This window comes from Puma concolor, chromosome B1, assembly GCF_028749965.1.
Source record: "Puma concolor isolate L17-30 chromosome B1, mPumCon1.1.hap2, whole genome shotgun sequence".
Taxonomy (NCBI): domain Eukaryota; kingdom Metazoa; phylum Chordata; class Mammalia; order Carnivora; family Felidae; genus Puma; species Puma concolor.
This window is the reverse complement of record NC_141670.1, coordinates 152819078-152883313: the sequence shown is the minus strand read 5'-3', so window position 1 is coordinate 152883313 and position 64236 is coordinate 152819078. Positions and strand designations below refer to the sequence as shown.

Sequence of the window (64236 nt, the reverse complement as noted above, 5' to 3'; positions counted from 1 at the left end):
AAAGGCAGAACAGCTTCATTTTGCTTGCATCATCACATCACCCAGACTCACACTGCTTAGCACCAAGAAGGAACAAGCCAGCTAGAAAGATTTCCCTCCCACCACTGGAAAAGTGAATGCAGGGTGAATGACTAACTTCTGTAGCCATTCAGGGCACTATAGGAAAAACCCATTTAGTTTTCACCCCACCCAGAGACCAGCAACTATCAGATATACAGAGATAGCTGGAAATAAGGAAGAACAGGGGCTACCAGTAACAACCATGCAGTGGGAGTAACCACAATTTCCAGTGACCTGCTCTTCAGAGGACCCCAGGGTCTTTTGCCACTGAAGAAACCAATAGCCAGCACAGCCTCTACAGAGCCCCTACAGATTCCACCCAGTTTTAGGCTCACAGATATACATGTTTGCAGACACTACCATATAAATCTTTCCCAGTCCCTCCCAACCCCTCCCAAAACCTGGGATCCAAACAGGCAGGCAGATAGCCCAGGCTTCTGCCACTGCACAAGTGCTAAATGCCAGTCTAGACCCCAAGGGTGGACCCCTACCATCATGTGCACATTTTGGCACTAGTCCTCCAGCCATAGCTCAGTATGCCACTGGCCTGAATTCTGTCACTGGCCTCCACCACTTGTATGCACATTCATGGTTACATCCTGCAGCCTTAGAAGTGCACATAGACAGAAAAACCCTCACAACTGTTTGTGGGCCTGAATTCAACCCTATCTCCAGTTAGTGGCCTGCACCACTGGATTCATACATGTTAGCCATTCCATCTTTACACCTGCATGAACCTTTATAAAGCTATCAGTTTCTCAGCAAAGACTTTGCAGGCCAGGTGAGTACAATGATATATTCAAAGTGCTAAAAGACAAAAAAAAAAAAAAAAAAAAAAAAAAAGAAAGAAAGAAAGAAAAGAAATTGCCAACCAAGAATACTCTACTCAGCAAAGTTGTTTCTCAGAAATGAAGGCAATATAAAGACATCCCTAAACACACAACAGTTAAAGGATTTCACACGACTAGACTTTCCTTACAAGAAATGCTGAAGAGAGTTCTTCAAGCTGAAACGAAAGGACAGTAATTAGTACCATAAAAACGTGTAAAATATACAACACACTGGTAAAACCAAGTATATAGTTAGATTCAGAATACTTTAATGGTGAAATATGGTGGTGTGTTAACCACATACCTCGAGTATAAAAATTAAAAAACAAAGGTATTTAAAAGAACAATACCTGTAAGGACACCTGGGTGGCCCATTTGGTTAAGCATCTGATTTCAGCTCAGGTAATGATCTCAAGATTTGTGAGTTCAAGCCCTACATCAGGCACTCTGCTATCAGCATCGAGTCTGCTTCAGATCTTCTGTCCCCCCTCTCTCTCTGCCCCACCCACGATCATGCTCCCTCTTTCAAAAAATAAACATTAAAAATTAAAAGAGCAATAACTATAAAAATATTAATAAATACACAATATAAAAGATGTAATTTTTGACACCAAATGTAGGGGGGAGTAATAGGGTAGAGTTTTTATGTGTGATCAAAGTTAAGTTGTCATCAGCTGAAAGTAAACTTTTATATCTCTATCAGGTTTCAAGTAAGCCTTGGGATAACCAAAAGAAGAGATAGGAATCAAAGTATACCACACTAAAGAAAATCATCAATTCACAAAGGAAGACAGCAAGAGGCAAGAAACAAAGGAACCACATATCAGCTAGAAAACAATGAACAAGATGGCAAGAGAGAGAAAGTTCTTACAAAAGGCATAGTATGCTGAATGGATTAAAACAAACAAAAAACACAAACAAACCAACCAACAAACAACAACAACAAAAAAAACACAAGACCCAACTATAAAAGACTCACTTCAGCTGTGAGGACACACATACACAAACACACACACACACACACACACACACACACACACACACACACACATACCCAACAGAGAAGCACCTAAATATAGTAAGCAAGTACTAACAGATGTGAAGGGAGTAGTAGATAGCAATACAATAACAGTAAGACACTTCAATTCCCCACTCCTGACAATGGGTAAATCAACAAAGGAAATGTTTTAATTGAACCATATTTTAGACCAAATAGACCTAACAGATATATACAAAATTTTTCATCTAACAGAAGAAGAATATATACTCTTAAGTGCACATAAAACATTTTCAAACATATAATCATATGTTAGGTAACAAAACAAATCTTAACAAATTTAACAAATCATACAAAGTTCTCTTTTCTGACCAAAATGGTGTGAGACTGGAAATTAATAACAAAAAGAGCTCTGGAAAATCTACAATATGTGAAAATTATACACACTCCTGAACAACCAATGGGTCAAAGAAGAAATCAAAAGGGAAACCAAAAAATATCTTGCAAGAAAAAAATGAAAGCAAAACATAACAAAAGTTATGAGATGCACCAGACACAGTGTTAACAGGGACTTTCACACCAATAAATGCCTACATTAAAAAAAGAGAAAGATCTCAAATAACCTAGGTTTAAACCTCAAGCAACTAAAAAAATAAATAAATAAATAAACCCAAAGTTAGCAAAAGGAAGAAGATCAGAGAATAGAGAAAAAATACGTAAAAGATGATAAGAGGTGTTTTTTTGAAAAGATAAACAAAAATTGACAAACCTTCAGTTGGACTTACCAAGAAAAAATAAAAGGAGTACTTCCATATGTAAAATCAGAAATGAAAGATGCTACAACTGATAAAAGAAATGCAAAAAATCCTAACAACCTACTATGAATAATTATGACAACAAATGGTATTACTTAGAATAAATTGATAAATTTCTAGAAACAACTTTCCACATTTGAATCATGCAACTTACCACATCTGAATAATGAAAAAAATATAAATTTGAACATATCAATAAACAAGTAAAGAAATTGAATCAGCAATCAATAATTTCCCAATAAAGAAAAGCTCAGAACCAAGTGGTTTCACTGGTGAATTCTAAACATTTAAGGAATTAACGCTAATCCTTCTCAAAATCTTCCAACAATTTAAAGAGGGAACACTTCCAAAATCATTTATGAGGTTAGCATTACCCTAATACCAAAGCCAGGTAAGGTCACTACAAGAAAATAAAGCTATGGACCAATATCCCTGATAAATATAGATGCAAAATTCTCAACAAAATAGTAGCAAACCAAATTCAACAGCACATGAAAAAGGCCATGTTATGATCAAAGGGGACTTATCCCTGTGATGCAAGAATAGTTTCACATATGCAAATCAATAAATGTGATATACCACATTAATAGAATGAAAGACAAAAATCATAAGATCATCTAGGTAGATACACTAAAAGATAACATTCAACATCCTGTCTTGATAAAAACTCTCAAAAAAATTGCGTATAGAATAAACATACCTCAATATATTGAAAACCACACGTGACAAGTCCACAACTAATATACTCAATGATGGTAGGTTGTAGGCTTTCCGTCTGAGATTAGGAACAAGACAAGGATGCCCACTCTTGCCACTTTTATTCAACATAGTACCATAAGTCCTAACCAGAATGATTAGGCAAGAAAAAGAAATAAAAGACATCCAAATTAGAAAGAAAAAAGTTACCTTGTATGTTTGTTGATGACATGATCTTTGATGTAGATAATACTAAAAATGTCACCAGAAAAACTGATAGAATAATAAACTCAGTATAGTTTTAGGATACAAAATCAACAGACAAAAAACACTTACGTATCTATACAACAACAATGTCTGAAAAAAATATCTGCTATCTATTATCTATCAAATCCCATTTACCAAAGCATCAAAAATAATGAAATATTTAGGAATACATTTACCCTATGAGGAGAAAGATCTCAACTCTGAAAAATATAAGATGATGAAAGAAATAAAAGAAAACACAAATAGATATTTTGTGTTCATGGATCAGAAGTGTTAATATTATTTTTAAGAAAATACTACCCCAGTCTATAGATTTAATGCAATCTCTATCAAAATCCCAATGAATTTTTCACAGAAATTCAAATGGTACCAGCAAAGACCTTGAAATGTAAAGCAATATTAAGAATAAAGTTGTAGACATCACACTTCTTGGTTTCAAATTATTCTACAATAATTACTATAGTAATCAAAACAGTATGGTATAGGAATAAAAACAGACACATAGACTCTATGGAACAGAATGAAAAGCCCAAGAGTAATTATGGGCAATTAATAGTGGACAGGGGAGCCAAGAATACTCAGTGGGGAAAGGATAGTATCTTCATTAAATGGTATTAGGAAAACTGGAATTTCACATGCAAAATAAATAAATAAATAAATAAATAAATAAATAAATAAATAAATAAAGTCCTACAATCCAGTGCAGATATCAGATACAAGCTTCAAAGACAAGTTTATTTTCTTTTTTTTTTTTTAATTTTTTTTTCAACGTTTTTTATTTATTTTTGGCACAGAGAGAGACAGAGCATGAATGGGGGAGGGGCAGAGAGAGAGGGAGACACAGAATCGGAAACAGGCTCCAGGCTCTGAGCCATCAGCCCAGAGCCCAACGCGGGGCTCGAACTCACGGACTGTGAGATGGTGACCTGGCTGAAGTCGGACGCTTAACCGACTGCGGCCACCCAGGTGCCCCAGACAAGTTTATTTTCAAAGGCTTATTCCAGTTTCATGGGGCTAGCATGAGGTGTATACATTTGGGCAAATGTATACTTCAGAATTCACTCATGTAGCAAATGCTACACATGTCCTCCGTTTAGAAGTATTTGTGATGGATGATGGAGAGGCCAGACCCATCACAATCCTGCTTGCTGATCTGCATCTGCTGGAAGATAGACAGCAGAATGTAGCCCCCTATCCACACAGAGTACTTAAGTACAGGAGTAGAGATTATCTTGCTTTTCATCAGGCTGGGCTGTGATCTCCTTCTGCATCCTGTTGGCATTGCCCGGGTATATGATGGTCCCACCAGACAGCACCATGTTAGCATAGCAGTCCTTTCAGAAATCAACGTCACACTTCAAGATAGAGTTGAAGGTGGTCTTGTGGATACCACAGGACTCCATACACAGAAAGGAGAGCTGGAGGAGCACTCAGGACAGCAGAACCACTCACTGCCAATGGTAATCACCTGCACATAGGCAGCTCATAGATCTTCTCCAGGAAGGATGAAGGGGTGGCAGTGGCCATCTCCTGCTCGAAATCCAGGGCAACAAAACAGAGCTTCTCCTTGATGTCACTCACAATTTCCCATTCTGCGGTGGTGGTGGTGAAGCTGTAGTCAAGCTACCCAAGAATCTTCATGAGGTGGTTCCATCAGGTAGCAGCCAGCCAGGTCCAGATGCAGGATGGCTTGGGGCAGGGTGTACCCGTCATAGATGGGCACAGTGTGGGTGACCCCATCCCCAGAGCCCATGAGAATACCAGTGGCATGGCCAGAAGCATACGCAGAGGGAACAGCCTGGATGGCCATGTACATGACTAGGGTATTGAAGGTCTGGAACATGATCTGAGTCATCTTTTCATGGCTAGCCTTTGGGTTCAAGGGGGCCTTGGTCAGCAGCACGAAGTGCTCCTCAGGAGCCACACACAGCTCGTTGTACAAGGTATGGTGCCATCTTCTCCATGTCATCCCAGTTGGTAACAATGCCATGTTCAGTGGGGTACTTGAGGGTCAGGATGCCCGGTTTGATTTGGGCCTCATCACCTAGGTAGGAGTCCTTCTGGTACCTGCTCACGATAATGCCCTGTTGCTGGGGCACTCAACCATGGGCAGGAAAATGGCCAGGGGATATCATCCCCAGCAAAGCCTGCCTTGAGCTTGTCAGAGCCATTGTCAATGACGAGCCCAGCAATCTCCTCTACTATTGCCGTTGGTGGAGGTGGAGGTGGCGTCAGTGGATGCAGAGACCAGGCAGTGGGAGAAGGCAGAATCCAGGCTGGCTACAGTGAGTGAGACTTCCAGGTTTCTTTTAATTGGAATCATGGATACTTAGTCTACTGTTCTGTTGGTAAGAATATCAGTGAGAAAAAAAAAAAAAAACAGGCTGGCATCCTACTTTAAATATTTTCATACTTGATGCATCTTCTTTTATCACCCAAAATCCTTCAACTTCATGCTTTTCCCAAATTTGAGATCATACCATCTTTGTCCCGTTAAGAGTGTCCTTTGTGTACAAATGATACTGCTCCTTTAAAAGTCATTAGTGAGATGTAGACTCCTCTAAGAGACTCTATGATATGTTGTTTGTGCAGTTGGTTCTCTGAGAGTTCTTCTTCTGTTTTATTCTTGTCCTTCATCTTCAAGGTGACATGGTGCCTTCACAAGTATCTCCTTAGAATCTATGTAAATTATTTACTGTGTTGGTTTTCTACTGCCATACTAACACATTACCAGAAATTTAGCAGCTAAAACAACACAAATTTGTTATTTTACATTTCTGAAGGTCAAAAGTCCCACACAGATTTCGGGATGTCAAGATGGCTGTGTTTCCCCCCTCCCAAGAATGCTCTAGGGGAAACCTGTTTCCGTGCCTTTTCTGGTTTCCAGAGATCTGTATATCCCTTAGCTTGGGCTCTCCTTCCCTAATCTGCAAAGGCAGCACTATTTCAGTTCTTGGACCCTTCTTCATGGTCACATCTGTCTCTAAGCTCTGCCAAGAAAGTTTCGTGCTTTTAAGGACTCATGTGATTAGATTTGGTCAATTGGATAATCCAGGATAATTTCCCATCTCAGAATACATATCCCTATTCATTTCTGCAAAGGCCCTTTGACTCTTTGCCATGTAAAGTAACAATATACACATCCCAGGGATTGTGTTTAGCACATTTTTAAGGGTTTATTATTCTGCCCACCACTTTCACCATGACATCTTCCAAATATGGGGATGTACTGTGTAATATTTCAATACAAAAGCAGATGCAGGGGTGCCTGGGTGGCTCAGTCGGTTAAGCGTCTGACTTCGGTTCAGGTCATGATCTCACAGGTTCGTGAGTTCAAGCCCCGCGTCGGGCTCTGTGCTGACAGCTCAGAGCCTGGAGCCTGTTTCAGATTCTGTGTCTCCCTCTCTCTCTGACCCTCTCCCGTTCATGCTCTGTCTCTCTCTGTCTAAAAAATAAATAAACGTTAAAAAAAATTAAAAAAAAAGCAGATGCAGAATTCCACACATACCTCCAAGAAAAAGTGAATCACATTCAACTGATGTATTTATTAATAACCTCAAAAATTTCTATGTACCAGGATGACAAATTTCTTTCTGATCAAATGCACTCAATATAACTTAGTATTTGATTTAAAATAAAACATTAACATTTTATAAGAAAGGCAGAGATTGTTAAACTAGGGTTCTAAAGATGGATTACTTGGAAACAAACACATTTATATCCCATCTTAAAAATGATTAGGATGAATGAAGATGTAAATTATAATAAAATGATCAAAGAGAAGGCTGCCTGCATCTGGCTCTCTGCCTTAGAAGCTCAGGGATGCCCTTCTTTCTATTTTCAGGGATAATCAGTCCCTCAGGGACTGTCTTATGCTAACTAAAGAGTGGAGACTGAAGGAAAAAAAACAGATTGCACTTTTATTAATTAAAGTGAGAAATAAAGTTGTCACAAGCCCCCAAATTCAGAACTTATGTCAGATCAAGCAGCAGGTCTTCAGGCTGTAGCTTTGCTACATGGAAGTCATCATCAGTAGCCACTTCATTGAAGTGACTCAAGAAATAATTTTCCCAGTGACATAATGCTCATGTACAATATAAGCAACTCGTCATAATTTTAGTGTAGGATATCCACCTGGGATTCCCAACACCAACATAGGTGAGTTTAAAATGAGAAGAAGAGGCTGGAAAATAATTAAAATCATTGGCTTCAAAGTGTCATATATTCCTTCGCTTCAAATGTCATTAAGAGAGAAATATTCAAATGGTCTCACCTATATGTAAGGAGCGGTGAGAAAATTAGTCCTTGTCTGGGCACAGCATGTTAGAGCCAGCATGGGCAAGGAGAAACATGGAAAGAAAGATGTGTAAATTAATGAAATCTGAGTATCTCTCTCATCATGCTTGTAACTTACAGTCTTTCCTTCCTTTTTAATCACCTGCCTCGTTGTCAGTTACATTGAGGAGTTTAAAACCTCTTTGTCATAACATATCCCGCAGAAAGATTTCATGAGGTTTGTACCTTTCGGTGCACAATATCTGAAGATACATGGTTAAGATGAGATTTTTTCTTTCATCTTCTGATTTTTTTTCTTAAGAACAGACTTACACACACATGTCCGTAAGGAAATGCAAATGAGTTAGCTTCAGCTACTTCTGTTTAGACTACTGCTTATTGGTCTAGTAAGAAAACTAAGAAATGTTTTTCATTTCGAAGAACCACAAGTATCTTCAGTTGTCATGGTATGCAGTTCTTCTAAGCTGCTAAATCTCAATAGTTTCTTTTTCCCTAAGGGATTTTAGTCTATGTCTTTGAAGGCATTTCTCTGCTCTTCCCCACTTTGGATTACTGGTAGTTGAATCAATGTTAACTTCCTAGACTTTGAGTCTATCTTTGTAAAAGATCTTACATTTAACCCTTAAAATGATAGAAATAGAATTTCTAAGGCTAATAATGGGTTTTTCCTCTCTTCTAGACTTTCAAACTTTGCAGGAATCAATTTTTAAAATATATATGCTCAAATCAAAGCAGTTGGAAGTAACAAAGTATATGATGCTACTATAGGCAAAGTTTTTTTTTTTTTAATTTTTTTAAATGTTTATCTATTATTGAGAGAGAGAGAGAGAAAGAAAGAGATAGAGAGCTTGCACAAGCAGGGGAGGGGCAGAGAGACAGGGAGACACAGAATCGAAAGCAGGCTCCAGGATCCAGGCTCTGAGCTGTCAGCACAGAACCTGACCCGGGGCTCAAATTCATGCACTGTGAGATCATGATCTGAGCCAAAGTTGGACTCTAAGCAGACTGAGCCATCCAGGCGCCCCTTAGCAAAGCTTTTAATGCAGGTCGAAGCAGGCTTTTAATTGTTGCAAAGTACTGTGCTCATCTGAGATAACAAAAAATTCCCAGGATTTTTTAATAAATGCATTTTTCTTAATTAGTTTGTGCACTCTTTTGGAATAAGATCTGGAAATGAGTGAGACACTGGGGAAATTTATTGTTTATACCTCAGAGAAACTAGAATAGTGTAAGACACAGAAATGTTTGCATACAATTGTTTTTAATCTTACTTTGGGGAAAATGAGCACACACTTGGGAAACTCAATAGAAGAGTTAAATGTTTCAGATGAGGGTGGGCTTTTCTACTTATCATGATTGCTTGGGGGAATAAGTTACTTTGAAGCACAGGAAGGCATTGTTATATCTAATCCTGGATACCTTCTAAAAATAAAGGACCATTATTTGTGGTTCAAATGCTCATTCCTAAGCAATAAAACTGGATTTGAAAACTTCTATAGTGTTGAAATAAATGAGCAAAATTTTTGAGCTTTTCTTTATTGTCCTCTTCTCCATGACCAAGTGTCTTTCTTTTGGAATCTCAGTTGATTCTCATTATCCTCCCAGAAATAATCTTCTCTTTGTTTCTAGTTTTCTATATATTCTAGTTTTTTTTTTTTTCAGTGTTACCTAAGGTCTGTTTTAGAAACGAGGTAGAAAGAATAATCTTCTCTTTGTTTCTAGTTTTCTATATATTCTAGTTTTTTTTTTTTTCAGTGTTACCTAAGGTCTGTTTTAGAAACGAGGTAGAAAGGTTGAAGAAGCATGAATCAAACAATAAAAGTTATGGTGTCAGAGGAAATGAGATGATTTTGCACTTCCTGAAATCTGAAAGCAGTTTATGGCTTTTTCTATTGTAGCAGCCTGAATTTGATCACTTAATTACAATGCAATGTTCTTATAAAAGGCCCATTAACCAAAAAGAGAAGACCAAAAGAGTTTGAGTAGTGTTTATTCAAAACTTTAGAAAGATAATTAAAATGAATGAATCACCATAAATCATTCTGACCCTGAATTTGCTCACACCCTTGTCTTGACAAATTAACAGAGTGGTACAAAAAAATAGCCTGTTTCCAAAGAGATTTTTTCCTCTTCTCTTCAGGTTCTCTATTTACATTCTCACATTTAACTTGTCTAACCAAATGGATTAGAATTAAATTGTAAATGCAACTTATTTCCCGCCTTAAAAAGACGAACACCGTTTAAAACATGTTCACTGCCTTAGCACATTTTGTAATAAATTTGGTTTAAAAATTAAATTGATGCATATTCTCTAAATACATTTTTTAGACCAGGAAAAAATATTCTCTTCTTCCCCTAATAATTTTTTTTTAATTTTTCAATACACTTCAAGCTACATTCTTCAACTTAGTTTGTTCAATGAAGAATGGAGCTGCACATATTCAGAACACATCTACAGTAATTTATAATTTTCTTTGGAGGCAGAGATCTAATGCAGTAGGAAATTAAATATTGATATATCATCTGCTCCACACTGTTTGGTAGCACAACCATTTCTGGGATTTTTATTGACACTTTTCATAAAAATATTTAGTTTGTTTATGATGAACTCAGAAAACTAGACTGATATTCCAAAGAGTTAAACATTTCTGTCCTACAGCTGAACAGTAACAGAAACTTTTGCACCTGCCACTTCCTTGAAGTAGTTTAAAGTATTTTATAGTTGACATGACTAGGAAATATGGAGAATATTTCACGTTTTCTTTTAAAATTCTATATAAGGGTTGTCTACTCAAAGACTGAAAATGATAGGAATGATTGTCACTCCACATCTATTGCAGTAAACTGTAAAAGGAGACATTCTTTTAGCTTACAAAAAGCGTACCAGAACAGATACTAACATTTTAGTACTCAATGGTATCTTACTAAACTAGCGTCTTCATCATTAAGATAATAACACAATGGCCCAGAGAATTTAATGATTTTACCAAAAGCATAAAACTTTATTACATCTCAAGTCTCATGCTTCTTACCAAGGATGAGAGCATTCAGCTGCTCGGCTCTAATACCCACTGGGATACTGGAAACAGCATTTTTATCCCCTGTATTAACCTTTTCTCATACCTCCTACAAGTAAGGCAAACTGTACATTGGTATTCAACCATCTCTCACCGATGGTTTATAAACAGCACTATCACCTGTTAAGTAATATCAGAGATGTGTGCTACCTCTTCTATAACCTGAGGGATAAAAAAGCTGACCATAGAAAAGACCAAAAAGAAAAAAAAAATTGGCAAAGCCATAATCTTAAAAATCATCATGCTCATCTTTCCCACTGCAAAGAATGCCTTCACAGAATTAAAAGTCCATGTCTATCAAAGTAATATTATTTCAGGGAAAAAATATTCTAACCCCTGGTAAATACCTGTCTTTCCCACTTAAATAGTATCTAATAAACTAAGAAGTCTGGACAGACCCTCAGCATTTGGTATAAGAAGATTTAATTAGGGCTTATCTCTTGGAGTGCCTGGGTGGCTCAGTCAGTTGAGCATCTGACTTCAGCTCAGGTCATGATCTTGCGGTTCGAGCCCCACGTCGGGCTCTGTGCTGACAGCTCAGAGTCTGGAGCCTGCTTCAGATTCTGTGTCCCCCTCTCTCTCCGCCCCACCCATGCTTGTGCTCTGTCTCTGTCTTTCAAAAATGAATAAACATAAAAAAAAAATTAGAGCTTATCTCTTTAATCAAAACAAAAAAATAGCATGTTATCTGTATTCTACTATATTCAGTGCTTACTAAGTGCTAATAGACATTCTTCCAAGAATTTTCTTTGTATCAGCTTATTACATCTTCCTAAACAACCTCAATAAATAGAACTATTATTGTCTCTATTTTGTAAATGAAAGGAAAGAAACTAAGACACAATTAACCAAATCCCATGTACCACACAGTAGCAACTCTCTTGGACACAGCTTGAACTCCCTAAATCTTTGGTGAACAAATAAATTAATTCTATAACCTGACACTAATTACACAGATCTAGCCACCATTAATAATGCTAAAAATGTTAATAGGCATGCTATCAATGCTTATTGATTGCTATTGCTTGGGGAATGACACATATTTTCCTTCTTAATTCAATACTAGAGAAAAGAAAGGCTGTATCCAGCCTCGCCAGTTCTTTTTAGGACATTTCAACTTTCGAAGAAGGCCTGTAGAAATACAGTTATCTATATTTATACAGATTGATATTTTCATATATATGTATTTGTGCATATAAATATATGTATATGGAGAGCGAGAGGAAGAGAGATTTCAAATAGTTAATCTGCACTAAAAGTATATCACTGCATTAGGAATAATATACAATGCTGTGCTCTCTTTCCATCTATGTCTGAATCATCTTTCATTATTGGATAAAAGATTGATTTGGCTGGAGTTAGACAAACCCAGGTGGCTCCCTGATGCTTATCGTGTGCACATATTGTCTAGCACCTGCTGAATATTACTTCATTCTGTTCTTTTCTGTAATAGCCCTTTAACCACAAAATTAATAGTGTACTCAAAGGTGTACAAATGGAAACTAAGTGCACATTATTTCAAATTGTTATTATTTCTTTCAGATTGGCTTGAAGGCATTTCACCATTTTGGGACCCAAAACTGGTACATTTGTCTGGTACCACATGGTCAAGCAGAGTCATAATTTTCTCTCCAATATCTGGTGCAGTTATGGTTTCCTTATAAAATATGCATGCCTTTGAGTGAAGAGATTCTAAATGGTAAATATAAATGACTGACTTTTTGTGTGATTTACTCTTTCTTGTTATGACTCTATTTTAAAGTGCCCCATTAATATAGATTTATTTATATGGCATGGGTTGGGTGCACAGAAATGAGACTTGATTGCACTTCAGAATGAAAAGAAAAAGGTTATAAAAATGTAATCAGTGTTTATAGTATGTGTTTGTATGTGTGATTCACTGAAAATCCACAGATACAGGATTTACAAGAGATTCTGTATGAGGAATAAAGATGTGTTTGGATACCCTCAGGCAATTGAGTTCAACACATAAAGTTAACCTACTAAAAATTCAATTTATATAATCTGTTACTAATTATAAATTGCAATAATATAAAAATTATACATTGAAGTGATCTATAATTAACATTGTAATCTGTTATTAATTTACCTTAAATACTTAATGAGTTTCTCTTATAATTATTCTGATACTAGATTTTCTTGGCAAACATGAAAGATGAAGTTCCTCAAAGAGATCTTCATCTGTGGAAGGTGGGAGTGTATAAACAGATAAAAAAGAAAATATAAACGGAAATAATCTGATTAGAAAATTCTAAGAAGTTCCTAGAATTCTGATACTCTAGTGTAAGCAAGATTATAATTTAGATTATTTGGTCTATCAAAAAAAAAACATCAAGGAACTGATAATATTCAGACAAAGCTAACCCTGCAATATAACAACCCCTTAACCACATCATCACAAGTTTAGGAAATAATGATCTCTTAGATTTACTTTTGGTTGCTTTTTGTGAGACAGATTTTTGTATCTTTGTTTCCCCATGTGCTATTTCTGCTCATTTTAAGTGAAATTTCTAAAAAAGCACAAAAACAAAAAACACACAAAGAAACAAGCATAGCACTTGCGTGGGTTAATACAAACTCTATTAGTAAATGTTTGCATGCTCCTCCAGTGTTATATCATGTTAATATTCCTAAACCCTGAATACCAAGTTATTCAAGTAATAACCAGTCATCCAGCATGATCCTAATTAGTTTGTGAACTTCCCTACAACTGAGATATAACACTTGAGAAGGAAGCACCTGCTGAACCCTGTGATGAGGAGGGATCTGTGTTTTGGCGCATCTCCAATATTTAATTAACCTGTCATCTTTTATTATGTCTCTGCAAAGCATCTAAATCTTGTACAACTTAAACACGCTAAAAATATTTCGAAACCCAACCTGGCATTGATTTAAGGTTAGTCCCCTATGGGCATCGTATTATTTTTTATAAATTACAATGTTTTTCGGCTTGTGAAAGTGTTTTGTCCTTTTTATGGTTAAGGTTTGGGCAAGTCCAACTCACAGAAATTTTAAATAGATTAAGCAAAGCAAACTCAGAAGAACGTGATTCTACCTCATTTACACATTGCATTTGTAATTATTCTTTTTCAGTTAGGTTCAAAACTCAGAAGTTAAATACCTTGAGCAATGTTTTGCGTTAATGAGCCCAAACTACAACACAACAGTCAGAATGATGACACAGCATACTTTAATTATGTAATTCAAGGTAGGTCCTGTACACAAGAATTCTATTTCACTAGAATATCACTATTGTGTGTGTGTGTGTGTGTGTGTGTGTGTGTGTGTGTGTGTGTGTGTGTATAATTACCAGTTAAAATAAGTAGTCTATTTCAGGAGTTGCTCATGAGTATAGAATCCTAAATTAAGGTCGGATTCAGGGTCCTCTACGTGACATGGTACTTAACTCAGATAGGACCCTTTTAACTAAAGTAAATTTGCAAAGCATATCTTTAGTAATTTTTATTAACCTCTCTAAATTTGTCTACTTGTTTATGAATGTACTTTTGATAAAGCATAATATTTAGAATAATTAATATTTCCCTAGCCACAATATTTTCTTTTTAATTTTTTAATGTTTATTTATTTTTGACAGAGGGAGACAGACAGAGCACGAGCAGGGGAGGGGCAGAGAGAGAGGGCGACACAGCATCCAAAGCAGGCTCTAGGCTCTGAACTGTCAGTACAGAGCCTGACATGGGGCCCAAACTCACAAACGGTGAGATCATGATATGAACCAAAGTCGGATGCTTAACACACTGAGCCACTCAGGTGCCCCTAGCCACGATATTTTCTCAGGCAAGGGTTCTTTTCACTCATTGAAATTTCTATCAGTTATTCTAAGGTAATAATCCATTGAAAAGAATTAATTTCCATTTGCTATTTCAGACCCAGGGATGACAAGGAGAGAAAACTGGTTGCAGCCTTTTCTGAAAGAGACAGGTAGTCTCCATATTTCATAGGAGACTTGTGCATAACCCATGAATGTGCAAATTTGTCCACTGCAGAATACACTTGTGTTAAACAGAGCATTTGTAGATATTTGTGGCAGGTGAAAACTCACAAAGTCTTTCAAAATGTAAAAGAGAACCTATTATGATCTGAGTTTTTGAACATAAATTGTCTGCTCTTTCTTTCTTAAAGCTAGAGTAATGACTGCTATAGAATTAAAAATACGCCTAAATGTATGGTATCACCTAAATCAACATTACATACAAAAAGAAAAAACAAAGAGGATGAATAAATCCATTACCTGTATAAATTGTACAAGAACATAAAATTTCCTAAGTTCTATAACTGCCAGTGCCAACACATTGAAAATGTAACATACAAATGTGTTTCTGACTTAGGAGTCGGGCTTTTCCAATTATAAGATGTGACTCAGTAGGACTGTTACTCCCAGAAGTGACACTTCAATATTCAAGCAGTGAACTACTAGATTACTGCTCCAAAATGCCCGAAAAACTATGTAACTGCTCCAACTTCACCTTAACACTAGAGTGAACAGTCTGAGGCTTCAATAGTTTTGACTTGTGGCAAAACTTTAAACTGCAAATGTACTACCATTTTCCTGGAATTGTTCACCTTTTTAGAATACCTTTTGCCTAAAACAGTATGAATGAGATGCCACCACAAATTAATACAATGCTTTGCTCACCAGTGTTTCCAGTGTAGATGATTTTTACAAACCAAATACATGATACAATAGGTGGCTAAACAATAGAAATTATTTGACACTAAATACTTAAGTATATGTAATTCAATTTATTAACTTTCTATATTTTCTGGACATTAGAAATAGCTAATTTGGATATTCTATAAAGTGAATCTATTAATCATCAGTTCCACTGACCTTTCTGAGATATATAATTTTTCAGCAGACTTCCAAATACTCCAACAGATTAAGGCCAAATGTGACGTGCATAATAGGTGAATAATAAATATTTTTGAGTGAATAAATGTAAGAATCATAAGTGGATATTCAGGATTTATCCTCACTTCAATAAAACCCATAGCAGGTTTATTTCATTACAAATGATGGAATCTGCTTTATTATATTGAGATAGAATTCTCAATTGGCTATAGGAGTACAGGAAGAGAAAGTAATATGGTACAAATCAAAGTTATGCCTCAAAATACCACCTCAAAATGTGGTCATATAATAAGATTTCCTCAATAACAATAGATCTCAAAATAGACACAAGTGGTGATAGATTTTATCTAAACAGAGTGCAATCAAAACAATTTTGATTGAAAGTTATAATAAAATTTTAATTCTCACAATAAGGTTTATAAAAGTTCTAAGAATAAATTTATGGTTTACTTATCCTGATTTTGGTTTTTTGTGTTTTTTTTTTTAACAAAACATATTAGATTTTTTTTTTTTTTTTTAACGTTTATTTCCTTTTGAGACAGAGAGAGACAGAGCATGAACGGGGGAGGGTCAGAGAGAGGGCGACACAGAATCTGAAACGGGCTCCAGGCTCCGAGCTGTCAGCACAGAGCCCGACGCGGGGCTCGAACTCACGGACCGTGAGATCATGACCTGAGCCGAAGTCGGCCGCTCAACCGACTGAGCCACCCAGGCGCCCCTTAACAAAACATATTAGAGAGCATGCGAGCAGGGGAGAGGAAAGGAGGAGAGAGAGAGAGAATCTCACGCAGGCTTCCCACTCAGTGCAGAGCCCAACATGGAGCTGAATCCCAAGACCCTGGGATCATGACCTGAGCCAAAATCAAGAGTCAGATGCTCAAGGACTAAGACATGCAGGCACCCCATGTATCCTGTTATAATACTAAGTAGTTTTCCCCAATTTTGATTCCAAGTAAACATTTCTCAGATAGAAAACAATGATTCCTGTTACCTACACATACTATAGCTCAATATAATTAGTATTGAGATATAAGTAATATTTGATATTTTCTTATATTCCTTTGTTTCAGGCCAGAGAAGAATAAGAAAATGCATTTATAACACTTAGTTGATCTAGATAATCTGTGAGGATAAAACACTTATAATTAAAAAAAAATTCACCTATTCTGCACACGATGCAACATTATTTGGTAATTGGCTATAACCTGAATTTGGGAATCACTTTCAAAATGCCAGTATTTATTTCATAAGATTATCTCCACATTTTTATCTATCCTTATCTGTATACTTACATACAAATGATTGAAACTAATTATTTGAATACCTTAAACTATTTGTCTTAAAAGACTTTAATGGTTAAAAACAAAATGGCACTTCTTTACACAGAAAGCTATGTCATAGCAATTAGGAAAATGAAAGGCCAGCAAATTTTCGTGACTGACTCTAGTCAGTAGTCAGTTGAATGGTTTGGTTCATCACCCATACAACCTGCCTTTGGGAAGAAGGCATTCTTGCCTGCACTGCTAGAATATCTTGGAAGGTGAAAGTGACCTCACCCAAGGTTATATGCTTCCCTCGGACTGGCAGTCATCCAATGAGCCATCAGAAGGGACAGTAAATCACCCCAGGCTTCATGCCTCAATTTGAGACATTTCTGATGGTCACCCTAACTCCAGAGTTCCATGCAGGAATAATGCTAAGGCCATTATTCCAATAGCATTATTCCAACCACACTGTAATTTTCTTCTTTCCCTACATGCCTGCTTCCTTCCTTTACTCCCAACAGATGTTATTCCTGAGAGTATCCCTCATAAGCTTTGTGCATGCAAATCTCTGTTCAGAGTCTGTTCCCAGAAAATCTAAGATACCTTCTGTGCTGGAAGAGGAAAATAGCAGCAGACATTGGGGGAGGGGCAGGCAGTGATTTTCAGACAGTTTTCCTTACTGGAGAATTGGGTATGAGAGCGAATGCTTACATTTTGTCCTTGGGCAGAACAGTTAAGTTAGAGCTAGCCATGGAGACAATAGGTAGAATTACTTCACTTCAATCCCCAACAGCAAGAATGTAAGTCAGCATTCTGGAGAGAGGAAAATAGGAGAAAATGAAGAGACTGAGGAAGTGTCAAATTAAAAGCTCAGTGCAGATATTCTCAGTGTTCATGTGGCTGAGCGTCTGGAAGTCAAAGCATTCTTTGGTGAACACTAGGAAATATTGACATTGGATTTTAGGATTCAAAATATAAATCGTTTTTTACCAGTGGAAAGGGCCAATATTACATAAAGGTAAATGGAAATCACACTTGGTCTAACAAAATGCTTTACAGTTCTAAACATGCCTTCAGTTTTTCTGTTAGCATTCATTACCCTAACCTTCACTATGTAGCTGCAAGCTCTTATAGCAGATGACAAAGGGTTAAGAAATAACACTTAATTTAGAAAATGCTATTTCTTATTTTCTTCTCCATGAATTTGGAAAATACTCCTTGTGTAAATTTTAATAACAGAACATCTATATGCAGCAGAAGCATAGCTTTAGAGTCCCTAGCTTAGTGTATGCAAGCTTCCAGACAATGGAAAGAAATGAGAAGAATTAGAATAGCTTGGATATATGGTTTATGGATTGTGAGCAAAGAGCCTTCACCTTCATGGAATCTGTACCAGTAACTGACAGGGTGCATGACACAGCTATATACCCATACACACACACACGCGCTCGCCACACACACACACACACACACACACACACACACACTCAAATCTGTCAACTTGATTACTCAACATTGTGAAAAACAATTTCACAGACATCTAAATATATGAATATTTGTACTGTTCAATTGTATAATCAATCTTTATAATTTGAAAAAAGGGCTATTTGCAAAACAAGTTATTAGCCATAGCAAGAAATGTCTCCATATAAAATGCTGTTGAGAAACCAAACAAGAAGGGAACATAATTCAGAAAAATGATCAAATTATTCTCATGTTTAGCAGAAAGCCCTAAAACCTATTGTTGCCATTAAATATGTTTTGTCTTTATTATTTTATAAAGACTTAAATATATTTAGAATGAAGATAATGCTTCTCTGCATTACATTATTACAAATCAGGTGAACACAATGGCAATTTAAAGTTTGTAATTTTAATGGTAGTAGCAGAAACCTTTTGCAAGGCTTAAACCAGACTTTTAAAAAAGGGTTTTCAAGGGCTCTTGGGTGGCTCAGTTGGTTAAGTGGCTAACTCTTGGTTTCTTCTCAGGTCATGATCTTAGGTCATGATCTCATGGTTCATGAGATCGAGCCCAGTCCCTCGTGGGACTCTGTGAGCCTGCTTAGGATATTCTCTCTCTCTCTCTCTCTCTCTGTCTGTCTTTCTCTCTCTCTCTGCCCCTCCCCCACTTACACTTGCGTGCACGCTCTCCCTCTCTCTCACTCTCAAAGTTAAAAAAAGTGTTTTCAGTATATAATGCTGTTATTCCTTAACTACTTCTTTTAAAGACTACAGATTCTTTGGAAATAAACATGTTAGCTGGCCCCTTCTAATGAATTATTTTTACTATTGAAACCATCAATACATTTGGTGGATGTGCTACTATTATTTACTTCTTAATAAGAATATAATCATAGTTATTTCTATTTTATTTTTGTCCAAATCCAGGTTACTCTTAGAGGTTATTTTTTATCTGATTTTTTTAACCCAATGTTTTTGTTTTTAATATCAATGAGAGTGAAGACTGATTACCTAGACCACAAAAGCAATAACCTTAGAATTAAATCAGAGAAGTCTTTGTGAATTTTAACATTATGATCTATTAATTATAACATGGTCTTATATCAGTATAAGGATTATAACACAAACTTTTCTTAAAAGACAAATTCTTAATTTTTCTTCCAAGCAAGTGAAAACATTCAAGAAGAATTTAAGTGGAGAATATTTGCACATGAGTTACAAACTAGTAAAAAATCACTCTAAATACCACATTTTCAGAGATAAACAGAGACTGTTTAGCCTGCATATTGGAGACTTATAATTTAGCAAAAAGAAGGAAAACCATGAATATATTTAACAAATCTCACAGCAGCAAATATTCTTCTATACCCACACACTAAATACTAAAGTACTTTGGTGTACTATTGGCTTCTATCTTTCTTCCACTTATCCTCATTTTAGAATATATCATGGCCATTTACTTGAATAAGACATGCTACATCACCAAAATAACACACAGATGGAGTTTTAGGATTCATTTTATGATGCATTAATGTGTTTTATAGGCAGATTCACACACACTGGAGAAAAAAGAGATTATTTTCAAAAGTCTGTTAAGACCTATGAGCTATATATTTTCTATGAAATCATATCATAAATGCACAAGACCATAATAAGTTAGGGAGTTGCAAGGGGCATAGATCTCCTAAGTTAGAATGTGCTGTGAAGGTCCTACAGAAACATTTCTTAAATTGAGGATGATGATATGTAGGAGATGGAGTACTGAAGGGCATATGAAGGGTAAACTAGGGATGCAAAAAGTAACCAACTGCTGTGGCTAGAGAGAATGACAAATCCTATGAAGGTGGGAGTGATCCTTTGCCCCCTATCTGAACGTGTTCTCTTCCTGAAAAGAGACATTGAAAGTTTAATAGGGATCACCATGATGTTAAAAGACCACATAAGGCATAGTTACATTATTCTTTGGCAGTTACTTAAAAAAATTATATACAATTAATTTGCCACAGCTACTTTGTTTTATGCTAATTAAAGCCTAGATATTTGCTCTTGTATGAGATTAGACTATCAGCATTAGTTCAACTTGATTCTGGAAGCCTGCAATACTGTGTTTATTACTTATGTAAATTTGGTTAATTACACACCAACTCGGTTATTTATTGCATTTCAATTAGTATCCTTTTAATAGTTACTAACTCTTTAATTAACTCACAAGAATAAGAGGTGTCTTGTTAAATGTAAATTAAATAGATTTAAATAGACAATAGATTGCAAATGGTAGATTTACTGCTAATGCTATAGAAAACTGTTGTTGAAGAACTAAATGTACTCAATACCATCTGCCTTCATCTCTAGGCAAGAAGAGAATTGTAGTTTCTTTAGAATCCTTTTTAGGCCAAAGACCAGACCAAGACAAAACCTAAGTATGGCAAGTTTTTGTTTTGTTGTTTTTACAAGAGTGTGTTAAATGTAATTTTGAGTTTTGGCTTATTACTGATGAAAAATTCAAACAAAGAGAAAGAAATGTAAAATCTCTCTTGAATGTGGCATTACTTCTAAAATGAACGTTAAAAGGCTTAAAAATAATCCATGATCACTGATTTATCTGTCCAGTGTACAAGGGAGCAAACTACTACAGCTCTTCCTTAAGTGCTCCCTTATGACCTAACAAGAAAATTAATTACCAGGGCACCACTATATGGCAACAACCATGACTATGAGGAAGACTGAATGTCAATGGGCTGACACTGTAACCCAGTTTTGTGAACATAAATGTTTCTTTTTTAGCTAGTTTATTTCTCAGAGGTGAAATAAAGACTTGGCTAAGATTTAGAGAGAATCTATTTCATTTAATAGCAAGTTTTACTCCTCGCAAAGGGAGTTCAAGAGCATTTCTGGATCCTGTTATTTATGTCTTGTGACTGACAGAGTCTGTCACTGTAAACACCCACAATAGGTGGAATGGGGATTTGTACATATTCCTCTGCTATGTCCTCCACACTTTGGATGTAAAAAGGTTTAACATGGAGGAAAAATATTTTAAGATCTGTTGGGCCAAGGTTTGGCATACCTACTGTAACAGAATAATACAAGATATAGTTATGCTGACATAAATACCTGAAATTTAAACAAAGTATTTAGTTTTTTCTTCAAGATTATAATATCTCAAAATGATGAAATCAAACAGTGAAGGCAATAATATCATCAAATGTAAAATTAATGGAAAAATTATTAAAAAACACCATCATGTCTTCGGCAGTACTCAAATTACATTTAACTTTTATAATCACTGTCAATATGACAGCCTCAGTCCCCTTTTCCTCCTTTCTTTTACAGCTTCCAAGATATTCTGTTTTTCTCCAGGAATTAGTGAACTGGAATAGTATCCATCATAGAAGATTCTGATTGCAGGCAATGTTATACTGTGAATATTACATGAGACTACTTACTGCATTCTACATTTTCCTTTCTATCATTACTTTATATCATTTCAAAATGATAAAGTTTTCTACTAAGTATTCATTTAAACTTTTTAAAAATAAAAAGTTCCGTCGTCAAATTCCTTTGCAGAACTCAAGTGCGTAAAAAAGGTCTACAAATTTCTTGAGGTAATTAATCTTGGCAATATTCTCTAAAGAATATGCATCTTGCTCTTCCCATGAAATTCTTTCTAAAGAAGCATCCTGAGGATCTATTCTTAGCAAAACTTTTCTAACCAGAATATCAAATGGTATAGCATTTACATTCTGGAGCGATAGGTCTGAGTTTGGGTCATGCCTCCAACAATCAGCATCTAAATGACATGGGTAAATTTCTTAAGCTCTCCAAACTCAAATATTTAATTTTCAATGAGGATAATAATTATTAACATCTTAAGTTTTACATGAGGATTTATTGATATATTACGTGAGAATTATTTGCCAGATGTTTAATGCAGTGTTTGGTATTTAGTAATTGCTAAATAAGTGGTATTGTGCCTATTCAAATATTAAAGGGTTCTGTTAGATTTAGGGACAGAAACATGGTGCTATATGCAAATAAGAAATTATTAGTAACAAAAATAAATTGGTAATCAAAAACCTGCCAACAAACAAAAGTCCAGAACCAGATGGATTCATATGTGAATTCTACCACTTATCATTACCCTGATACCAAAACCAGATAAAGACATATAAAAAAGGAAAACTACAGGCCAAGATTCCTGATGAATGTAGATGCAAAAATCCACAACAAAATATTAGTACACTATATTTAACAATACACTAAAAATAACATTACCATTATCATTCAGGATTAATTCCCAAGATGGAACGATGGCTTAATATTTGTAAATCAATCAATATGATAGACCACATCAACAAAATAAAAAATAAAAATCATATGATCAGGTTGCCTGGGAGGCTCAGTTGGTTAAGCATCCAAGTCTTAATTTCAGCTCAGGTCATGATCTCATAGTTTGTGAGTTTGAGCCCCGTGTTGTGCTCTGCACTGACAGCACAGAGCCTACTTGAAATTCTCTCCATTTCCCTCTCTGTCTCTGTCCCACCCCCCACTCACGCTGTCTCTCTCAAAATAAATAAATAATACTTAAAAAAATCATATGACAATTTAAATAGTTGAAGAAAACACATGACATAATTGAACATCCATTCACCACAAAAATTCTCAACAAAGTGGGTTTAAAGGGAACATAACATAATAAAGACCATAAATGAAAAACCCACAGCTAACATTATAGTCAATGGTGAAATAGTGAAAATGTTTCCTCTGAGATCAAGGATAAGACAAAGATGTCCATTCTTGCCACTTTATTCAACATGGTACTGCATGTCCTAACCACAGTTATCAAACAAGGAAGGAAAAGATATAAAAGTAACCAAATACTGGTAAGGAAGACATAAAACTGTCACTATTTGCAGATGACCTACTATACATAGAAAACCCTAGGGGGCGCCTGGGTGGCTCAGTCGGTTAAGCGTCCGACTTCAGCCAGGTCACGATCTCGCGGTCCGTGAGTTCGAGCCCCGCGTCAGGCTCTGGACTGATGGCTCAGAGCCTGGAGCCTGTTTCCGATTCTGTGTCTCCCTCTCTCTCTGCCCCTCCCCCGTTCATGATCTGTCTCTCTCTGTCCCCAAAAAAATAAACGTTGAAAAAAAAAATTAAAAAAAAAAAAAAAGAAAACCCTAAAGACTCTACCAAATATCTATTAGAAGTAATAAATGAATAAAGTTTCAGGGTAAAAAATCAATACATGGAAATTGATTGTATTTCTATACACTAATAACAATTAGCAGAAAGAGAAATTAAGAAAGCAGTCCTATTTACAATTGCACCAGAAAGAATAAAATATCTAGGAATAAACTTAACCCAGGGGTAAAAGAACTAACTCTGAAAACTATAAAATATTGATGAAAGAAATTGAAGATGTCGTGAATGGAAAGATATTTCATGCTAATGGGTTGAAAGAAGTATACTGTTAAAAAGTCTATACTACCCGAAGCAATCTATAGATTAAAGCAATCACAAAGCATTCTCCACAGAACTAGAACAAATAATACTAAAATTCCTGTGGAACTACAAAAGACCCTGAATAGCCAAAGCAATCTTGAGAAAGAGGAATAAAGCTAGAGGTATCACAATACCAGATTTCAAGATATACTGCAAAGCTATAGTAATCAAAACAGTAGGGTATTAGCACAAAATAGATACATAGATCAATGAACAGAATAGAGAGTCCAGAAATAGACCCACACTTAGATAGTCAATTAATGTAAGCCAAAAAAGGCAAGAATATACAATAGTAAAAAAAGATGGTCTCTTTAGTAAATGGTGTTAAGAAAACTGGACAGCTATATGCAAAAGAATGAAACCGAACCACTTTCCTATACCATACACAAAAATAAACTCAAAACAGATTAAAGACCTAAAAGTGAAACCTGAAACCATTAAACTCCTAGAATACAGGCAGTAATCTCATTGACATCAACCATAGCAATAGTTTTCTTGATATGTCTCCTTGGAAAAGACAACAAAAACAAAAACTATCAGGACTACACCAAAATAAAAAGCTTTTGCACAGCAAAGCAAACCAACAACAGAATGGAAAGGTAACCTACTGAATGGAAATATATATTTGCCTATTGTATATCTGATAATGGGTTAACATCCAAAATATATAAAGAACTTATATAACTTTAAATGGGCAGAGCACATGAATAGTTATTTTTCCAAAGAAGACATACAAATGGCCAACATACATGAAAAGATGCTCAACATCATTAATCATCAGGGAAATGTAAATCAAACCCACAAAGACGTATCTTAGACCTCTCAGAATAGCAAAAATAAAAAATAAATAAATAAAACACAAGAAATAACAAGTGTCAGTGAGGATGTGGAGAACTAAAGGAACCCTATGCACTATTGATGGGAATGCAATTTGGTACAGCTGCTATAGAAAACAGTATGGAGATTCCTGAAAAAATAAAAATAGAAATACCATAAGATCCAATAATTCCACTACTGGGTATTTAGCTAAAAAACAAAATTAAAATTAATTCTAAAAGATATATGCACCCCTATGTTTATTGCAGCACTATTTATAATAACCAAGATATGGAAGCAACACAAATGTCCGTCTATAGATGAATGGATAAAGAAGGTGTGTGTGCATGTGTACAATGAAATATTACTCAGCCATAAGGAAGAATGAGATCTTGCCATTTGAGACAACATGGATGGACCTAGAAGGTATTACGTTAAGTGAAATCAGACAGGGAAAAACAAATATCATATGATTTCATTTATACATGGAATCCATAAAAGCAGAAACCCATAAACACAGAGAATGTTATGGATGCCAGAGGAGAGAGGGATGGGGGGATGGACATAATGAATGGGTTATGGGGATTGGGAGATACAAGCTTCCAGTTATGGAATGAGTAAGTCATGAGGATAGAAAGGTACAGCAAAGGGGATGTAGTCAATGGTATTGTTACAGGTAAGCATAGCATAAAATATAAATTTGTTCAATCACTATGTTATAAATGTATAAGCTTATTGAACAACTATGTTGTACACTTGAAGCTAATGTAACATTGTGTGTCAACTCCAATGGAAAAAAAAATATTTATACCTCACTGTGGGACAAGGAAATATACTATGTAATGCTGGATGTTAAAAAATGTTTGTAACCATAATAAAAATTCACTACTTCCCAGTAAATGTTATTTTAGTGAAAGAATGTGTTTTCCACATACATGGCTTTTAATGCACTTTGTGAAGTCACTAGTATAAAACATGTAAGAATGCTAATTGTGTATGTAAATAAAAACAATGTGGGTGTGTCTGGGTAGCTCAGTTGGTTGAGCATCTGTCTGACTTCTGCTCAGGTCATCATCTTGCGGTTCGGTTCCTGAGTTTGAGCCCTGCACTGGGCTTGCTGCTGTGGGTGCAGTCCCTCCCCCACTTACTCTCTCTCTTCCAAAAACAAAAGCAAAACAAACAAAAACAATGTTTCTTCACGAAAAAAAAACAAAACTGACCAGAGGAATATGCTTCAACAGCATTTTGATAACTGTCAAAGGTGGTGGGTTTTATTTAACGATGTAAATTTTAATTCTAATGTCTCAAGCAAAATATTGAAATGGAAATTTTGGCTTATACTCCTGATAGGGCTCTGTTTCATAGACTTAGGAACACTCAAAGAACTTTAGTACAGAATCATCGAGTAGGTGGTTAGAATGATTTTTGTCCTTAATCTCTGTGCTCAAAGTGCCTTTTAGAATATCTTAAAACTAGTAATAATTACATTGAAGTGTAATTATTCCAAGTGTTATTTTTTCCCTATTCAGAATGAACCACTTATTTTAAAGAGGATTTTCTAATGAAATAGAGATGTATGACTAGAGAGACAAATTTTACGTAATAATTCATCTTTTGATTGTTTTTACTGTAATTTTTTAGACCACAATTGCAATAATGGTCCTTGAAAGTTTTATCATTTATATCTTGCTATACTAAGCAGATTTTTTAGAGAAAATGTTCATGATAGTTTACTTTTCTTATTTTTTGACCTGGGCTGCATCTCTGAATGTTGAATACCTTGACTGCCAGGATAATGGAAGACTGACTCCTTAATTTATACATTCACAACTCCTGCTACAAGAAGAGAAAGTAAGTTGCATTGCGTTGCTCAGCTCAGTGTGGGATGAGGAAGACGAGCTGAGTGAAGAAGAAAAATGAATGGACACAGTCAATATTTGACACTTGTTACACGATCCTTTTAAGAAAAGAGAGAACAAATTTATTCTATATTTTGCCTAATTATATAGTTATTGTTCATCTTTGCAGGGTCTGAGAAAGCAAAATAGCATGCAAAATTAGAAAACTGCAGAAATCCTTAATGCTGATGCATATACATATACAAATTGAGGTGGCTTAGCTGAAGAAGTGTTAAGTGACAAACACTTTAAACACTTGCTAAGTGTTTTCTGTTTCTCAGCTTTTGAAAGCTAATTGGCCAAATGACAATGAGAGAGTGGATTTAATAAAAATTTAATAAACCACCTTTCGTTTCTATTCCCTCTAGTAGAAACTCCTTATTTTTTTGAGGGCACCTGCTCATATTTTCCTGCTTTAGTAATCCTGAGAATAGGAATAACAGAAAAATCAGGCTGAGTATCTGACATTTATGGATTGCCACCTGCTTTAGTGAGTAGGTGGACTTTTTCTCCCTTCAAATGGATTCCTGATAAAGCTGGGGTCTTCACATTGTAATGGTGATAAATTTTGTGATCAAAGAAGAGGATGCTATATACACATATGTGATGGAGATTGTTACAGTAGAAAAAAACACATCTGGTGGAAAATAATTTTGTTAAAACACTTTACAAACATAATTGATACATTTATTCCTAGTACTCAGAGTTGTGAAACCAATAGACAGGTCACTATAGAAGATTCAAAATATTTATTTTCTTAGTTTGCTATCTGATTCTGCATATATCCAAAAGACCTGATGTGGGCCTCAATTTTTCTAACTATAAAGTAGATAATTACCAACCGTATAAGTAAAAGGTTAGAAAAAAAATTTTTTTGATATATTTTATCATGGTTGCCCTTTTCTGTCCACAATATTTATCAATGTTTATTTAGCTAGTACACATGATTCATTTTTCTGTTAGTCTCCATGGAGACAACAAGGGACAAAGGTCATGGCTCCACAAAGCATTTCCTCAGGTAATTGCTCAATTTTCATAGCTCTCAAGCTGTTACTAGTGAATAGATAGTCTAAGGGGACATAACATATCAGACATGTTTGCTAACTCATCCATTTGAAAATGACCTTAGAGAGGTTTTAGAAATTGGAAGCTACTGAAAACTTCTGTAGTTTCACTGGTTCAAATGTGAGTGAAATAGAACAAGGGAATTTTTTAAAAAATATTGTTTATATGGAAATTGAAACAGTCTTAATGACAAGACTCATTTATTATTTCTTTCAGCAAAGAGTTACCGGTGAAATTGATAGTATTCCACTAACACAGGATAGGACAGATCACACACGTATTTCTTTTAGTGTGAGATGTGTCATGAAGTTAGTTTTGGCAAAGAAAGGGTGCTAGGTCCAAAATAACTACTTCTCATCTCTGCAAGTGAGTATTGTGACACATTCACATGGTGCTCTTAATTTCCTCTTCTCATGTACAGGTCAAAATTCCTAATACACCTCTCCATGGCATAAAATGTCCTAGACTTAAAATATTGGTTTATATAAAATAAATCATGAAAGCTTTCTGCTCAGCCTGGTACATCTTTATCCTAATGTGCAACTAAGATGAGAAATATTCAGGGGTTACTTTGTAAAATCAGAAAAGACTTTCATTGGTGGTTAAATCAATTTTGATTGACTATTTTCATTAGGAAGTGACTTAATTAAGGTCAACAAAAAAATTATAGACCAACCGCTCTTGTTTGAAGATAAGCTTCTGTTTGAAATATTTTTTATTATGAAGGAATTGATACATTTCCTTTACACCCTGAAACTCACTCCAGAATGACTGGCCATGGGTATGAGCCCTAGTGGTTAATGATTATTTTTGTGCGTACCATTGTTTACACTTAAAATTACCAAGGATAAGGAAACCGTCATTTTTAAGTGAGAAAGGTAAAAGACATACTCTTTAATGTTACATCAATCAAATTCCTGACACCTGACGAATGTTTTTGATTATTTTCTGTCAAAATTCTATTAACGTAATAAAATGTGCCAGAAGTTCAGTGTATATATAAAATGTATTTTTAACATTTGGATGAAGTGGTTTTCACTATTAAGTTTTGATACACTTTGATACAATCAGTGTTGCTAAATAATTGGACCAGTAAATCAGATATTATTAGTGAGCTAAATATTCATTTGCATTCCTTTTCTCCCAGTAATTTTTTTTAACTAGAGGTTTATCTTACAATTTCGTGGCATTTTTCTTTGAATTTAGTGATGTAAATCATTTATCTGTAAATAAACTTTGTGAATTAAAACAACGATTTAAAAAAATCTTAAAATGACGTCAGGAGTACATTTATCCCAGAAAGGAAAATCTTACTATATTGATTTCTATTATTTATTTATTCCTAAAATTTCAAGTAAAACTTTCAGGATGCCTGTACTGTTACAGTGTTTTTTGTCAATTCAAAAAATCCATTCTAAATTCTCTAAATACTCTAAATTCTCTCGTCCAACTTTAAGGTGAAAAAAAGGTTTCTTTCTTCACAGTTGATTAATTATTAGAAATTATATTGGTAAATCTACATGACACAAAAAAGGTCGTAATAGCATTAATTTTCCTTTGATAAGGAAGTCTGTCAGGAACTATTCCCCTTCAATGTCAGTAACCCTGGCAAGAGAAAATCACCTACTTTCAAATTAAATTTAACCTTTTGGAACATTAATTATTTACGCAACAATTTCCTTTCTGAGTATTCAAGTACAGTATTACTCACATGCTTTGACTTTCATGATGATGAATATTTACAAAATGGGGAATGAAGGGATTGAATCCGCTTGGTTGAATTGGTTTTAAGGAGTTTCTATTTTAGCTCTTTTAACTACATGATACTAAAAAATAGTCATGCTTTCAGCATTAAAAATTTTTAATCAAATGTGTTTTTTGCATGAGAATTATAATACAAAATAACAAAAATATGTAACACATTTTTACACACAGAGTAATCAAATTAAAACTTTTAAAACTTAACTGTAAAGTTCAAATATGAAGAAGAGTATGATAGTTTTTATAAAGTACACAGTGGTTTATTTTGTTTGTTTTTTGTTTTTTGTTTGAGTCCTCATAGTTTGCTCAATTTACTGAGGCTAATTTTCATATTGTCCCAGCATGGAACCACTCCAGTGACAAAGAATGAGACATGGTAATTTGCTGCTTAAATTACAAAATCCTGGATCTCAACTAATCCCCATTCTGGGGCTGTATCCCCACAGATTCTAAATAGATGAGTTTGGGGAGGGAATCACATTGGTATGCAGAAGCTCCCAGGTGATTCTAATGAGCATATAGTTCTTTAAATTCCTTTAAAGCAAGGTCCTCAGCCTTGTTGCGCTTTGCAAGGATCTGGAGGCTTAAAAAAAAAAAAAAAAAATAAGGATGTTTGGGTCCTATGTCCAGCCATTCTAATTTCATTGTTCTGAGCCATGGCCAGGGTGTCATGGTTTTTTAATTTCCCTAAATGATTCCATTGACTGAAACGATTACTTGCATCAGTCACCAGAAAATTCTAGCGGTCTTTATATTCTTCTTGGTCCAGTTGTGAGCCAATGTTTTCAATCCACTGTTGCTACTGCATCTGAACCTTGATACTCAATCTCTTTTGGACATCACCTCATGCTCTCTGCGTTATCTTCACATTTTCATTTTGGCATCTCTCAAATGTGATTCATGTTCTCCACTTGAAATCTTAGGAAATATCCTGTCCTTCTCACTTAATATGAGGCACCCATTCATGTCATCCTTGCCTCCCTGATGGCTACATAGAGTACTCCAATCAGATTTTGCAGGTTCCCACCAAACACAAAAGGACAAAATAAAGTCTGGTTCTCAGTCATGAAAACTCCGTGTGACAGTCGCGGAACGGGCTGGAGAACTCCTGTGTCAGCTCAGGTCCCCAAGAATCCCTCAAGTGATATGAACTCCTGAACCGATGTCTTCCATTAATTCTTCAGCAAAATTGAATTATATACCCATACATCCCTGTAGACACAATCCTTCACTTCCAAGTTCTATAGCCTCCACTGCCCCTTGGAAAAAAATTTACTTTTAATTTGCTCTTATGTTGTCCAATCTCTCCAGGTGTTTCCTTCTACTCTTCCTTGATTTTCTCTGATCATCCCAGAACTTATAGTTGACATTGTTACTTCTATGCACAGATATACATTTCATCAACTGTTTAGAATAACGTGTTTTGAATTGTACTTATTACTATGTTGTTTTAGTTTTTGTTTTTGACTTTTTCTCCTGTTACATTCTGTTGCTGTGGTTGACAATACTGAAATTTACTTTCATTAAACCTTTGAAACCTAATTTCCGAAATATACTATAGAATAGCATATTCAGAATCCAACTGCAAAGGCATTGTTCAAAAACTGAAATACTCATCACACAAGCTTTGTAAGTTCATGCTGAATATTAAATTCTTCGAAATGCTAAATTATACAGCTCTAGATTATAGTGTGTCTCCTTCAATTTCTTTCAATGAATGTAAAATTGACTCCACCTAGAATTCTAACAAATTGAGGAAGTAATTCAGTCTTTATAGTGAAAAACTATTACTGAGGTGATTTCTGCTGTTTTGTGAAAAATGAAGACTAAAACCTTGTTTCTTGATTGTGAAAAAGTTGGGTTTTTCTGTTTCTGTTTTTGTTTTTACAGAGGATCATATACTAAACAGTTGACTTATAGGCTATTTACATCTTTATTTAATCATTAATGAGTAACATGGAAAAGGACAGATGGTGTTTGATAATTCTAAAAAAAAAAAAAGTCTAACTAAAAGGGCTCCCTTTCTACACACAATTGACAAATATATTGAAAGTTATATCAAAATTAATAATATGATCTTTTCCATAAACTACAATGGGTGTAATAGCATATTAACAGTGTAATGATCAAGTTCTTTCTGTGTATAAATTTTGCTAATATTTTAGTTCCAAATTCTTTACTTCTTCAAGTAACTTCAATTGAAAAGGAATTAAACTCCTATAAAGCCAATTTTGTAAATTATTTTGTGAGTAGCACAAAAATGATACATAATACAACTACATATTAGGTATTTGTATAGTACTTATTTTATTATTATTACTATTTTTTTTAGAGAGAAAAAGCACAGGTGGGGGAGAGGGACAGAGAGAGAGACAGGGAGAGTGAGGGAGGGAGGCAGGGAGAGGGGGAGAGAGAGAGAGAGAGAGAGAGAATGAATGAATGAATGAATGAATATCTCAAGCAGGCTCTATATTAAGCACCAACCCCAACACAAGGCTCAATCCCATGACCCTAGTATCATGACCTGAGCCGAAATTGAGAGTCAGAGACTCAACCGCCTAAGCCACCCAAGCTCCCCTGTATAGTATATTATTGTATTAGTGCATAATTATGAATACAATTAGGTATCTCTGAAGTAGTTTTAACAGAGGTAAAGGCACATAACTTTAAGCAGTGGTGTTCTGGTAAATGATAGCCCTGGTCCTCCCCAAAATATATACATATATGCAAATGCATTTATTATAAATTTTTCAGATAAAATGTTGTACAGCATACAATATACAAATAATAAAATTTACAGTACTCTGTATTCTAAATTTCATATAGCCAACTGATTCTCCTAGTATGTTTTTTGTTGATTTTTTTGCTAACTTCATAGGCACTATAATTGCCAGTGTTTAATATCATTCTGACCAATGTTGGTGGATATTTTTATTTACTTTAATAAGCCAGATGAAGTAAAAGATGGCATGCATTGGAACTTCACTCTTAACATTAGGGACTTTTTTGCTGAATTGGATAATAATTTTTTGAACAGAATAGTGTTTTTTTTGTATTATTCACAATGTGATGACCAAAGTCACAACACACTTTTAAATTCAACTGCATAATTAACATTTTTTTTCCTTTGCTTTCTGAAGTCCAGGGTTTTGCAAACTTCTTCTCAAAGGGCAGATGGTATAAAATGCAAGCTTGCTAGCCAGACAGTATTTGTTTCAACTACCCAACTCTACCATTAAAGTACAAAAGCAGCCAGCCGTGACTAGGTTCCAAAAACACGTTAGCTATAAAAGCAGGCTGCTGACCCACAGGTGGTAGTTTACTGACCCCTGGCTTAGAAAATGAATGAAACAACAAATCAAGTCCTGATTTGTAGAATTTGCTGATTCTAGTGGCAGATTCCCACCACGGCTGATTTAAGCTATCAAAGTGACCACTGGAAGAGGAGTTGCGAAGAGATACTCAGTAGAAGGTCTTCTAGTATTTCAAACATGCAGATGCAAAAGGTATGGAGAAAAGTATAGTAACTTAATTAGGAAACAAATTTTGAGTACTTACTACCCTTAACTTTAATAAAATGTATTTTAATATGCATGATCTCTTACATGTATTATTACTACCAGTTTGTATTTGTAAAATTCCTGAAAATTTAATAACCTGCTCTGTGAACCAAAGCCAGCTCTAGAAGGCTTTGGTTTTATGCTTCATAATACGTAATTTAAAAACTAGTGTTTAAGTAGTTCCATCTCTATAAATAATTGTAAATATTCCATACACATTGTTCTTGAAATTCTTGACAAAGCATTTGTTCATTAGCTGACCTTTAACAGCTTTTATGTGAAAAACTAGTATGTGTTCATTGCATTAATAAGATCAGATCTAGAGATAATTCTGAAGACAAAAAAAATGGATACAAGCAAATACAAACATTGAACTTCATGTATAGATTATGATCTTTATGTCCTTCCAAATAGAAAGACAATTGTAGAGAAAAAAACATTGATCATAAGTAAATATTCACATGAATTCTATTTTTAGTTTGACAGTGGATGAAATAGAAGGAGTCCTTTCTCACCTTTTGACACCTCCCCCATTTATAAGGTGAAGATTATGAACTTTCTCATTTGCCTTCCTCATAACAATACCATAAGTTAAAGAATATCCAAAAAAATATGCTTATTTAGTGGAAAAGCACTTTGCTAAAAACAGAGACTTTTAAACTCTATGCACAGTAAAACCTAGCGTTATAGTTAAATTGTGGCATTAAATAGGCTTGTTGGTTTACTGTGTGTACACAACAGGTATGTCAGATCCGTGCTGGCAATTCTCCTGACTCAAGCCCAGTCTCTTAATGACATTGCTTTGAGCACAACCTTATGGTGACAGTAAGTATGGTTTGAGGGAGGGTCCAGCAGGGAAGTTGCGTGGTCTCTGACTCTTATTCACTATATGCCTTAGATAATTCTTCATGAACTGACCTTTGAAATTAACTGTTTTGAATTTGACTTTACAGTGCAAATATAAATGTACCAATAATAGTCTGAGGTAGGATAACATTCAGTCTACATGATTGGGGAAATGAAAGGATAAATACAAAGCCCTATGTTTGCTAGCTGAGGAAGAAAACCTATAGTCCAATATGGGTATTTATAAAAGGATCTCCAGCTTATTTGAAAATGAATATGTGAAAATCTATAAAGTGAGGTATATTCAATTTTCAGAATTGGTTGCTAGAGAAGACTTTGCTAAGAAAAAAGGCTGAAACATTTAGCTTCTAAATAATTTTGAATCAGTTTCTGTGTTTATTGATTTATAGAACAATTCCCTCAATTCCCAACTCCAGTAGGTTTCCCAGGAGGAAATGAAAAGTGCAAAGCAGAGACCCTAGAAGGAATTAAGAGAACTCCAGGAAGGAAATGTGCATGGAATCACCTGTTTTTAAGATTTTGTTTCTTGGGGGGCCTGGGCGGCTCAGTAGGTTAAACGTCGATTCGGTTCAGGTCATGATTTCATAGTTCATGAGTTTGAGCCCCATGTGAGGCTCTGTGCTAACACCTCAAAGCCTGAAGCCTGCTTTGAATTCTGTGTCTACCTCTTCTCTCCGCCCCTCCCCAACTCACACTGTCTCTGTCTCTGTCTCAAAAATAAACAAACTGTCTCCATCTCTGTCTCTGTCTCAAAATTAAACATTAAAAAAAAAAAAAGATTTTGTTTCCTGCTTTAGTCTTAAGGCCCCTGCTAGAAAAGTCTGACATGCAATCTGCTTTACAATGAATTTTCTACACCAGCATTGTCAACTCAATAAGTACATTGTTTAAAGGAGTGTTATTAATAGCATCAATAGTCTTTTTTATTTTAAAAAATAATAATACACTGAGGGATGGAGGGAAATGCTTTCAAAAAGTCCTCTTTTTGAAGCTTGCATAAATTCAGTCTACTATGATGAGCATGATATCCTGAAATAGGTTTTTACCTTTTTCATACCTTTCCAAGACAGCAAATTCTAAGAACTTTTAAGGATCATGCCAATTGTCAAATATCTATAAGTAAAAAATCACTGTCAACATTTAGTTGTTGTGAAAGCAGCAACAGCTATGTTAATCAAACACTCCCTTTTAATGAAGGTCTAGAATAATGAGTGAGCTATCTGTCATGTGAAAAAGGGAGTCCTGGTATAAATGAATGACAAATGCCATCAGGCATTGAATTGAAGACACTTAACAATTTATGTCACCACTTTATCATTGATAACAAAACAAAATTGCTTAATTTCATGTTATTGTATGAAATAATAAAGTTCTGATCTTTCATAGATTTTCCCACAAGACTTGAATATAATTTTTATTGCTGTTTTGTCAGTCTGTCTGGGACACTACAACAAAATGCTACAGAAGAGGTAGCTTACAAACAACAACTAATTTATTTATCATATTTCTGGAGGCTAAGAAGCCCAAGATCAGGGTGCTAGGATGGTCACATTTTGGTGAGGCCTTCTTGCTGGTTTACAGGCAGAGCTTTTTCACTGTGTCCTCACACAGTACAAAGGTCTAGGGATCTCTCTTTTAAAGGCACTAAACCCATTAATGAGTGTTTCATCTTCATGATTTAAGCACTTCTACAAGACCCTTTCTACCAATACCATCACCTTGGTGTTAAGCTTTGAACATATGAGTTGTGGAGGGACACAAACCTCCTGACAACAGCATGTTCTGTAAAATAAAGTATACAGCACTTCATTCTTTATTCTTCAAACTGACAATGTTTTTAACTCTGGATGGATGCCCTTTTTATGTTTTCATCAAGGTTCCTGTTGTATAGGTAACTAAATACTGCATAGAGAAACCTGGTTACCTGGCCTCCCTCCACCTTGGATCTGTTTTCCAAAAGTTCCACCAGTCACCTTGGTTCGTGAGGCAGAAAGGGCTAACTTTCCAACAAATATGTGTGTCCAATTCTACATTGCAAACTGGGAAATGGCTGCTCAGCCAGGAACTAGAATTCCTACCTTTTTTTCTTTCTCTCACAACCTTAAAATTAGAAGGGGCCACATGACTAGAATATGTGATAAGAAAAGGGTGTGCTTTCTGTACTTCTTTCCTCACTTGTATCCAGATGCAGAGGTCTTGGATGACTGAGGCCTCATGAAATGAAGGAATGTGGATCCCTAAATTACCATGAAGGAGACAGTCACCCACAGAATAGGAGTCATTTGGATTTTGATTGACTAAATAATGAAGTCATCAAATCAAAAAGAAAGAGGACAGAAGGAAAAAGGAATTAAAAATCAGAAAACAATTTAAAATGCCATAAATACTTATCAAAAATTACTTTAAATATAAATGGCTAACTTCTCTAATCAAAAGACATACGGTGCCAAATGGATTACAAAACAAGACCCAACTATGTGGTGCCTACAAAAAGACTTCCTTCAAGTTTAATAACACAAATAGACTAAAAGTGAAGAAGTGGAAAAAGATTTTCCAATGTGCATGGAAATAAAAAAAAAAAAGATGAGCTCTATATGTTTTAAACAAAATAGACAAAGACAAAGCCTGTATTAAGTTATAAAAAAATAGGCCATTATATATAATAAAGGGGTCAATCCAATAAGAGGATATAACATTTATAAATATGAAGTGCCCAATGTAGTAGCATCTCAAAATATAAAGCAAATATTAAAGACGTAACACAGGAAATACACAGAGAGCTAATAGTAAGGGCATTCATAACCTGCTTTCATTAGTTGATACAATATCTACACAGAAAATCAATATGGAAACATTGGGATTCAGTGACACATTAGACCAGATGGAATTAACAGACATTTACAGAACATCCCATTTAAAAGCCAAATACACATTCTTAAGAACACATGGAAATTCTCCAAGATATATATGTAGGTCCACAAAACAAGTCTTAAGAAGACTGAAATAATATGAAGCATATTTTTTCTGACCACAATGTTGTGAAACTAGAAATTTTAATGAAAAAATGAAAAATGTACAAATAGGTTAAGATTGAACAACATGCTATCAAACAATAAATGTATCAAAGAAGAGAAAAATCTTCAGACAAATGAAAATGGAAACACAACATACCAAGACTTACAGGATGAAGCAAAAACAGTTCTAAGAGGGAAGTTCAGAGCGATGAGTGTTTACATCAAAAAATAGAAAAATCTCAAATAAACACCCTACCTTTAGATCTCAAAATACCAGGAAAAGAAGAACAAAGGAAACCCAAAGTCATTTAGGATCTTTGTTAGTAAAATAAAGAAAAAAAATGATCAGAGTGGAAAATAATAAAATAGTGTCTAAAAGGTCTATAGAAAAGATCATAAAACTAAGGGCTATTTCTTTGAAATGATATGAAATTGATAAAACTTTAGCTAAACTCAACAAGAAAAAAAGAGAATGCTCAAATAAAATCAGAAACGAAAAAAAAATATAGTCGATACCACAGAAATAAAAAAGATCTTGAGACTATTATGACAACTATACATCAACAAACTAAACAACCTAAAAGAAACTGACAAATTCCTAAAAATATACAATCTACTAAGATAGAATCATGAATAGAAAATCTGAACAGAACAATTAATAGTATGGAGATTGAATCAGCAATCAAAATGCTCCCAACAAACAAAAGCCAAAAACAAGATAGGTGGCTTCACTGGTAAATTCTACCAAACATTTAAAGAAAAATTAACACCAATCTTTCTCAAAGTCTTCCAAAAACTAGAACAGAAGTGAAAACTTCCAAATTCATTTACAAGGCCACCAATATGCTGATACCGAAATCTGACCAACACTCCAGAATGGGAAATTGCAGGCCAATACTCCTGAAGAACATAGATGCAAAAATCCTCAAGAAAATAATAATAAAAAAAATCCAACAATTCATTAGTAGAATCATATCCATGATGAAGTGGGATTTATTTAAAGGAGGAGAGGATAGTTCAACATCCACAAATTAACGTGATACAGCATGTTGACAAAATAAATGACAAAAATCATATAGTCATCTCAATAGATGCAGAAAAACCATTTGCCAAAATTTAACATCCATTCATGGTAACTCCATAAAGTGGGTATAGAGAGAAGGAACCTCAACATTATCATTCAAAGCCATAAATAGCAATCCCAAAACTATTATCACACTCAGTGGTGAAAAACTGAAAGCTTTTCCTCTATGATCAAGACAAGGATGACCACTTTAACCACTTTTATTCAACATAGTACTTAGAAGTCCAATCTGGTGCAGGTACACAAGAAAAAGAAAGAAAGCATGCAAATTTGAAGGAAAAAGTAAAACTATCTCCACTTGCAGATGGAAGGTTATTCTCTATAGAAAACCTTAAAGTCTACACCAGAAAACTATTAAAACTAATAAATAAATTTTTAAAAGTTGTAGGATATAAAATCAATATACAAAAGTCAGCTGTATTTCTACATACTAACAAGGAACTCTCAGAAAGAAAAAAATCAAGAAAATAATCCCATTTACAACTGCATTAAAATGAAGAGAATTTCTAGGAATAAATTTAACCAAGGGAGTAGAAAATTAGTACTCTGAAAACTACAGAACATTGTTGAAGGGAACTGAAAAAGACACAAATAAATGGAAAGATATCCTTGCTTATGTATTAGAAGAATGAATGTTCTTTAAATGTCCATACCACCCAAAACAACCTACAGATTCAATGCAATCCCTATCAAAATTCCAATGGCATTTTTCATAAAAATAAAACTACACTAAAATTTATATGAGGCCACAAAAGACGCAAAATAGCCAAAGCAATCTTTAGCAAGAAGAACAAAGCTGGAGGCATTACACTATCTAATTTAAAGTTATATTACAAAGCTACAGTAATAGAACATAAAAACAGACATATAGGTCAATGAAACTGAGAGCCCAGAAATAAACCCACACATAAATGGGCAATTAATTTACAACAAAGGAGCCAACAATATACAATGGGGGAAAGAATAGTCTTTTCAATAGGTGGTACTGGGACAAATGGAATGTCACATGCAAAATAATGTAACAGCACCACAATTTTACAACTCACACAAAGAGTAACTCAAAATTCCAGGCAGGAATTTTTAAGCAATTTACACATATTGTCATATTTAATCATTTCAACAGCAATTGGCAACTGGTGCATACGAAAACAAAATATGATTCGATCCGTTCATTTAACAGCATTAGAAGTGTATACATTTGAAGCTACGATAACCATATCCTCAACTCATATTTCTTTATTTTCTATTACTTTTCTCCTAGAGTCAAAGATGATATCAGAAAATCTGAATTTTAATTTCTTTTATATTTATTCTTAGTTGAACAACCGAAGTCAAGTGAAAGAACCTCTCTGAGGTTTCTTTTTCTCACCTATAAGCCAGTGTAAGACATACCTAAAGAGCCTGTTGAAATGATTAGATGTGACAATATGTATAAAATGCTTAAAAATGCCTGACACAGAGTAATGTTAAGCAGTAGATACTATTTAAGCATTATTCCTGTGTCAAAGAGCAGAAGATACTTCACTTTTTCTAGTCATTTTTTGTATTCAAGAATTTTGACTAAGGCTAAAACATTTATGTAACTATTATTGTAAAAAAAAAATCTAGGTGAGTAAAAAAACATTTTTCATTCTTGATGATTTTTCATAAAGTTTTCATACTTGTCTTTGAATTAAGGCTAACATTGAGTCATTTTGTTCATATGTTTCCTCCAAACAGAAGCCAATTAAATACTAGCAGCAGAGTAAAATATATAATACATTTAGTCCATCAGTTAACAAAATAACCACAAATAAGGTTTATTATTTAACAGTGTCTACTGTGAAAAAGTATTATATTTATTTCTCATTTAAATCCCACATGCTGCAATTTAAACTTATTTATTCTTTGTATATTCTCGGCGGAGTGACTAAACAGGGGCTCTTACAGTCATAGAGGAAAAACCAAAAATATCGCTTGGATAAAACAATAAATGGTTTATATTATGGTGACCTTAATTTTGTATATAAAGAGTTGAATAACATTAGTGGGAAGAAAATAGCTATGTGCCCATTATATTTAAATTTTTAAAAGGCTTTTATTAATTGACTTCATAAAAAGTCTAAAGTCGCTAAACAAACACCAATAAAAATAGGTTCATATAAGTGGAAAGAGTAGATACAATCATTCCTAATAGAGTAAGAGAGTCAGCAATCTTTGAAAACTTATTCATCCTCTTGGACCCAGGGGATGTTCAGGTAATTGAAAAAGAACACAATAATACTGAGTTTCTAATGGCTCAGCAATGCTGCATACATGAAAACATTGAAACTGTAGTTAAATAATTATGGTATACTGCTTAGTGAGCATAAATATAATGGCAGTGCCTCACAGCTTCTAAAGATTTTTTGTCATGCCTTTACACAAAATGAAGGAGAATATTATATATTGGTTAGGATAATTCACCATTTAATTTCTATATTTGCCTACTGCCATGAAGTCAAGCTAATCAATTTAGCTTCTGACAATATAATCTATTTTCCATATTCGTACATAATCTTTTTTTTCCAGAATTTATTTTAATGTCTGAGTTACATTAATTGAAATCTACCCAATTATTCACAAGTGATCCCAGAACACTTGCTAGCTTTCATGACATTGTCCAGCAAAACAGCAAGCTCATTCTTGGGTGGTTGTTTCTAATCACTATGTGTATTTTTATCCCAGATGCTTTGTAACGGAATTACTAGCAAAAAAAAAAAAAAAAAAAAAAAAAAAAATCACTAGTGTCTAATTAAAGATGAGACCAAAATCGGAGATTTTTTTTTAGAGTGACACCTACACAAAAAATACAGAATCAGGAACAGAAAGAGAGATAAACCCTTGAAAAGGCAAGATGCAAAAATGTGGAAGCACAAAAGAAATGACAAAATATCTAGGAAAAGTATGGGCCTCTAGGCTACAAAGCAGTAGCATTAAAGAAAATGAATGAAGACAGAAACTTACAGAGATGTTAAATTGAGTACTGCTCCACGAGTTGTCTTCCGCGAATGAGCGTAGTTATGATGTACAGCATTTAGAGAGGGTTAGAATGGAGCAGAGCACACAGAACGGAATGTGAGTAAATTATTGCTGAGCTTTTTGAAAGGGCTTTGGGTAAATGAGAACAGGATATATGTCAGTGAAGTTCATAGAAAAAAAAAATTAATGCTGTTGGAAGAGTTCTACAGGTAACAACCATAAACAAGTGGAGGCTCCTAAGGAAAGTTGAAGGCTGTGGTGGTGACAAGGGTAGAGAAGCACTGGAAAAGCAGAATTCACCCAGAGGAGCAACAACTGGGAAAGCTGCTTATCTGCTTATCACAGAGCTTTTGTCCTTTGACACTCAGTGGTCAAAGTAACATTTTTGCAACACATGTCACTGCAAAAAGTGTATCTTAATATATAAATACTTTATTCTGAGTATAAAAAGTCTGGGGCATCTGAGCGGCTCTGTTGGTTGGGCGACTGGCAATTTTGGCTCAGGTCATGATCTCACGATTGTGAGACGGAGCCCTGCAGCGGGCTCTGTGCTGACAGCATGGAGCCTGCTTGGAATTCTCTCTTTCCCTCTCTCTCTGTCCTTCCCCTGCTCTCTCTGTCACTCTCTCTCAAAATATATGAATAAACACTAATTTTTTTAAAAGTGGATCTTCTTAGATCTATTAGAACTCTTGTTTGAAATGTGATAGGAATAACAGAATGCATGGGGCTAAGTTAATGGTGCCCACACATACACAGAAATATGCAAATACATATACATGTATGTATAATATACCTATATTCTCCTTTGAACCATCTTCAGTTTTGCCTGTTGAAATGTTTAACTCTTGTTTCAAGAGTGGCAAACTTATCTGAGACATTAGGTCTGGTTATTTCCATTTAACTATGTAACCTTAATTTATTTAACTAAAGAACCTCTAGATTTCTACTTGTGAAAACTCAATTAGTAAAATAATTTTTAAGATCCATTTTATGTATCATATTGTATTCTGTTCTCTGAGTTTCACTTTTAAAAAAACTCAAAAAATTAAGATCTACATTCAAAGTTGCCTTTGTACTTGAAAGCAGGATCAGGATATATGAATGTTTTTAAACTTATAGTAACCTTTCTTAATCATCCATTTGAAGGAAGCCTTCAAAGGTGGTGACAGATCATACTGCCTTTTATATTTATTGGATATAAAGTTAGAGCCTACAGTAAATGCACTTAATGACATTAATGCATGCATAGCATTTTTTTCAATGTGTCACATATAATTTTTGTTCAGTGCATGATATATGTAGCAACTAAAAGTATAAACCACCTGTTGTTCAGATTTTCACTGTTGAGAGTACTGCATTGTTTAGCTTTTTCTACAGTGTGCTGTGTGTCAATATTGATTTCAGAAAAAGTAATAAAGGATCCTGTCAAAATAAAATTAAAACCTAAGGCAATTTACTTTGCTGAAGGGGGTCAGCTTTAATAACCATCACCATCTTACCAGAACCGCTGTGAAATTTCATTAACACTGTACTCCACTCGCATATCAGCTAGGTTTACAATTACTACTTGATTATATGTCTGTATAGATCGTTAGGCACAAGCCTCCTTTTTGTGCCCTATATCGTTTGGTACATGGGGTTTCTTTTCAATTCAGTGGAAGCTCTATTCGAAGAAAGAAAATGATAATAAAGAAAAGGTTGGTATCGGAACTGTTCCTTGACTCTGCACAAAATTACTCAACATGTTAAAATATCAAGACATTTGACATTTTAATCGATTCACCCTTAAGTTGGATACCTACTTGAGATCACTACAGGGTGGCTGTATATGGAAAAGTAAAGAAAAAAAAAAAACATGCAAGAGTTTGGGAGGAGCTAGGCTGTGTATCAGGAAGAACATGCAACTGCCTTTTTCCCCAGCTTTGAGATGAGGTACATTCTCAGATCCTTCTATTACCTATCAATACATGTTGACCCTTCCAATGCATTAGAGAACAAAACTGAACAGCCCAGAACTACGAAACTACAAGGGCACTGAAATGGCAAGAGATATAAACATGTGAACCCTCTCATTCAGTAGGTTGATGTTCCTATGCAATCCTTTTCAACTATAGGCTGGAATATTTTTTTGATATTTTTTAATGTTTATTCATCTTTGAGAGACAGAGGGTAAGCAGGGGTGGGGCAGAGAGAGAGAGGGGGAGAGAGAGACACAGAATCAGAAGCAGGCTCCAGGCTCTGAGCTGCTAGCATGGAGCCTGATGCAGGGCTTGAACTCATGAACCTGTGAAATCATGACCCGAGCTGAAGTCAGATGCTTAACCAACCAAGCCACCCAGGTGCCCCTAGGCTAGAACATTTTTATCTTAAACTTTGAGTGAAGTCATTTTGCAAGTTTTGGTTTTACGCTTCAGTAAATAATATTGTCTTGCACGGTATCCAAAACAGATCAACTCTACAAGGAATGCTTCTCAGTAACAAATAATGGCATGAGGTCCCAACACACTTACATGCGTATGTATTTGAGAGGCAAGCTATAAATTATCTTATAAACCATGTAATCCATAGGTCTGGCCACACCAACGTTGCAAGATAAATTTTAAAATAAGGGTAGATATCTGTCAATCACTTAGGCTTATCAACCACAGGGTTTGGATACAGCCCACTGTTGAGGCAATCCTGATCAAGTGGGAAGTGTTTTAGAAGACCATATTCACCAATGGGTAATTTCTAGGTAATCATGTAGCATTAAGCCCAATGCCTAGTGTCCATCAGACCTCACAAAATTTCTGAGGAACAATGCTTTTCATCAATCCAGTCTTGAATCATTCAGGTGTAGGTTAAGACCTGGTCCTAATTAAGCTCTTTTGCTTCAGTTGGAGGTCAGTTACAAGCAGTTGAATCACCTTCCTTTTGTCCTAGAATCATTAGGTCACATCTGCCCTGTAATTACTGTCATTGCTACCCAAAGATTATCTTAATATATTGATTAAACATTCTAGATTTGAAGGAGAGGGGAAAATGGGTGATGGGCATTGAGGAAGGCACTTGTTGGGATGAGCAGTGGGTATTGGATGCAAGCTAATTTGACAATAAATTGTATTAAAAAGAAAGAAATCTAGGGGCGCCTGGGTGGCGCAGTCGGTTGAGCGTCCGACTTCAGCCAGGTCACGATCTCGCGGTCCGGGAGTTCGAGCCCCGTGTCAGGCTCTGGGCTGATGGCTCAGAGCCTGGAGCCTGTTTCCGATTCTGTGTCTCCCTCTCTCTCTGCCCCTCCCCCATTCATGCTCTGTTTCTCTCTGTCCCAAAAATAAATAAACGTTGAAAAAAAAATTTGAAAAAAAAAAAAAAAAAGAAGAAAGAAATCTCAAAGAAAAAAAAGCTCTAGATTTGAAGTAAAACAGAACTTCTTTCAAACCTAGGCCCTGTCTTCTATTAACTACATGAAGTATTATTTCCCTCTCAGTTTTCTTACCAAAGTAAAAAGATAATGATAATTTCTACATTACAGGATTTACAATAATTTGAACAGACAATATTTTTAAATAGAATGAATATCATACTGTGTAGTAAATAATAAATAACAAATATTAACTATGTTCTCTTATCTTACGAGAAACATAGATCATTAGGACTATTTCAGACTAATATGGAAGTTGGATCCTGCCTTGGATATTGTAAAGTAAATGAACAAACTTTTATAGTGCCAGTCTCATAGCTGGACTCAATTGTCTTTCCTTATCTGTTAGAGCTGACAGTAACAAGAGTGATAATACATCCCTTTCACCCAAGAGTTTTGCTGCCTCAAACACCTTTTGGTGGCGTCACTGGGAAAATGTCTATTCCATGACTTAATACCTGCAATCAGCAAGAGTTGCCTCTGTCACTGTTACCATTTCAATATGGAGACATAGATGAAGGAGACATAAGTACAGACCTTTTATTTTACCCAGCCACCAGTATTATGTAAAACAGAGCTCAAGATGAGCACAGATATCCCAGATATCGAAATTAATGGACTAAGCTTCCTAAGGAGTGAATTTATCCTTTCAGTTTTGGGATTAGTCTCTTCTCAACAAACAGCGTACTAGGCAGTGGGTTGGAATATATATATATATATATATATATATACACACACACACATGTATATAATACACACACATATATACACACATATATATACACACATACGTGTATATATACACACATACATATGTATATATATGTATATATGTATATACACACATACGTATATTATACACACATATATATGTATATATATGTATATACACACATGTGTATATATACGTATGTGCATATGTATATGCATACGCATATGTACATACATGTGTATATACATACATACATGTGTATACATATGTATACTCATACATATATATACACACATACATATATATATGTATAACTTTTTATTTAAATTCTAGTTAGTTAACAGTGTAATATTGGTTTCACGAGTAGAATTTAGTGATTCATCACTTACATATAGCACTTAGTGCTAGATTGTATTTGAATAGTACTATTTGGGTACCATATATACAGGCCTTCTCTCCCTGATAAGAGGCAGTCAGTACCCAAATCAGAATCTGGGTACTTCTGAAGTCTAGTGGATCCCCCATGTAATAGATCCAGCAGATCCTTTTGAAAAACAGGGTTCATGGTGGTCCATCCCTAGTATTACAGAAATTATAAGTTGGGCACAGATTTAGGAATGCCATAGACCTTCAAACATTTAAACTTCAGGAATGAAATCTATTTTCTTCTTTCGCATATGCACACTACTTGATTCTCTTTCCATTCTGCCTCAGAATAAGTGATGTTCCTTTTTCTTTTCAAGAAATTAAGAGTATGCAAATAGACTCTTCTTGATAAAACCCAGAATCTATCATTTATTAGGTCAATGAGGGTGAGCTCTTTAGCTCCTCTGAGGCTTCATCATTGAATCATCAAATAGTGATCAAAGGTTTTGACGATTACATGATATAATGTAATAAGTTACTTGGCCTAGGGCCTGAAATATAGTAAGTAACCAATAAATATAAGCTGGTTTTGTCACTCTCATGATTAATATTACTCTTACTACCTATGTTTCATTTAGGATACATCCTAGGCGACTCGATTCATTGCTAAGCAAAATCTTGCACTGGAACCCCACACCCTAGACTTTTTTTCATTTATGAGAAAAGAATAAGAGTAAGAGTTACTGACATCTATCTTCAATTTCTTCTTTCCTATCCACTTTAAGACAATCTCGTCTTCCACTTTCAAATTATTCTGAATTACCAAATGAAATAATTCATTTAGTCCTCATTCCATTTGAGATTCCTGTATTCTATATAGACTGTAACATTTATCATTAGTTTGATATTCCAATAACCAGAATTTCAAATCTTTAATTTACCATTGAGCAGGGCATTGGCTTTTTTTTAATATATCATAATCAATTTGCCTTATTATAAATGTAACTATTATTTTGAAACCACATGACTCACAGGATAAAACCTAACACCTACTAGTATTTTGTCCTGATTGTAACCTTCATATGAATTTTGTGTCCTGCTTCTTCACCATCCTTTTGGTTGAATCAAGGATGGGCCCGACAACTTATGGTCATTTTCAGGTACTAAAAGACCTCAGGTCCCATTAATCCCCCAACAGATCAGTAGCAACATGTTTACTCTTAAAACAATTTTTTTAAATCTTCCAAATTTTACTTGAAATTAAACTTCTTCCTTCCTCCACTTTTGGAAGCCTGAAGCCAGAAAAGAGTATGGGTTTTATTAGTTCTATTCTTTATACCATTAGCACTTACATATCTTCTGACTAGTGGTACCACTAACACCTCCAGAATTTAAAAGAGGGGGAAGTAGCAGTGTTATGGGCGTGAAACGTATCTTTCTTGACATGTACCTTCATGAGCTGGCTACAGAGATCCGTAGGCTGGACTCCTGTCAAAAGTAGGCTCTTGTTCCTATGTTTATTTTGATGAACCCTTTGGAGACTCATTTCAAAATAAGTCATTCATTCACAGTTCCTTTGATTCGAGAGAATACATCACTCCTGGATACTCTTCATTTCTTACTTAGCACCTGGGTATTTGGGAGTACTACTGGATCCTTTTCTGCTGAGTGCTCCAAAAGCCTGATGGGGTCCTCTGGGACAGAGCTTTACAACTTCTACTTCCAGCACTCATTCCATACACAATACACAGAAAAGTATCCTTGACTCACCATTTGTGGGAATTAATCAATAACCAAATGCAGACTTTTTCTGTTTTGTTGCCTGGTAGGGTGTTCCAGGCACGGGCTGTTTTCTTTAAAATTTTCAGTTACGAATTTGCATCCTCGCAAGGATGAGTGTTAAAGATCCGAAGGTGACACTATCAGCATACCTAAAGTTGTCTCAAAAAAATCTATTTCTCTAATTGCCTACTGAATTCTTTACCACTGTATGTTTTTGAGTGATTGAGTCCCATCACTGGATGGGTGCTCAGCACTCATTTTCAAATGTAAGACTGGTTGATCCATCTGATTTTAAGACTATGAAAACATTAAAAAGATAGTTCCCCTTTTTAACATCTTGTTAACCTAGCCAGAGTTTTGTCAAAATTCTCTACAAATTCTAGTGTTCTACAATCTGGTTGGACTCTATAAAAAAAACTACTGAATCCTTTAAGAACAATTGCAAAGCCTGGCTTAGCAATCTGTTCCTTGCCTTAGACACAGGCCTCCAACTGACTTTAAAAAAAAAAAAAAAAGTGGCTCAGTCCAAAGCATCCAATTCTTGGTTTTGGCTCAGGTCAAGATCCAGTTTGTGAGACTGAGCCCCGGGTGGGGCCCTGTGTTGGCCCCAGGTCAGGCTCTGCACTGACAGCATGTAGTCTGCTGAGGATTCTCTTTCTCTCTCCACCTCTCCCCCACTTAATGTACACACACACACACACACACACACTCTCTCTCTCTCTCTCTCTCTGTGTCTCTCTCAAAATAAACAAACCTTAATAAATAAAAACAAAGGTGACTTCTATGCATTTTAGGACACCAGATTTTAAGAAATAAGAGGTGGAAGGAATACCCAAATAATTAATTGACTTGGCAAGAAAGCACAGCCTGTTCATTCCAGCTATCCTATACCAAGCCACTCTGCTAATACAGTGAGAACTCTCATTTATCTCCATCTTTGATTACAGAGCTCTTTGGGAACTTCTCTTGCTATTTGGACTCTGGAGAAACCAGACATTCTTCAGGACTCACTCAGGAAAAATTATCTTTTACTTTTCTGAAACACACACACACACAAAATTGTTCTTTAACATGGATCCAGTAATATTTTCTGCATTTATCACATTTTACTCTGCATTATAGTTATTAAAATAATCTTTCCTTTACACATTCTTGAGGTTGCAGGTCATGTATAATACCTGTTTGCTTTCCCATTTCCCATCACATTGTCTAGCAGGTTACAAATGTTTCTTGGGAAATTTGGACATTTAAGTCATTTGAATTCTTGCAAATATATACAACGATATTGTGTGGTTTGCTGTGTTTCACTTTGAAATGTAATGATAGTTTCATATAGTGAAATGAGTACTCAAAAATAACTTGGATAAAATTAGGTTTATTATATTTGAAATAGGCTCTTTTGACTTTTACTAGTCTTCTCAGTCCCACAGAGGAGTATATGTAGGCCATACATGCTCACTCGGAGCAAGTCAAAGTTTATTAGGAAAAAAGAAATTGCCCACTGTTTTTGTCTTTGCACTAGAGAAGGCAGTTCTTTTCCTAAAGTAGATTGACAATGGCTGAGGCACAATATCAATATTGGCAGTTCACTATGCTCTGGAGACCTTGAGTCAGCAGACAAATATTCCCAAATGCACTCACTCTTATTACGCAAGAAATAAGCTGTAGGGGACTTTTGATTGCAAATGGTTCTAGTTTACTAAGGAAAGACTGTGGTCATTAGTGAGCATGTTTTATTGAAAACAGCCATTATGCTGAATGAGACATCCTATTTAAGAAAGTTCCAGTGAGATGTCAGTGTTTGGTAAAAACTTTTAAAGTCAAATCAAAAGATTTGACTAGGAAATCTAGTAAAAAAAATAACATTTCTGCTTATAGTTTGTAAACCTATGTATTTCTGAAGGACCACAAAAAATTAGGTTACTATTCGGCCGCAGATGGCTTCTGAAACAATCTTGTCGTCCCCAAATTCTTTATATCAGATTCAACCCCTTCAGTAAAGTAGTATTTATTACAACTACCAAATGAAAAACAAATTTGCAATGCATTGTGGGGGCAGTAAGGTGAAGTATAAAATAAATCTTTGCTACTGAGAATTCTTGAGGTGAAAAAATATGGGAATACACAAAATAATTAAAGTAAAATGAAATCGGTGATTAAGTGCTGTATAAATGGGAAAATTATAGGTATAAAGAGATTCAATATGGAGTAATAAAGGAAGACTTCCATTAGAGAGGGCAAGTTTAACTAGAAACTGAAAGATAATTTAAATAAAAGAATAGGGAAAGATGACAGATACCTTGTACATAACCACAAAACAATATTTTAATCACTGAATGTATAGACTGTATTTTTTTAAAGTTTATTTATTTTGACAGAGACAGAGACAGCACTTGTAGGGGAGGGGCAGAGGGAGAGGAATACAAAGAATGCCAAGCACACTCCACACTGTTAGCTTGGAGCCCGATGTGGGGCTCCAACTCATAAAGCCATGAGATCATAACCTGAGCTGAAACTGAGAATTGGACGCTTAACTGACTGAGACACCTGGGCACCCCAGAATATACTTTTAAAGGAAAATTAACTTATCTTGCCACTAGGGAAGTAGAATATGATATAGGTAACTAATAGAATTTTAACTCTTGGCCATATAAAATTTAAGTAAACTTTTTTTTAAATAAATCTCACATGATCTACAGATCATAGAAATCTTCCATGGCTTTAGTTATCAGAATTCTAGCATCGTTCATTGGCTTGTTATAACAATAATCCCTCCTAAAGAAAACTGTGCCTCCCACAGTCTTGCTGCAGGATTCAACCTTAAGCAGCTAAACCCTGAAAATCCACTGAGTCATCAACTCTCTGACCTTCTCCCTAGTTACCATTTATGTAAGCAAGGAAGGACATATGATTCAAGGGCAGCTAATATAAATTTAGGACTTATATTGCTATAAAAAGCTGCAACTAGAGTTTTGGTTATACTGAAACCATCATGCTTCTTCTCTTGAAAGACTTGTAAGAATTATACCATATAAACAAATAAGATAACTAAACAGAGAAGACTAGGGAATGTAGTTGAATTTTTACAGAGCATCTGAGTGAATCTTCATGTATATTTCTGCAACTACTGGGTCTCTGAACCTTTGTATTTTACTTCCCTTTGTATATATCTCCTGACCTCTTGTCTTGATAATGTCTGTTCATCACATTCCAAGAGTTTAAAAAAGCATGTTCTAGGAGCGTCTGGGTTGCTCAATTGGTTAAGCATCCAACTTCGGCCCAGGTCATGATCCCGCGCTTCCTGGGTTTGAGCCCCACGTCAGGCTCTGTGCTGACAGCTCAGAGCCTGGACCCTGCTTCAGACTCTGTGTCTCCCTCTCTCTATGACCCTCCCCTGCTTGTACTCTGTCTCCCAAAAAATAAATAAATATGTTAAAAGCTAAAAAAAAAAAAAAAAAAAAAAAAGCATGCTCTAGATGCCCTTGTAGTTTTCTCTCTGCCTGAAATACTTTCCATTCGCCTAATCTTACCTTCAGTTAGCTTATATATATGAATTTAAGGGTTTGTTCAGATGTACATTCCTGGGGAATTCAAAGATTCTTAATGTGCTTTCTTCTAGACTTCTATGTCACTTAAGGTCATGCCCATTTCATCACATTTACTACATTCTATTATGTGGCCCAGTAAATATCTTTTTCCACCAAACGGTAGGATTTGAGAACAAGTTCACTACTGGACTAATTTGAATAGTTCTGGGACTTACAGAATAGTACCTGGGTCATTATAGAGACTCAAAAATTACCAGGTGAATAAAAATGGTAATGCCTGTAAGTATTTAAATATTTGGAAGCTAAGAGATTTTAAGACATGACAAATGTTTTTTATGAGTCCAGAGGAAAGAATTACTTACTTTGATGTAGAGGAGTTTGACAATGAAAAGAATTAATACCAACATAAATATAAACATTAACACAATTCATATCATGGAGGTTATAAGAATGAAGTTAAAGTGGGGTATTACATGAATGTTGCAATAACTAGAATAAATTCAGTGATACAGAGTTAATGTGGAGATAATATATGTTGAAAAAGTTATTTTCAGTTGTGTTAATTTAGTGCCAAGTTATTACTACAAATTTACATTCTGTATGAATTTATAAAAATGTAAACTAGATTTATAACAGGAAAAGAATAGATAACAAATTCACTAGATTTTCTCAAATGATGTAGATATTTTTTGCCTATTTCTAAATGGTTCTAAAAATAGCATGTTGCTGAATTACAATCTTATTCTAAGAATTTTATGAAAATATCAATGGGATTTAAGCTATTTCTGTGGCTAAAGTATCTATATTATACAGTGAAATAAACTTAACATTTTAGTAAAAAAATGTATTTAATGCCAAATTTATTCTTTATGACTATATATAAAGAATTTTGTGGGCTTTTTTCCTACAGTTTAGGAAAACAAAAAGCTGAATAGTGAAGTTAACATGTGACTAAAATTCCTTAACTATTCAGTCTCTACAAACACTCTCAAAAGCCTTCTTCATCTAACCCTGTCTCATATTTCATTGCAATGCTTGCCAATCAGTTACAGTCTTTGGCCCCATGTCACTTTCATCCCATTGGATGACTGTCATGGGAGCTGCCCAATGGTGCGCTGCTAATGAGGCAGCTTAAAGAGCAGCTGGGGAAGTGCAATTGCTGGATTAGGGTCAAGGCCAAGAGAGAAAATGGATGAGAGAGATCGAGTCTGAATGACTGCCAATAAGCAGGGGTTCTATTATCCTGCTAAAACAGGACATTCATTACCATCTATTGTAACATAATTTGGGTTCAGTCAAGCTGTCTCTCCCTCTCTTTGGATTTACAATTCATAAACCACAAATGGTCCAAAGGGTGCATTGTCCCTTGTGGCCCTGTAACCCTGGGTGAGGGGGAAGCATGGCAGAAATGAATGAGCTATAAAGTCCCTAGTGTGAGCACCATCAGGGCTGACACCTTGTTCCTTGAAGCTGTGACATAAGTTGTAGGCACAATGCCGAAAAAGTTTTGCATGTCTTTGGAGCCAGTTTGCTCATTAAGCAAAGATAAAATAAAAAGTCCTTGTTTATCCTTTGCAAAAATCAAATCCTGATGCTAACAGCCAGTATCTCCATGCTAATTTCCTCTTGTTACTGGTAAATTTACTGCACAGGAACAGAAGAGGCTTGTTTTTCCATAAGGAACAAACTCTTGGGTTTTTAGACCAAGTTCTTCTAAGTCTCAGAGAATAATCTATTTTTCCAGTAGTTTTGTGTTGTTTCTACATATGAAAAATGACATGTATAAAATTGCCTCATTATGTCTTTTTCTTCTTTAATCACAAAGCTTCCTTTAAAAAGGATAAATGTCCCTTCCCTCCTTCCTCTTCCCCTCTTCTTGTGCCCCTACTGGTCTTTTCCAATTGTACTACTTATTACCATTTGGATTCAGTTCTAAGGCCCACCTGCCATCTGAACTAATGGAACCATAGTGTTATTGTCTATGTGCTGTACTCGGTTAGGAAGGCAAATGAGCTTGGTGAAAAGAGAGCAAGTACAATAATTCAGAGCAAATTAACCAAGGCACAGTGAAAATAATTAATCACTGTAGTAACGAAAACATATGCATCATCTTTGTTCCAGCCTGATTGATAATGGAACACTGTTTACTTCTGGCTGTGGGGCAGGTAGACCTCACAGAGCATCCTCTACCAAAGGGTTGCTTCCATAAGTCACAGACGAAAGTACTGGAGGACAACTGGTAGTTCTTATACATCTTTGTAAATATGGCTTTAACATAGGTAACTTTTAGCTTGTTCTTGCATTTTCTGGATGTGTCAGAACCCAATCCATGTTGCCTTTCTTTCCTCAGGTGTTCAAGTTTCATCTCCTACGTATGACTGTTTCACACACCATTGCCTGGTGGAAATTTGCCATAATTCATCTCCTAATTATTTTTTCATATGCTTTATAAAAAGATTATCTTATGTTAAAATTTTGGTGTTTTGATTTTAAAGGCTTAACAGCGTAGGTATTTCAAACTGCCCAAACCATAGTAAACGATCGTTAGCAAAATCTGTCAATGATTCTTCTAAAGATCACTATAAATGTATTTACACATTTCAAAATATACACTGCCTTATTTAATTCTTAGAAATAGAATTCTCTTGTAATGGATTTGGGACATTTAATATTATGTTTTAATGTATTATCATAACAACTCTGATACCTAACTGTAAAATGCCATATTCTGATCAACAATATCAACAATATCTGTAAGATCAAAGATGATCTTAATAGATCATCTTTATTGAAGGCATATAGTGCTCAACACTGAGTTTATGTGTGTGTGTGTGTGTGTGTGTAAATGTATTAATGTTCCTGAAAGCTTAAAATAGTTGATTAATTATAGCTATTTCCTTTTACAAAAGATAATGAGTTTCATCTGTGGATCATTGATCTAATAAGATATATATTTTTGATGCTAATACAACCCAGATGAATGAATGTAAAAGTAAATTTTTTGAGGATGTGGATGCTAGGTATTCAAATCTATGAAATTTAATCTTATATTGAATGATGCACATGGCCAGGCGTAATAATTAGCCTGTGTTTTACAAATAGTTATGTGTCAGATTATAAACATTGCTTTACTGAGGTAATTTCCATTCTGAATTTGTTTATGAAATACATTCCTACCCTGACTCATTTAATTGTTCCTTTAACAAATATGGAGTCTATGAATTAAAGGTTGGGAACATGACATTCAAAGGAAGTGTTTACCTCAAATAATTAAATACAAATTGAAATAAATACTAGGGACAGAGAGAGAGAAGGGGAGGGAGGGTGAGAAATAGGGTGGGAGAAATATTTTTTTTAAAACATTTATTCACTTTTGAGAGACAGAGAGACAGAGCGTGAGCAGGGGTGGAGCAGAGAGAGAGACACACAGAATCCGAAGCAGGCTCCAGTCTCCAAGCTGGGCAGCACAGAGCCCGACGCGGGGCTCGAACTCACTTACCACGAGATCATGAGCTGAGCTAAAGTGGGTCACTCAACCAACTGAGCCACCCAGCAGCCCCGAGAAAGATTTTTTTTATATAGCCATCAGTACATTCTAAAGGAATCTGCCATTGGAAGGTTTTTTTTTTGTTGTTGTTGTTGGGAGATGAAATGACTAGTAAAAAGAAAATTTAAAGGTAGAAACAGGATCTAGTCTTAATTACTCAGTATAATGACAATAGTGAGGAGATTCTGGTTCTCTGGGTTAAGTTTAATTTTTTTTTTAACGTTTATTTATTTTTGAGACAGAGAGAGACACAGCATGAACGGGGGAGGGGCAGAGAGAGAGGGAAACACAGAATCGGAAGCAGGCTCCAGGCTCCCAGCCATCAGCCCAGAGCCCGACGCGGGGCTCAAACTCGCGGACCGCGAGATCGTGACCTGAGCTGAAGTCGGACGCCTAACCGACTGAGCCACCCAGGCGCCCCTCTGGGTTAAGTTTAAAGAAAAGGACAGTTGCCAATGATGGGGGTTATATAAACCTTTCCTGGAGAAAAACTTAAAATATGGGTTTGGATAAGAATCAAGTAGAATTTTTAAATAGGATTTCTCCACAGGACCTTTAAAATTGTCAATAAAATTACCAAAACCATGAGAGCTTAGTAAATTTGTAAACTTTGAATAAAGGGGCTGAATTTAGCAATGGGCAACACCAAAAATCAGCTTCTAGATGAGAAGACAAATGGGTCACAATCATAATTCTCAGTGCAGTAACATGTTTGTAGACATCACGTGCCTTTTACATGTCACCAAGACAGTTAATACTTGGTTAGCTGCTGCTCATGGGGTTGCTGAATGCCATTACATTTTGGAAATAATAAGGGCTCCCATTCATTTAGTTTTTACTCTGAGACAGGTACTGTGCTCAGTGCTTTACTCCTCACCATATACCTCTTCTATAAGGAAAGTATTTTCCCATTTTTTCCCCAAAGAGAAGATGAATGCTTAGAGAGAGTTTAAGTAATTTGCTTTAAATCACCCAGCTATTAAATTGTAAAGTTGAAATTCAAATCTAAGCAGTCTGGCTCCACAGCCTATGCTCTTAACCACTGAACTAGACTAGTAGGGAAGGAAATGCTAATGTGTTCCCCTAAGCATTGCATTTCTGCCAGGGAATGACTTTAATACCAACAGAGAATTGGTCTTTTGGAATGAAGCCCTAAGGGATAAAGAAAAAAATAGCAACTTTAAAATAAGAAGAATAATGACCACAAATAGAAGCATATTTTAATATTATATTTCTTTCATTAAATATATTTATCCACTCAGCTTCTTGGAGAGTTAAGAACTAGTCTATAAACTTTTTTGAAAATATGTTTATTAATTTAGTATATGTTTAAACAGATCTAATATCCCATTTTCCAACCTTCCCTTATTTCTAGTGGACAGTCAAGGAATAAATACATAGACAAAATATTTTCCTTAACAGCTTAGAATCGTTGTCTAGAAATTATTGATAAGGTTTATCCAGCCTCTAAATGACTATTTATCAAACACCTTCTCATTTGAAACTTACTAATATATAAATATACCTATGAATCAAATATTTGTCCTTAAAATTTTAATTTCATGTTATGATTTAGGGTATACTTAATAGTCCGGGAAAGTGTGGATGTAAATACACACACCTTTATCTCTACCATCATTCCACGCACACACCCATGCATAAAATAATCACATTTTGTAAGTAAAAGCAAAAGTTCGTATCCTTAAGATAGTTATATGAATAGAACAGCTATTATCCCCAACAGCTTAAAAAATATGCTTGTTAATTGTGTCCGTGAAAAAGCATTTTGTTATCTTAATAACTATTTTCTCCCTTAGCTTATTAAAATATATTCCTGGAGGCTTCCAGAACCCATTTCATATCTGCAAGCCTCCAAAAAAAACCTCACAAATGGTGACATTAGTGGCACTGGTAATCGGAGCAGAGGTAAAGAATGTAAATGAGAAGTGCTGTGTAAATCAGCCTTGATATTGTTTCTGCTGCTTTTATCTGTCCACTGTGGGTTGGGTTCATTGCTACAGGAGCTCATCCTGACTGATAAAAGCCACAATCAAGTTGCAGACCAAGACAAATAGCTCTCAAAGGAATGCTGACAGAAATGGGAATTATAGAAATTTCCACATTACCTGCTTCCGTAAGTCCATAATTTACAGTCACATCCTTGACGCCATGTGCATTTTTATTTTGGTAAATGCTAGATCTACACTGCAGTTCAGTGTTCTCTTGAAGTAACCTGCACTTGACAATTTCATGGGAACACCCTCTGGTTGGCTGGATTCCCCTACGATCTACTTGCTCTTACGTTTTTGGCTATAGCGGCCAATCTGCTCCCTTCTGGCAAGTTTCTCGGAAGTAAAAATGTGGAAAGATTATCAGAATCATGAGCAGAAAAGCCTTGCGAAATATCAGCTGAAAAATACATAAAATATAAGTTATCTGAAAGAGTATCCCATATTAGAAAGCCCATTTTGCTTTTGAGCTTAGTAAACCAATGAGGGGGTGTTTTGTTTGTTTTAATTTTAAAGCAATGGTACGAACATGTTTTTTAGGGATTAATATTTTTTTGGAGAATGTATAACATATATAGGCAAAAAAGAAAAAATATATATGTTATGCCAATTTTTCTCCGTCACCAATTTTAACTTGGGGGAAAAGAATTTAATATGTTTCTGGGGAGGAGGGGCCAACATTGTGAAGTAAGGGGATCCGAAGTTCCCTCGTCTTGCAAACACAGCAGTGTTGAGGCCAAAGGACTTTGAACTCCAAGCGTCTGGGTGGCAAAGTGACAGAGATGCCTCTAAGGATCCACGGGGACAACCCGGTGGGCCATAAGTACCTGGATCCCGAACTGGGAGAGATAAAACAAACGAGCCGCAGAGGAATGGAGAGGGGAGGAGAGGGATCCCCTTCTGCCAAGAGACAAAGGGAAGAGAAAGAGGCTGGGGAAGTGTAGGACAGTATCTGAAGGAGAGAAAAACCACAAAGTTGGATGGAGAAAGATCCAATCTCTAACTGCAGGGCTTTCTCCAGACTGGGGCCAGCTGCCCAGATCCCGCACCTGGGAGGAGGGGAGCCAGTCGCAGGCTCAGTAACTAGTTCAGAGGCACAGTCCACAGTGGGAGAAAGCGATCCACTCTCTGGAGTGCTGTGGGTATATACCCACTCAAAGGGCAAAGGCTGCCTGTGCCCACCAGCCAGAGGCCATATATCGGCCGCACAGGGCGGCACTTCCCCAAAACTGGGGCAGAGTAGGAACCTTAAAGACACCAGGGTTTAAGTCCCAGCTGAGAACCAGGGAAGCATGGGAGTTGGCAGAGTGGGACAAACTGCACACATGGCACTGAGGCGGCGGGGCATCTCTTCCCCAGAGCCAGGATTCAGGAAGTGGCAATCTTTAAGACATCGGGGTTTAAATCCCAGCCAAGCACCAGTGAAGGCAGGGGAGTAGGCAGAGCAGGACAAATCACTTCGTTTGCACCGTTAGCACAGTGAGGACGGCTTGAACAGAGTGGTTTGGGGCACCTGGTCCGTGAAGAAGAGACTGGGCTGTCGCCATTTTTCTCCCCATCACCAACAAAATGGGGCTTCAGGGAAGGGACAGTGGGCCCACAGGGGAGGCAGGACCCACCTACACCAAACCACTCCCCTCTGCTGGGTAGCTGCTTATCTACTGCAGCTGGATTGACACTGACAAACCAGACAGCCCATCCCCCAGACCAGCACTGTTGCATTGCCCAATTTAATTCTCAGACAATCCTCTCTCTCTCTCTAAACACACACACGCACACAGAAATATATATATATAGAGAGAAATATACACATACACGTACTTCCTTCTCTCCATATCTCTTCCCTCCTCTAGTATGGTTACTCTGGTTGTTGGTTTAAGCAGACATATTCAATCTCTTCTCTTTATACATGTTCTACACCTTCTTTCCTTTCCTTTCTCTCTCTCTGGATTAAGCTGAATAGTTTCTCTGTCTGGTCAATTTTTCTTTTCTTTTTCCCGGCCCCTGTCATTTCTGTCTTTGTATGGGATAAGGACTCTTACATCAGCACCTCCTCTACCCTATTCTATACTTGTTGCTGTATTTGTTTGTTTGTTTTTTTTTTTTTTTTTTTTTTTTGCTTTTTTCCCCCTGTATGTGTGGTTTTGTTTTCTGTTTTTCTTGTTTGTTTTCCTTTCCAGGGCTACTTCAAGGAACAAATTGAAGCACACCTGGTGGCAGGTCCAACACATGACTATGAGTAGGGAGCTAAAGTAACCAAAGTCACAACAACAGACAGCAACTAACACTCTCCAAAAAAACACCTCCTTGAAGGGCCAGACCCTGGACAGTGTATGACCCCTCTTTAATATAGTAGGGCCTGAAGGTGCAGGGCACATAACAAGTGTTTAGAACACATAAAGGACAGAAAACTAGCCAAAATGATGAAACGGAAGAATTTTCCTCAAAAGTAGTTCCAGGGAGAAATGACAGCTAAAGAATTGCTCAAAAAAGATATAAACAGGGGTGCCTGGGTGGCTCAGTGGGTTGAGCATCTGGCTTTGGCTCAGGTCATGATCCCACAGTTTGTGAGTTCCGAGTCCCACATCCGGCTCTGTGATGACAGCTTGGAGCCTGGAGCCTGTTTCGGATTCTGTGTCTCCCTCTCTCTCTGGTCCTCCCCTGCTCGTGCTCTCTCTCTCTCTCTCTCTCTCAAAAATAAATAAATAAACATTAAAAAAAGATATAAACAATATAACTGAACAAGAATTTAGAATAATAGTCCTAAGATTAATTGCTGGGCTTGACAAAAGCATAGAAGACAGCAGAGAATCTGTTGCTGGGAGATCAAGGAACAAAAAATAGTCATTATGAATTAAAAAATGGTGTCAATGAGCTGCAAAGTAAACTGGGGGTGGTGTCAGTGAGGATTGAAGAGGCAGAGGAGAGATTAAGTGAAATATAAGATAAAATTATGGAAAAAGATGAAGCTGAGAAAAAGATTAAAAAATTCTGGACCATGAGGGGAGAATTAGAGAAATAAGTGATTCAATGAAACAGAACAATATCCATATCATAGGAGTTTCAGAAGAAGAAGAAAGAGAGAGGGGCCAAAGGTATACTTGAACAAATCATAGCTGAGAACTTCCCCAATCTGGGGATGGAAATAGACATTGAAATCCAGGAGGCACAGAAAACTCCCTTCAGACGTAATAGGGATCGATCTTCTACATGATATATCATAGTGAAATTGGCAAAATACAAAGATAAAGAGAGAATTCTGAAAGCACCTAGGTACAAACTGGCCTTAACTTAGAAGGGTGGACACATAAGAATAGTAGCAGACCTATCTACTGAAACCTGGCACACCAGAAAGGAGTGGCAGTAAATTTTCAATGTTCTGAATAGGAAAAATATGCAGCCAAGAATCCTTTGATCAGCAAGCCTGTTATTCAGAATAGGAGGAGATATAAAAGGTTTTCCCGAACAAAAACTGAAGGAATTCATCACCACTAAACCAGCCCTACAAGAGATCCTGAGGGGGACTCTGTGAGTGGAACACTGCAAAAGCTACAAAGAACCAGAGACATCACTACAACCCTGGAACCTACAGATAACACAATGACTCTAAATCTATATCTTTCAATGATAACACTGAATGTAAATGGACTTCAATCAAAAGACATAGGGTATTAGAATGGATTTAAAAAAAAGCACCATCTATTTGCTGTCTATAAGAGACTTATTTTAGACCTGAGGACACCTTCAGATTGAAAGTGAGGGGTGGAGAACCAGCTATCATGCTACTGGAAGTCAAAAGAAAGCTGGAGTAGCCATACTTATATCAGACAAATTAGATTTTAAACTAAAAGCTGTAACAAGAGATGAAGAAGTACATTATATCATAATTAGGGTCTATCCACCAAGAAGAGCTAACAATTGTAAATGTTTATGCACTGAATTTGGAAGCACCCAAATATATAAAAAATGAATCACAAACATAAGCAATCTTATTGGTAAGAATGTGGTAACTGCAGGGGACTTTAATACTCCACTTACAACAATGGATAGATCATCCAGACAGAAAATCATTAAAGAAACAATGGCCTTGAATGATACACTGGACCAGATGGACTTCACAGATACATTTAGAACTTTTCATCCCAAAGCAGAATACACATTCTTCTCAAGTGCACATTGAACATTCTCCAAGATAGATCACATACTGGGTCACAAAACAGCCCTCAATAAATATAAAAGAATTCAAATGATACCATTCACACTTTTAGATCACAATGCTAAGAAACTTGAAATCAACCACAGGAAAAGTTTGGAAAATCTCCAAATACATGGAGGTTAAAGAACATCCTACTAAAGAATTAATGGGCTAACGAGGCATTTAAAGAAGAAATTTAAAAATATATGGAAACAAATGAAAACAAAAACACAACAACCCAAACTCTTTGGGACTTAGCAAAGGCAGTCTTAAAAGGAAAATACATTGCAATCCAGGCCTATCTCAAGAAACAAGAAAAATCCCAAATACAAAATCTAACAGCACATCTAAAGGAATAATCAAGAAACTCCAAAGTGAGCAGAGAAGTAAACAATATAGAATCAAAAAAAAAAAAAAAAAAAACAGTAGAATAGATGAAACTAAGAGTTGTTTTTTTGAAAAAATAAACAAGATTAATAACCCCCTAGCCAGACTTCTCAAGAGAGAGGACCCAAATATATAAGATCATGAATGAAAATGGATTTATCACAACCAATCCCTCAGAAATACAAGCAATTATCAGATAATATTATGAAAAATTCTATGCCAACAAACTGGACAACCTGGAAGAAACAAATTCCTAGACACCCACACACTACCAAAACTCAAAAAGGACGACATAGAAATCTGAACAAACCCATAACTAGTGAAGAAATTGAGTCAGTTATCAAAAATCTCCCAACAAATAAGAATCCTGGGCCAGATGGCTTTCCAGGGGAATTCTATCAGACATTTAAAGCAGAGTGAATACGTATCCCTTCTCAAACTGTTCCAAAAAATAGAAATGGGAGGAAGACTTCCAGACTCATTCTATGAAGCCAGCATTACCTTGATTCCCAAACCAGACAGAGACCCCACAGAAAAGGAGAATTACAAGCCAATATCCCTGATGAACACAGACGCAAAAATTCTCAATAACATACTAGCAAATCGAATTCAACAACATTTAAAAAGAATTATTCACCATGATCAAGTGGGATTCATTCCTGGGCTGCAGGGCTGGTTCAATATTCACAAATCAATCAACATGATACATCACATTAATAAAAGAAAGGATAAGAAACTTATGATCCTGTCAATAGATGCAGAAAAAGCATCTGACAAAATACAGCACCATTTATTAATAAAAACCCTCAAGAAAGTGGGGATAGAAGGAACATACCTAAACATCATAAAAGCCATATATCAAAAGCCCACAGCTAATATCATCCTCAATGAGGAAAAACTGAGAGCTTTCTCCCTGAGATCAGGAACACGACAGGGATGTCCACTGTTGTTTAACATAGTGTTGGAAGTTCTAGCATCAGCAATCAGACAACAAAAGGAAATAAAAGGCATCAAAATTCACAGACATGATATTCTACATGGAAAACCTGAAAATCTCCACCAAAAGACTGCTAGAACTGATACATGAATTCAGCAAAGTCACAGGGTACAAAACCAATGTACTGAAATCAGTTGCATTTTTATACACCAAAAATGAAGCAACAGGAAGAGAAATCAAGAAACTTATCCCATTTACAATTGCACCAAGAACCATAAAATACCTAGGAATCAGCCTAATCAAAGATGTGAAAGATCTGTATGCTGAAAACTATAGAAAGCTTATGAAGGAAATTGAAGACGATACAAAGAAATGGAAAAACATTTCACGTTTGGAAGAATAAGTATTATTAAAATGTCACTACTACCCAAAGCAATCTACACATTCAGTGAAATCCCAATCAAATTTGCACTGGCATTCTCCTCAAAGCGGGAAGTAACTATCCTAAAATTTGTATGGGACCACAAAAGACCCCGAATAGGCAAAGTAATATCAAAGAAGAAAACCAAAGCAGGAGGCATCACAATCTGAAACTTCAGCCTCTACCACAAAGCTGTAATCATCAAGACAGTATGGTATTGGCACAAAAACAGACACATAGACCAAGGGAATAGAATAGGGAACCCAGAATTGGGCCCACAAATGCATGGCCAACTAATCTTTGACAAAACAGGAAAGAGTATCCAATGTAAAAAAAAAATGTTTAGCAAATGGTGCTGGGAGAACTGGACAACAACATGCAGAAAAATGAAAGTAGGCCACTTCCTTACACCATACACAAAAATAAACTCAGAATGGATGAAAGACCTAAATGTGAGACAGGAAACCATCAAAACCCTAGAGGAGACAGCAGGCAACAACCTCTTTATCTCAGCTGCAAAAATTTCTTGCTTGACACATCTCTAAAGGCAAGGGAATTGAAAGTAAAAATGAAGTATTAGGACCTCATCAAGATAAAAAGCTTCTGCACTGCAAAGTAAATAATCAACAAAACTAAAAGGCAACTGATGGAACAGGAAAAGGTATTTGCAAATGACATATCAGGTAAAGGGTTAGTATCTAAAATCTATAAAGAACTTATGAAACTCAACACCTGAAAAACAAATAATTCAGTATAGAAATGGGCAGAAGTCATGAATAGACACTTTTCTAAACAAGACATCCATATGGCCAACAGACACATGAAAAGATGCTCAACATCACTTACTAGGGAAATACAAATCAAAACTACACTGAGATACCACCTCATACTGGTCAGAGTGGCTAAAATTAACAACTCAGGAAATAACAGATGCTGGCGAGGATGTGGAGAAATGGGAACCTTCTTGTGCTGTTGGTGGGAATGCAAACTGGTGCAACCACTCTGGACAACAATGTGGAGGTTCCTCAAAAAGTTAAAACTAGAACTACCTTAGGACGCAGCAATAGGACTAGTAGGAATTTATCCAAGGGATACAGGAGTGCTGATTCCTAGGATCACATGTGCCCCAATGTTTCTAGCAGCGCTTTTAACAATAGCCAAATTATGGAAAGAGCCCAAATGTCCATAAGCTGATGAATGGATAAAGAAGATGTGGTTTATATATATAATGGAATACTACTTGGCAATGAGAAAGAATGAAATCATGTCATTTGCAGTAATGTAGATGGAACTGGAAGGTATGCTGAGTGAAATAAGTCAGAGAAAGACAGATATCATATGCTTTTCAGTCATATGTGGACTCTGAGAAACTTAACAGAAGACGATGGGGGAAGGGAAGGGGAAAGTTAATACAGAGGAAGAGAAGCAAACCACAAGAGACTCTTAAATACAGAGAACAAACTGAAGGTGGATGGGGGTGGGGTGGGGAAAAAGGGGTGGGGGAGAGGGGAAAATGGGTGATGGGCATTGAGGAGGATACTTGTTGGGATGAGCACTGGGTGCTGTATGTAAGCGATGAACCATGGGAATCTACCCCAAAAACCAAAACCCAGAGCACACTTTACACACTGTATGTTAGCTAATTTGACAAATTATATTTAAAAATAAAAATGTTTCTGACTTCGTCTATAATACCATTTT

The 64236-nt window shown here is 35.7% G+C and overlaps 1 pseudogene; it reads right to left on the bottom strand.

The window, feature by feature from the left end:
• Positions 1 to 4758: 4758 nt before the first annotated feature.
• Positions 4759 to 58142, bottom strand: LOC112858646 (actin, cytoplasmic 2-like; annotated as a pseudogene).
• Between the last annotated feature and the right edge of the window lie 6094 nt (positions 58143 to 64236).